General features: G+C 44.6%; 6 protein-coding genes across 9 annotated transcripts in view; 2 read left to right on the top strand and 4 right to left on the bottom strand.

The window, feature by feature from the left end:
• NSD1 (nuclear receptor binding SET domain protein 1) overlaps positions 1-7,937 on the top strand; it is a 162,724-nt gene extending 154,787 nt beyond the window's left edge. Inside the window, exons 20-24 of one of the 2 annotated variants that reach the window (XM_044664419.1) lie at positions 418-559; positions 2,387-2,493; positions 3,854-4,058; positions 5,972-7,488; positions 7,537-7,937. In XM_044664419.1, the coding sequence (XP_044520354.1) occupies positions 418-559; positions 2,387-2,493; positions 3,854-4,058; positions 5,972-7,488; positions 7,537-7,710 (2,145 nt within the window). In that variant the 3' untranslated portion in view covers positions 7,711-7,937. Of the gene's footprint in view, positions 1-417; positions 560-2,386; positions 2,494-3,853; positions 4,059-5,971 lie in introns of both variants that reach the window. The other variant, XM_044664418.1, reaches the window with a different exon arrangement.
• Positions 7,938-14,457: 6,520 nt separating this feature from the next.
• Positions 14,458-18,233, bottom strand: RAB24 (RAB24, member RAS oncogene family). 2 transcript variants are annotated; one of them, XM_044664423.1, is made up of 9 exons: positions 18,113-18,233; positions 17,627-17,805; positions 17,118-17,186; positions 16,627-16,705; positions 16,462-16,529; positions 15,892-15,991; positions 15,529-15,579; positions 15,160-15,222; positions 14,458-14,842 (listed from the first exon to the last, which is right to left on the bottom strand). In XM_044664423.1, exons 2-9 carry the CDS (start codon positions 17,741-17,743, stop codon positions 14,778-14,780), a joined length of 612 nt encoding a protein of 203 aa, XP_044520358.1. In that variant the 5' UTR covers positions 17,744-17,805; positions 18,113-18,233; the 3' UTR covers positions 14,458-14,777. The 2 variants fall into 2 exon arrangements, with proteins under 2 accessions (XP_044520358.1, XP_044520359.1); XM_044664424.1 differs by lacking the exon at positions 14,458-14,842 and having other exon boundaries at positions 15,175-15,222; positions 15,529-15,638.
• Positions 18,234-18,359: 126 nt separating this feature from the next.
• Positions 18,360-21,388, top strand: PRELID1 (PRELI domain containing 1). Of its 2 annotated transcripts, none has more exons than XM_044664421.1 (5): positions 18,360-18,594; positions 19,459-19,684; positions 20,174-20,287; positions 20,440-20,518; positions 21,041-21,388. In XM_044664421.1, the coding sequence occupies exons 1-5, from the start codon at positions 18,503-18,505 to the stop codon at positions 21,157-21,159; spliced, it is 630 nt and encodes a 209-aa protein (XP_044520356.1). In that variant the 5' UTR covers positions 18,360-18,502; the 3' UTR covers positions 21,160-21,388. The 2 variants fall into 2 exon arrangements, with proteins under 2 accessions (XP_044520356.1, XP_044520355.1); XM_044664420.1 differs by having other exon boundaries at positions 18,367-18,594; positions 21,008-21,388.
• A 159-nt stretch (positions 21,389-21,547) lies between these two features.
• MXD3 (MAX dimerization protein 3) lies at positions 21,548-37,558 on the bottom strand. Its single transcript, XM_044661628.1, has 6 exons — positions 37,486-37,558; positions 36,788-36,884; positions 36,374-36,403; positions 35,278-35,392; positions 22,461-22,638; positions 21,548-22,206 (listed from the first exon to the last, which is right to left on the bottom strand). The coding sequence occupies exons 1-6, from the start codon at positions 37,556-37,558 to the stop codon at positions 22,091-22,093; spliced, it is 609 nt and encodes a 202-aa protein (XP_044517563.1). The 3' UTR covers positions 21,548-22,090.
• Positions 37,559-42,557: 4,999 nt separating this feature from the next.
• LOC123233770 (lateral signaling target protein 2 homolog) lies at positions 42,558-44,560 on the bottom strand. Its single transcript, XM_044659822.1, has 5 exons — positions 44,530-44,560; positions 44,111-44,203; positions 43,231-43,311; positions 42,917-43,020; positions 42,558-42,674 (listed from the first exon to the last, which is right to left on the bottom strand). The coding sequence occupies exons 1-5, from the start codon at positions 44,558-44,560 to the stop codon at positions 42,558-42,560; spliced, it is 426 nt and encodes a 141-aa protein (XP_044515757.1).
• Positions 44,561-45,245: 685 nt separating this feature from the next.
• Positions 45,246-50,928, bottom strand: LOC123233769 (lateral signaling target protein 2 homolog). Its single transcript, XM_044659821.1, has 8 exons — positions 50,728-50,928; positions 48,504-48,641; positions 48,024-48,226; positions 47,694-47,783; positions 47,468-47,557; positions 45,701-45,799; positions 45,448-45,556; positions 45,246-45,344 (listed from the first exon to the last, which is right to left on the bottom strand). The coding sequence occupies exons 1-8, from the start codon at positions 50,926-50,928 to the stop codon at positions 45,246-45,248; spliced, it is 1,029 nt and encodes a 342-aa protein (XP_044515756.1).
• Between the last annotated feature and the right edge of the window lie 17,506 nt (positions 50,929-68,434).

Genomic DNA, 68,434 nt, shown 5'->3' with positions numbered 1-68,434 from the left:
GATCAAAAAGCTTCATCCTTCTGGGACAGACCATTCAGAAATAAGCTCCTGCACATATTTGTGTTATAGACACAAACATCATGTCTAGCACAAAAGAATATATGCAGAGAGTAATGGCAAATGAGGTTTATTTATATACAAATGGTGATAACATCATTATCTAGAAAGTATAGGTTCAAACCCCTAGCCTGACACTTTCTAGCTATGTGACCCTGGATCAGTCACTTCATTCCTTCATCCTGTGCGTGTCTGTGTCTGTGTTTGTCTCATGGTTAGAAAACTCAAGTGCAGTATAAACATGAGCTATTGTTACCATTATTTGCTTCAAATATAAGGAGGTAGTGCAATATTTCTCTTTAAAATAATTTTAAAAATTAAACTATGAATAAAATAGTTTTTGTTTTTAACTGATTGCAGGACCGGATTATTGATGCTGGCCCCAAAGGAAATTATGCTCGGTTTATGAATCACTGCTGCCAGCCCAACTGTGAAACTCAGAAGTGGTCTGTGAATGGAGATACCCGGGTTGGGCTTTTTGCCCTAAGTGACATCAAAGCAGGTAAGAAAATAGCCTTTAAGTGGTTTTTAATAAATACAAGAGTGTCCATCCTTGAGTAACTAATTTGAGCTTACTTAATTGTTGGAAATGAATACAATTCATATTGTATATAGTAGCAAGAATGACTTGAATTTCAGGTATACACGGCAAGTTACATTTTTCTAGTACAGTTATTTTATGGCTCATATTAATGCCAGGGGGGAAAAATGAATCTAAATTGTGGCCTACCCATATCTCTGTTCTTAATGGTCTCCTTAGAAAGAGTTCCTTCAACAAATGTGCTGTCATCAAGTTCATTCAACCTCGACTAGTTAGGAAATTTTGTGCAAGAATTCTGAGGAAAAAAGACTAGGTTTGCCCTTTGCTCAATCTTTATTGGCAATAAAAAGCAGTAGTCAGAATAAAAAACAAAGTCAGAAGGGCAAAGTTCATTTATTCAGTGTTAACCTATTGACATTTCATTAAGAACTTGATTTTTATTTTTCTCCACAAGATGGGATATTCATTTCCTCACAAATTCATAATACTTCCCAAATTTCTAGTTATGCTACCATGTCTTTTATCTTGGGTTGGCAGTACCTTCCCTAGAGAGAAATAGTTTGTCCAGTAAATGAGTCGTAAATTTTGTGCAGAGCATTCTAGAAGGCACATATGATTCTTCAAAGGAATGTTTCTTTATTACTCTGTGGTGAAGGAGGTAAAATAATTGTACTCATGGAAAACATTGAAATTAAAGCAAAAGATTATTTACAAGAATGCATTTATTGGTCCTTGAGTCATTCTGACCATTTTGTTCTTATAACTTCAAGCCTAATATCTTGAACTAAACCCTATCTCCTCACCTCTCCAAACTTTCCCACACCCCAAAACACCCTATCCATTTCTTTATTTCTTTATTTCTTTATTTCTTTCAAGGGCATTGCCCTCTTTTCAATCACCCAGATGTGAAACTTCCCACTGACATCCATTCAGTCTTACAAATTCAGTTCCCACAATTTATGCCCACTCACCTTTGTCACCACTTTAGTTCAGGTCCTCATTACTTCTCATATACACTATTATAGCAACTTTCAGACCTATTTCCTTGCCTCTGGTCTCTTCAGCCCATATTTTGCACAACTTTTTTTTTTTTTTTTTTACAAAAATTTACAAAAATAAATTTCTGAAGCAGAGGTATAATTGTCACATCCCTGCTCAAAAGCTTTCAGTGTTTGCCGCTTAGTCTAGCATTTAAGTTCTTCGATATAACTCTAGCCTTGCAGCTGATTTTTACATTATTCTTTTTCTCTATTACATACTTCATGGGATCATGGCTATGAAATGAGATCCCCTCCCTTTATTTCTTTATGTATTTCACATAGCTATTCAGTTGTCTGTTTGTTATTGTTGTTCAGGTACTTTACATTATAGGCAAACTAGACTACCATCTATTCCTAGAACTTGGACATGCCATCTCCTACCTCTCTGCATTTTTTTCAAGGATGTTTCATTTTTCCTTCTGCCATGAAGCACTCCTCCTTCCAACACCCCTGTTAGAGTTAAAAGTGTTCTCTTTCCTTGTTTTTTTTGGTTCTCTTGTCCCTATATCATGCTACTATCATATGTTGTTGAGATCAAAGGACTTTTGTTATTTGTATGTGCTTTCCCAAGCTGTAGATTCCCAAAGCTATCTGCCCTTAAAGTTATTTCTAAGTCTCATTTTTAGCCTATTCCCTTTGAAACCAATAACCCCTTTTTAATGAAAATGCTCTTTTCCGTTAGCAGGTATTCCTGACAGGTAACAAGGAGTAATACAATGTCATTTTATTCATATTTTTTCCTTTTCAGGCACTGAACTTACCTTCAACTACAATCTAGAGTGTCTAGGGAATGGAAAAACTGTTTGCAAATGTGGAGCACCAAACTGCAGTGGTTTCTTGGGTGTTCGGCCAAAGGTACTTCATCCTGGCACATTTTCAGTGTTGGTAATAGTGATTTTCTTGGAGAAAAGATATTTTTGCCTGGAGTTGTCAACCTTAGCTGTTCACTAAAGCATTCTGATGTTGATTGAATCACAATCTCTCTCGCTCTGTCTCTCTCTCCCTCTCCCTCTCCCTCTCTCTCCTCTCCTCTCTCCACTCCTTTTCTCCCTTACTTCCATTTTAGAATCAATACTGTGTATTGGTTCCAAGGCAGAAGAGTGGTAAGGGCCAGGCAATGGGGGTCAAGTGACTTGCCCAGGGTCACACAGCTGGGAAGTGTCTGAGATCAGATTTGAACCCAGGTCCTCCTATCTCTAGGCCTGGCTCTCCATCCACTTAGCCACCTAGCTACCCTCTGAACCTCTTCTCTTAATAACTGAAACATAGGCCATATAGGACCTAACAACATTTGAGTTGTTGGTTTTTTTTTCTGACTTCTAACATGGTTGGTAAAAAATATGATCACCTCCTTTGTTACTGCTTCCCAATTCCACATCATCATCTACTTTCTCTAAGCTCATTTGAATTCTCAGCATCTTGACACAAGAGAACAAATGCTAAGTTAGATAGATAATTCTTCCTGCTGAATTTTCCATTTTGTCTACAGCAAAAAAACACCTACTTGGATTTTTGCTGCCCAAGAGGTTAGTATTTAAAATGTAAGTGAGAAATTAACAGTGGCACTGGCAAGAAATAAAATGGATAAAATCAAAAGCTGTTTTAGATGCATGAGAGAGAAAATTTTAATGTTCAGCCCTTTTTTTATATATAAATATATGTTTTTCATATGTTTAAGAATTATCCTTGGACTACTTGTTTCATGGAAGGCTACTGTGAATGAGAATTCTTACTCTCATGATCATTCATTTATTTATTTATTTGTTTGTTTGTTTGTTTTGGCTCTCATGATTTTGGGGAGTGTTCTTTTAGGGCAGCTAGGTAGCCCAGTGGATAGAGTCACAGGCTTGGAGTTGGCAGGATCTAGGTTCAAATCTGGCCTCAGACTCTTCCTAGGTGTGTGACCATGGACAAGCTACTTAACCCCATTTGCTTAGCCCTTGCTATTCTGTCTTAGAGTTGTTACTAAGACAGAATGTAAAGAGGCTTTTTTGGGGGGGGGGGTTCTTTTGGTAATATACTGTTTCAGTTAATATAGATTTTTAAATTGGTCACTTGAAAATATTGGAATTGAGTGTCTTGTTCAGATTGCTCTGGCTTCAGACCTGTTTTAAACATCCTTTTTTCCTTTCCTTTTCATGTCAGTTGGAGAAGTTAAGAAATGTCAAGAATAAAACAAAATAGTTGTGTTGATTGACAAATCTCCTTCCCACAGAATCATCCTAATCCCACAGAAGAGAAATCCAAGAAACTAAAACGAAGACAACAGGTAAAGCGCCGATCCCAGGGTGAGATTACAAAGGAGCGAGAGGATGAATGTTTCAGCTGTGGGGATGCAGGGCAACTCGTATCCTGCAAGAAACCAGGTTGCCCCAAAGTCTATCATGCTGACTGCCTGAATTTGACAAAAAGACCTGCAGGTTAGTACCACCAATAACTTGTCTTCTTGACTACCTAGAACTGAATCCACCTCTAAGATCTCATATTTGCCACAGACTGAGAATATATGAAGGATTGCCTTCCCAAGTAAGACTTTCTAGAAGAGGAGAGAAGTGTGGCTTGGTTAGCTGAAATTTACATTATCACTTAACCCATGAAAATATCTCACCATATCTGAAATTCTTCTTTGTTAAGATAAAAGGAAGATGGGGTAGCTAGGTGGATATATCAATGGATAGAGAACTAGGCCTGGAGATTGGAGGTCCTGGGTTCAAGTTTGGATTCACCCATTTCTAGCTGTGTGCCCCTAGGCAAATCACTTAGCCTCCTTTGCCTACTCCTTAGGGATTATCTGCCTTGGAACTGATGCTTAGTATTGATTCTAAGAAAGGAGATAAGGAGGTGTTTAGGGGAGGGAGAGGGAGAGGACACCCAGAGGAAATAGTAGCATCTGCATCTATGAAAATACTACTACTTGGGGAGTAGAACTGCAGAAGAAAAACATGATCGATTATGTGGTTCGATGGGTATATGATGAGGGATTTTTACTTTAAATGGTCATTCTCAATTATACACGTAAAACCCAGTGGAATTTCTTATCAGCTCAGGGAAGGGAGAGGGGAGGTTAATCATTTAACCATGGGAAAATATTCTAAATTAATTAAAATTTAAAAAAAGAAGGGTAGGGGCAACTAGATGGCTCAATAGATAGAGAACCAGGCATGGAGACAGGATGTCTTGGATTCAAACCTGACTTCAGACACCTTTTAACTGTGTGACTGGGCAAATCACTTAACCCCCTTACCACTTTTCTGCCTTGGAACCAATACTAAGTATCAATTCTAAGACTACAGATAAGGGGTGTTTGTTTGTTTGTTTTGTTTGTTTTAAAGAAAGCTGTACAAAAGCATAATTTTGACTATTTTAAGGGAAGATATAATGATTGGTCTTCCTTAGAGGTCTTTGTGAGGTAGCTGAATGATTACTTTCCTGGAATATCATCTCTTTAGTCATCAGATTGTATCAGAAGAACTGGCATTCCCTTCTAGCCTTAAGATTTTGGAATAGTTGTTAGATGTTCTTAAGGAATGAGACCCCAATCACAGTCCTAGAGAATTTGATGCTCTTTGGAAGTGGTTCTTACTTAATGTACACTGTGGTGGAGAGGAACATGTATCTATTTTTCTGCCAGTCGTTTTTAAGGTGCTGACTTTGAAATCTTTGTAAATAGTTTTGGCATTGGTGAAATGAGCATGTACAGTGTGGATGTGAAGGCCTGGGGTATGCCATTTTAGTGGCGGAGGGAGAGCGTTTGTGGCACTCTGGGCAGAAAAGGCATGAGTAAGGGATTTTCTACCTTTTAGAGGGAGCACCTCTGAGCCATGAATGCAAGAAAGATTAGGATAAACAACTCAGCTCTTTTTTCAAGAACCTTAGATAAGGCTATTTAGCATGTGAACAAGAATGAGTCTTTCCTACCAAATATGTATTTAATTTTTCTGTTCCTATGGTAGCTAAACAAAGAGCCACAAGATGCATTGGTAATTTTTATTTCCTGCAGTTCTTCCAGAACAGATGTATTTCTCAATTACATCCATGTTTACTGGGATCAGTCCTCCCTTTTTTGTTAACTATTCCTTTCAACTCTGAGTGAAAATAGTTTTTCTTGTGTAAACAAGGAATCTGTGTCTCTGAAGGACAAAGTGATTTTTTTTTTAATGTGTGGGGCATGTTCGGGTGTCCCCCCATTTAATGTGTGTCTGTGTCCCCATTCCCTCCCCCACCCCCACTCCCCCATTGGTTAGGAAAGCTTCAGACTGGGGAGGTTACTGAGCCATCTTATATCTCCTCTATGCCTGTTGTAATGCTGCACAACTATTTTCTCCCTTTTCAGGGAAATGGGAGTGTCCATGGCACCAGTGTGACGTTTGTGGAAAAGAAGCTGCATCTTTTTGTGAGATGTGCCCTAGTTCCTTCTGCAAACAACACCGAGAGGGAATGCTGTTCATCTCTAAATTGGATGGTCGCCTGTCTTGCACAGAGCATGATCCATGTGGCCCCAACCCTCTGGAGCCTGGGGAGATCCGTGAGTACGTGCCTCCCCCTGTGCCGCTGACTCCAGGTGCAAACACTCACCTAGCAGAGCAGCCTTCTGAGATTCCTGCTCAAAGACCCCTGATGGTGGACAAAGCCCCTGGGGCAATGGGCCAAAGGCTCCAGCTATCAGAGAAAACATTAGTAGGAACATGTCAGAGGCCACAGTTGTCTGATAAACCACTTGTGATGCCTGACTCCACGCCCCAGTCACCAGATAAAAGCCCTGGAGTATCAGGTCCAAGACCTCAGCCCTTAGAAGTAGGCCAGAGGCCAGCAGATACATCTCTTGTAGCGACAAGCCCTAGACCTCAACTGTCTGACAACCCTTCTCAAGCACTGTCAGGCCCCAAATCCCCACCATCAGTCAGGTCCTCAGTAGCAGCTGGCCTCAGGTCCCAACTGTTGGACAGACCTGTAGCTTTAGCAGGCCCAAAGCCTCAATCTTTGGATAAGTCCTTGGGTACTATCAGCTCAAAGTCTCAGCAACCAGATAGGCCTGTAGTTACTACTGGACCGAGACTCCAGGCATCAGACAAGTCCCCAGTCACAAATGGCCCAAAGCCCCAGACCTCAGACAAGTCCCCAGTGACAACTGGACCCAAACCCCAGACCTCAGACAAGCCCCTTGTCCCTTTGGGCCAGAGACTCCCACCTTCTGAAAAAGTGCTGTCAGCTGTGGTCCAGAACCTTGTATCTAATGAAAAAGCACTAAGGCCCGTGGACCAAAATACTCGGCCAAAAGATCGAGCTACTATGGTTCTTGAACTGAGTCCTCGTCAAAAGGAACGAGCAGCTTCACCTCATGAAATTACACCCCAGCCCACTGAAAAATTACCAGTGCTGGAGCAGAGTCCCTGGCCTGTTAACAAAGCACTGGGACAAATGCCTCGGGCCACTGAGAAAGTTCACCCTTCCGAAGCAGTCCTCCAAGCATCTGGAAGAGCTTCAGCCCCTGTGGAGCACACCTGGCAGGCTGGCAAAACACTCATACAAGCCAGACTGATCCCGCGGCCCCCTGCCAAGGGTTACTTGTTTGAACAAGCTCCTCGGGCCGCAGGACGTGTACCTGTGTCAATGGAGCAGAGCTCTGGGTCATTCGGCAAAGCCCTAGCCTCAGGAGAACCCATGGCTGGATCCCCACAATCCCCAGGGCTTGCCACAAAAACAACACCACTTATGGTGCAGTCCCCTAGGCCCCCTGTCAAATCACCAGACCTTGTTCCCCCAGCAGAGAAACGGTCAGCAATGACAGAGCACCCCCCCTGGGCCCTGGGGAAGTCCCCAGCAGGGCCCACTCCCTGGCCTGCAGGCAAAGTGCTGACTGCAGCCAAGCTGAGTCCTGGTCCTACTGGGGCAGACCAGCCATTGGCACAGACTTGTCGGTCACCTGGGAGTCCACAGACATTGGCACAGACTTGTCGACCCCTTGGCAAAGGGCTAATCAAAGGGCCAGACCCTAAGCCTGAGCAAAGTGCAGTACCAGCTCTTAACCAGACCCCTTCCAACCATGAGCCTGCAGAGTCGAAACAGAAGTGATGATAGTAGTAAATGCCATGTGGCCAGACAAGGCTTGCCCGCTGGGGTACTGTTTGGGGAGGGAAGTCTTTTCTTTCTCTCTCTTTCTTTTAAAAAAAAAAAAAACAAACAAAACTAACAAAAAAAACCAAACCCTTTTCCATTGTCATCCTTCCTAATCCCCCAACTCTCAGAAACTCTTGTGACATTAGCCAGTGGGGGTGGCTTGAGTTATCCATGTACCAAAATCTAAAGGGGAGGGGGGGTGCACCCAAGAAGACTGTGGTCCATTTTCCTTCTTTTTACACATGGTAAACTTGAAATAAAAATTCCACTCTGGATTCAAGCATGGAATTCAGTTCCAGTGGTCAGGTTGGAAAGATAGTGGGACTTCCCCGGGCTTTTGAGGGGAGGGAACTTCTGTTTGTGGGGTCTGGGAACATCCCTTAAGAGAAAGTGATGGCCTTTCATTCAGCTCCTGCCCTTTCGAGAAACTTTGGCCAGGAGGGAAGAGGTGATGTCAAGACGGTGGACCCTCAGCTTCACTTGTCTCTTGCATTTTGATGCTCCTACCCCCAGAAGTGATTGTGTTGTCTGACTAACTCATGGTTGGTGGGTCCCAACAGACCTCGGGCCAGGTGTGCTTTTCACATAGACAGCTCACTCCAGGGTCCATTTTTGAGAGGGGTACAATGATAATGTTACAGTGGGTTGCCCATTGGGCAGCTGTTATTTCTAGCCAGGCTAGTCTGAGCCCTCAGTTTTTTCCTTATGCGAGCTTAGAACAGGTTGATGTGCCTCTGCATAAGGAGCTGGGCAGAGGAGCTGGGCTTAAGACTAAAAACAGTGTCTCTTATTAGAGCCCTGTCCCTGAAACAGGTTTCCCCCTCCGTGCTCACCTCCAGCAAACACTCAGGTGCTTTGGAACTAAATGTGTCTTGTGCTAAGTCTCAGTGGAAGGAAGTTTGCCAGGTTATCAGTGAGCTCTGCATCCCCACATCATTGCAGGAAAATAACCACTTCTGCATGTTCCCTCTGCGTGTTGAATAATAGAATATTACCTTACTCCAACCATGAGATAAGGAGCCTGCTCATCTGGGGGGGACACCATTTACTTCCTCCTTTCTACACTATGGGGTGGGCTCCATCTAACTCTCACCTGAGAATAATTTTGCTTTTTCTTGTGAGAGTTTGCTTTGCTGACTGAGGTCAGAACTGCATCTGGTCCCATGACTTAGGACTATCCAAGCCCCCAGAAGAACCAAGGCTGAGGAGACAAGGTGTAGAGCAATGTCCAGGATAGACAACTCTTTGAAACTGCTGATAATCTTACTGCTGCCCTGAACTGGGAACAGAGGGACTGGGAAAACTGTTGGTGCTACCCTTCCCCGTGGTTAGCCCAGTTCACTGACTGCCAGCAAGAAGTGCTGTTTGGCCAGTACTCTTCCCTTGCCCTCCCCAGCCCTCTCCTCTACCTGTAACAAACATTACCTCTGTGCTTTGCCAACTGGAGAAGCCTTTAGCCAATAGGCACTGTCTCGGCCATTCTGTCCTAGCAATGGCTTTTACGCCCCTATTAGGATTCTTTACTTTGTCCTAACTCCCTAACTATAACTTCTAAATATTTCCCTTTGGGAATTAGGAACCTCTTGGTAGGTGAGTTGACCTCCTTCATTCCAGGAAGGGAAAAGTGAGTGCACATTTACAAGTAGTTGCTCCCTGGAATAAGAATTTTCAAAATTGGTCTCCAAGGAGGTGACATGGTTGAACCTCATTTCTGAACCCCAGATAGAGTAAAGGGTTGAGGTTATTCTTGTATCTCCCTTTCCTTCTCAAAGCTGAATTGCCCTCCTTGTGGAATCCTATCTGACCAGGCCTCTCTGGCTCCACTGCACATCTCTTTGGAAGACCCACTGGGCTTTAATCCCTTGTTGGTTGGTCCTGTGAATGTGCTGCTAAGCTTCCTTCCAGCAGCAAGTGGGGAAAGAATGCTGTCTACCCACTCCCAAAGTCCTCATGAAAGAGGAGAAAAATGAAAGCCTTTTTATTTTCTTTTTAAAAATAATTTTAAACCATGAAAATATATTTAAAAAAAAAAGAATTCACCCAGAAACACTGAGGCTCAATATGTTAAGTATTTATCATGTGTGAGAAGAATAAATATATAACTTACATTTGTAGGGTCTTCTCTACTACCCTTGACCCCCAGAATTCTCCTAAACTGTAGTGTTGATTCTGTGCTCACCCCCATTCCCTTCCTCCTCTGTTCCCCTTGCACTTGTAGTTGTTTACCAGAAAGGAATCCATACTGCACTGTCAGAATCTATGTTTCACTTTGTTGTGTGTTTTAAAAAAGAAAAACTACCCTAGCTCTTTGTTTCATGAAATAAACTGTGAATATTTTTGGTGCAGGCTATTTAAACATTTTTTTAGTGGAGGAGTCTTAATTCTAAAGACGCTTGTCCTATAAGTAGCATTGCTCAGTAAGTCAGTCATGTGTCAGAAACTTTGTCTAGGCTCAGGGGAGCAGGAATGCAGACCTAAAAGTGTGGAGCCCCAGGTAGGCCCTTGAATGTTTTCCGTTTGATCAACCTCCTCCTTTTAGACAGGGTCTCACCATTTTTCCTCCCAAACAGCCAGGTGAGGGAAACATTCTTAGTTTAGACTTGTAAGACATCCTCTGTGGGCCATGCTTGGTGCCTGGGCAGTGCTTTCTTTGAATGGATAGTCCCTTATGGCCAGGAATCTTCTTGGGGAGCAAAGTATGGGTTGATGCATGTTGACATGCCCTTTATTGAGAAGGATCTAACATATGATCATTAACAGAAATCACCACTAGGAGGGTTGATAACTAGTAAGAAATGCCTATGAAATCAAAAGTAAGTTGAGAGTCCATTTTCAACTTGGCTAACCCTAATGGGTTCCTTCTGAAATGCCAACTACTCAGGAGGGACTAAGAACCTTAAGAGCCTTCATTGACAGAAAAATGGACTCTAAATGTAATAAAGATTGTAAGCCAGTTCAGGATTCAGGAGGTGGTTTTGATTCCTCAATCAAGTGCTTAAAAATCACCAGACCTATCAACTTCAGCTTTCCCTCCAACAGACAGTAATGATGACCAGACTTCTGGGAGAGGGCGGGAGGCCCTTGTAATTATAACAGCCTGTTTGTACTGGCCTTTAGAACCCCAGCTCCCTCTCCTGTCACTGAATCCAAAGTTCTTCCCATTGTGATCATCTCTCAATACTAATTATGGTCACTAAAGCACCCAAGGGTTTGTGATCCAAAAATTCCTTTAGATGTAAACTTAATTCATTGTTTGCTGCTTTACTGCTAAAAAGCTAGAGAATAAGGAAGTCCCTGGGGAGGAGGGGTGATGGTGATGATGAAGATAAATCTTTTGAATTTTCTAGCTAGAAATTAGTACATTGAAACATTATCAGGGATTCTTTACAAAGATAGCTGTAGGTAAACTTCCCAAGTGCTGTGACCTGGTAAGTAGCAGGATCATTTTGGAGGGCAGCTGGAGAGAGTCCCCTTCCATTTTGACACCCTTCATATTAGCATCACCTTTGGCAGAGATAAAGAGAGAGGACTTGGGTGAGTTAACTGTATGCTCTGATCTACTGCACTTTTTGTACAGGTTCCAATCCATGGCTTCCTTCTCAGAGGCTCTCGTTGGAACATTATGATCCTGACTCGAGACCCACCAGCCAAATGGCTGAAGTTGACTTTGTGATCTCTACATTTCTAATTCCTGCTGGCTTGGGTGCTCTCTAAAGTGACATTTGAGAAGCTAGTAATGGGAAAGGGCCTGCGGTTCCTGCATTCCTACTGAGGGGGTGGAGTGATGGGCTTGGAGGGGTTTGTCTTGCCATTTGTAAGACAGTCAGGCCCTGCCAGCTGTTCAGTGTTTTCTGACATTCCAGAGTTGTAGAACTAAGTGATGAATATATGTGGCTTTAATTGGATGTGCCTAATTATTCTTGACTAAGCTTCCTAGGGTCAACTAGTCCAGAGGTTGCATTAGTGTGATAAATCTGCATAAAAATAGTTAATAGTTAAATCGCATTGTACACAAAAATTCATCTATGGTGCTATTTTCCTCATACAAGCACTGCCAAGGGTTGAGCAAAAGATGGACAGGAGCTGGTGGTTAAAATAAAAAAAATCCCAGGGCTTCCTGTTAGGGGGCATGAAACTTCATTTAAAAAAAAAGAAGCATTTTCTTTAGTTTGAGTTCATGTGGGCCAGGTGGGAAGAAAAGCAAGACTTCCCCCAAAGATCTGCCTTCAGCACCGCTGGGCCTAGTACCAACTTTGCAAAGAATTTTAGAGAAACTTGGGACGGTTGCAAAGGGACTTCCCTTGTTCCAGCCAATGGGATTTCCAAGATGTAGGGTCACTGAGCCCACAAAAGGGAGACTAAATCTGTGCTCCTAGAGAACAGATGGGTGTGTAACCAGAAAATGCATCTGCCACCTTCCTTTGCCAGAAAATGAGGCCCTTCTTTCTCTCCCCACTCCAGATTGAGTAGCCCAAAGTCAGTATGTCTTTTATCTTCTAGACCAGATGTGACCCATCCAGTAGCAGAGAGGGATTGCTTGGTGAAGGGCAAGGATGGAAGAAAATAGACTGGTATTAAAGAATGAGCATAAGAAGCTACTTTGAAATAGCACTTGGAGGAGGAGGAATGTTTGCTACAAACAGAAGCAAGAAACACCATTTCCTGTTGTCATGTGGTACCTTCTCACAGTGCTTTCCTGTCTTGTATTCTGCTACTTAAGTAGGGGCTTTTAGAGACAGGCACTGATGCCTCTGGGCTTTGAGTCTATTAGGAGAGGACCCTGACCCCCCACTCCCCAAAGCCAAGTGAGATTTTGCAAACTTGCTAAAGGAAATGATGGGGTCAAAGGCCACTCACATGCAGATTTGGGATGGGAACAGGACTGGTCTGCACTTGGTGTTCTGGTGCTTACTGTGTGTATGTGTTGTGGGAGGGGTGTTTCAATGGGTGAAAAGACACACAGAAGTTTTGTCAAAGACCAGCTCACTCATCACAGCTCTCTAGTTCTCATCAAGGGTCTTGGCAAAGAACACATTAAAAAGAAGCTGACAATAGAGATCTATCTATATATATAAATATATTTTTAGGAGAGGGAGAAGGGGGGGGAGAAAGCCTTGGACCATTGCTTAGTTTCTTTTTGCTCCCCTTAGACTGTCGGCTGTCTGTAAGTGAAATGAAAAAAGGGGAGCCCTGCTCTAAGAGCCCCCATGATATGTACTGTAATTCTTTGTATATAGAAGAAAAAAATTACTGTAAAGTAAAGTTTAACTTTACTCTTACTGCCCTGGCCCTGTGTTTTGTCTTACTGCATATGGGGTGACATGTTAGCTCATGAGAAAAAAAAGGGACAGGAGTGCCCAGGGCTCCACAGACAAGTGCTGGCAGCACTGGCAGTCTGCCAGACCTTTACCAGTGGAAATCATCAGCTTTACCCAAGTATGTGCCTAGGCATCAGGTACTCATCCAGTAAGTGTTTATTAAGGCTTGTGTCCAGCACTGTGTGGTGATCGGGGACAAAGTTTGCATAATATGATTCCTGCCCTCTTGGGAGCATGCAGACGGGCAAATTCAAATGGGTGTCAGATTCCAGAACACATCAGTGGTGCATACGCCATAGTGTTTGATATTCGAGGAGGGAGAGAGCAAGCGGCAATCCCAGGAAGCTTCACTAAGATGACAGAATTGGACTTAGAAGATTTTAGAGGAAGTTAACTTTGAGGAATTGGTTTACAAAAAGGAAGCTATACCCATAGTACTTTCCAAGTAGTTACTTCATTTATGGACTTTACTTCCTGAAGGTCTGCAACCAAGGCTTGGACATAAATTGCATTACTAACACTAGTCAGATTTAGGGTCTGACTTGTGACCTTGATCATCATTGAAAGGACTTCAACCTTACTGGCCCCGTCCAGCTTTTATGTGATGTTTATGTGAGCTTTTCAAACATAAAAGGCTAAGCCTCACTTTGCATTCATCTGAACACCTCCCAACTGGAAGTTAGAGCTCTTCATGATCCACTATGACACGATGGTACTAATAAGACTAAGTCGTAACTCAACCAAGTCCCAAGATGACTTTATCCTGGTTTATGGACAGAGAGGGTGGGTTATGAAGCTGCCAGAAAGAACCATCCCCCGCTATCTAAGGGAGATGAGCCTTTGACAAACCTCCAAACGTTTCTGGGTCAATTTTCCTTTTAGACAAGCCTAGGCTATAGAACCTATCACCAAGCCTGTCCCTTAGAAAGAGGCTACACTTCTGGCAGATTCTGCAAACCTAGAATAATTCATAAGAGATATTGGAGTATGGGTCCCCTAAACATGCCTGGCCTCTAGACAGTAATTTTGTAGCATTGGGCCAAGACCTTCAGTGGTAGCTTTCCAGTGGCACCACTAGTCTGGCCAAACCTAGAGTACTGGCATCCCTTTAGGTCCCTGGGCACTTTGTAGCCCAGACTCCAGTCATATTCCTCAAAAAGCCCAGGCATCCTGACTCATAATTCCCTGCAATCAGCAGTTACCACACCATAGATGGGAACTCTATGAGAAATGACTGATGTTTCACCTAGGAGAAGACTAGAGAAAGGAACTTTCAGGGGCTGCCTCTACTACCAATTTATGCTCTTAAGGCCCTAAACTCGGGTAAGGTAAGCAATCTTGAGTAATCCTACAATCCCCAATACAGTCATTCTTCCCTCCCAAAGAAACAGCAAGGAAGTGGTCGGACTATTAATGAGGGGGGTGGGGGTGTGGGGAGGTTTTATTTACAAGGCAGAAGCCACTTAAATTATGTGCAGAGAGAGGTACAAGCACTGCCCAGGGAACAGCAGAGAGCCCAGGGTCAGAACAGGCCGCCTCTAGCCTTTCAGGGTGCTGCTGCTGCCCCTGATCCTGGGCGAGCACAGGCAGGAGGTGTGGCCATCCCTTTCTGCCTCTGAGATTGTGAGTGGCTCAGATAGCCTTTCAACCAACAGAGAGCAGACAAGGGTCCAGCAGAGCCCCTTCCAAGGGACAGGGTGGTTCTCAGTGATGACAGCAACTGTAGAAGTAGGTGTTGCCCTTCTGACCCAAGTCAACGCCTTTGTCCTCTGCAGAGAGAGGGAAGCCAATATTAATCACTCATTCAAGAGAGAATAAAGGATTCTAGGACCATGCTCCTAGAAAACTGGGGTCTTACCCTTTGGGGTGTTGGGTAGCCTTAATTCATCAAAGCGTATTCTAAAGGGTCTGAATCCTAGTTTGGTTCCTGCTTACCTACCTGGGAGGAGAGACTTCAGGTCCCTGTACCTCAGCTGCCTCCAAAAATGAGGGGACTGGAGCAGACTAAGGTCCTGTTCAGCAGCAAATCATTATAATCAAAGAACTAGGCAAAAAGGGAGTGCCAGAGTTTGGGAGGCACCCTTACCTGTCATCAATTGGAATGCAGCCACACTGACATAATCTTCTGCTACCTTCTGGAACAGCTCATCTAGGGTTAATGAAAGTGGGAGGGGGGGGGGAGGCAGGAAAATTAGCCTGGCTGGCTACTTCTGTTCTCACAAGCTAATCCCATCTCCTGAGGCTGGATTTTGCCCTCCCAATCTGATCCACAGTACAAAGACCCTAAATCCCAGGTAAGCAGGACAACCTTTGCATTCTCTACCATTATGTCAGTCTTCCAGGGGCCGGTTGGCTTTGTTTACTGCCCCTACCCCCAATTTTCCCCAAATTTGGCTTTCCCAGCCTAACTGAAACTTGGTCTACAAGATGACTTAGCCACCAAACTGTAACTTACCTACACTCTGGCCCGTCTTGCTAGATGTCTCAAAGAGTTGAGCTTTTATGTCTGTAAACACACACCTCGGAGTGAGCAAATAAGGCTGCTTTGCCTTTGTCCTGCCTTTCCTGGGATGAGCACCCAGAAGAAGGATAAAAGGAGGAGGGATTGCAGAAAAGCCAAGGAAACAGGAACTTCAAATGTTTCATCTTGCCCCACTCCCTTCTACCTAGAGCATGAATTTTGCTTCTGGCCCTTTCAACCTTGTTGGGATCTCCCCAGGAATATGAAACTATTGACAAGAACAAAGAACCTGCCCCTTTTCAGGCCCAGTCTTCTGTGGATCCTTTCCCTCCCAGCATGTAACAGAATAGTAGATACCATCCGCATAATCTTGAACATCATGGAAGTCAACCCGGCGCAGTCTTCGATCTTCCTCCAGAAGGTCACTCTTGGTGCCACACAAATAGATCTGACAGCCCTGCAGTGGACAAAAAAGTGAGGAGTAGATCTCTGTTAGGGTCCTTCCTTCACTCAGCACAGGAGAATGACAATGATCAATTTTCCAAGTTACTTCAGTGGTTTAAAGTTACAAAGTGCTTTCCTCACAAACACCTCTTTGGCAGGTATTACTACTCTGATCTTGTAGACAAAATGACCTAGTTATTAATTTGTGTGGATCTGGTTTTCTGAGTGCCTTTTTCAAGAGGTAGGATTATTAGGCAGGAGTGTTACAAAGACCTGCATTCAAATCCTGTCAGACACTTAGTAGTTGTATGATCACATGCAAATCAATATACCTGTGCTGCAGTTAATTTCCTCACGTAAAATGGAATAATACCATTCCCTTACAGGTCTGTTATGAGGCTCAAATGGCCCTGGCCTCTCCCAATTAGTGGCTTCAGAGTCCTCAGGGACCACAGGTACCACTTGCCTCCCAGGCACACTCACCTCCTCTAAACTCTGAAGCTCCTTCACCCAGAATTTGGCTCGTTCAAAACTGCTGCTGTCAGTAAGATCTGGGAATAAAGATGTGCAGAAGGGATAAGAAAAGGCTGTTGTCCACCTACATCAAAGCTCTTGGGCCCAGGCTGGGGAAGAGGGGGGGTACCTTACCATAACAGACAATGGCTGCCTTGGCACCACGATAGTAGATTCGACTCATGGCCTCATAACGCTCAGAGCCAGCTGTGTCCTACGGAGAACCAGGTCAAAACTCAACCTTGGCCCCTGGCTTGGAAATAACCTGGTCAACAACCCTCTAAACCACAATTCCCAGAGATGAGAGGGCTCACTCAATCATAGGGCCTTACATTACAGTCTCCAGTCCTGATGTTTTTCACATGGAGAAACAAAAACTAGGAGGTGATTTGCCATGGTTTACACAGCTTATTAGGGGCAAAACAGAGGTTCCTAATCTCTAGTACAGCATTAAGGGATGGGTAAGGAGAAGCTGCCTGCTCTGAAGGACCACCCAAATGGTCCTTAACAGTTCAGAACTTTTGAGGTGAGGTGGCCGCCTCAGGGAGGTATCAGGAAATAAATATTGCCTGAAGAGCCCTTCACCCAATGGGGCAAGTAATCCGAGGTGTGTCTCTTTCACTCACCCAAATGCCTAGTGTCACCGTTCTGTCTCCCACAGACATCACCTTGGCCACAAATGCTGCCCCAATGGTCTGTATGTGGGGGGGAAGGAAATAGTCATCCCTCATTTCTCAACTGCTCCCTTCCACAACAACCACCACTGGTACCTATACCACCCACAGCAGTCTACACGAGCCTTTTTCACTTCCCTTTTGTTCAACCTCCAACAACCCTAGGGGAGATACCAGGCAAAGGTCACTCTTACTTATTTTACAAGAAAAGAACCTGAGGCCCAGAGAGAGGAAGCGAATAACAAATGCCTACGGGGATCAGGAGCAAAGCCGGGCCTCAAAAATCAGGTTAACTGGCTGGCTGACCAGGGTGTTCCCCGTCAGTTTCACATACCTACTCAAACCCTTACCCTTATGGACTGGAGCCTTCAGTATTGCATCCTCCGTTTCCCACCTGCACACCCTGTCCCGGCTATCCAGTCGGAGTTCCCTCCCCTCCCTTGAGGCACACCTCCACTCACATTCTGATACGGTCCCACCAAAAAGCGATCGTGCACGTATCTTTCCACGAGACTGGTCTTGCCCACATACTCCTTGCCCAGCATCACGACCTTCAGGTCCACGCGCTGCCCGCTCATGCTCCCGGGGCCCAGACCGGGCAGCTCCGAGGCGGGCGGGGCCGGGGGACCAGACGCTTCACCTGCGCCGAGACACGGGCCTGCCTGAGCGCGTCGGCCCCGGCCCCTCTGCTCCCGCAGCCAGCCCCGTCAGGTCGCGTCCTCGCTTAAGGAAACACTGGAGGGTGGGGCAGCTCTCTGCGCTTAGAGATCCCGGGCCCGGAGAATCCAGGACAAGAACCCTCGAGCCGCCTCCCTGTCCCGCCCCCCAATCCCCCAATGCTTGGAGATCCCAGGCCGGAATGCTGCAATGCCGGTCGAGGGTGCTCCGCCTTCCGCTCCCCTGGGAACCCGGGAGAGCTGGGGAGAGGGTCGTCTGCGCTCTCTTACCGGGGCCACATGCTCCCGCTCCTGCTGCAGCGTCCGCGGCCACCCACGGGTCCGACCGGTCCCGGTGCCCGGATGCCCAAGCGCAAGAGGAGTCAGTTGTTCGGGGAAGAGAGACAGCGACAAGCCACACGAGCCACGTGACAGGGACACCGGAAGCTGGCTCGGCGGAAGGGGCGGGATCTGGGAGGGTCGGGCTGTGGCCGGAAGTGCCGAGCGGCTGGACACCCCCTCATGGAGGCGGCTGCGGTGGCGGCGGTGGCGGCTGCGGTGACGGCGGCTTTGGGACGGTGACGGAGAGCGCGAGCCCGGCGATCCTTCCCTCCCTACCCCCAGATGCTGTGCGCCCTCTGACCCTGCTCAGACCCCGACCCCCCCCCCCACGCCGGGACGATGGTGAAGTATTTCCTGGGGCAGAGCGTGCTCCGGAGCTCCTGGGACCAAGTGTTCACTGCCTTCTGGCAGCGCTACCCCAACCCCTACAGGTGAGGCCCGGAGACCCGAGTGTCGCTCGACCCCTTGCAGGCGAGGTCAGGAGACCCCACGCCTCCAGTAGAGAGCTCAGGAGACCGCCGGCCTCTCCTCTCGCTTTTCTCTTTTAGAAGCGGGCAGGAAACCCTGAAGCCCCCCAACCCCACTCCGGAGCGGGTGGGAGACCGTGGGCGCCACCCCCCAGCCCCTTCAAAGGGCAGGATCCCTTAGTGCTTGAGATTCTGTAAGCAGAGGCCGGAGACCTTTCCCCTCCACCCCCCCACCCCCATTTCCCCGGCTCGTTGGAATCAGGTCCCAGGAGCCAGAGCGGTGGGGGAGGGGCAGCTCACCTCTCGGGTAAAGGGGCTCCGGCCCCGCGGGGCACCGCCTCCCAAAGGGCCCTTGAGAGAGTCACTCTCTGCAGCCTCCCTCGGCTTGGAATTTGCCCTGAGCCTGGGCTCCACCCTGGCCCACCCCGGGATTGGAAGTGATGGGGCTGGGCTGCTGTCTGGGAACACCTTGGGTGTGAAGTCAGGCCTAAGGGTCCTCTTTTTCTTCCAACACTCTGAGAAACATAGAGCCAACTTCCTTTTTTTAAAATTCTGAATTCAATAAATATCAAATAAGATAGTTATTTTTAGCCATGTCACAGATACAGGGATGGACTGGATGCTGAAATAAGATTTGAGGAACATTGAACTGCCTTCCTTTTTTTTTTTTTTTTTTTTTTTTTTTTTTTTTTTTTTAAATTTGAACTTAAGTGAAAATGTAGTAGAAACAGGAGGGAATAGGACATGAAATGGCAGTGCTTTAGGTACCTAATACATTCATCGGGTCACTTTCCCTAGCCGACCTCCTGGGTTGTGTTTCCCATACAGCAAACATGTGCTGACCGAGGATATTGTGCACCGGGAGGTCACTCCTGACCAGAAGCTGCTATCCAGGCGGCTTCTGACAAAGACCAACAGGATGCCCCGCTGGGCGGAGCGCTTCTTCCCTGCTAACGTAGCCCACTCGGTATATATCCTAGAAGACTCTATCGTGGACCCACAAAACCAGACCATGACCACTTTCACCTGGAACATTAACCATGCTCGGCTGATGGTAGGTGCCTCTTTAGCATTCACTCATTCAGAGGAGGGGTTCACTGAAGAGGGAAGGCAGCATGGTTCACAAAGAAGAGTGGTTGCAAAGTTGTTTGTAATTCTTGATCTGCCAGTACTTTGCTGTGTGCTATTTGACAGTCACTTCTCTCTAGGGCTTAGTTTTCTCATATGTAAAATGAAATGGTTAAATTTGATGCCTCCAATAGATTGTTATAGGCAAGTCACTTAACCCTCTACCTCAGGTTCTTCATCTGTAAAATGGGGGGTAGTACTACCTCTTGTATTGTTGTAAAGATAAAAGGAGATAATTATAAAGGATTTAGCAGAGTATCTGGCACATAGTAAGAACTATATAAATAATAGCTGTGATAAGGTAACGATAACAGCTTGTTTTTCATGGTATCTGACCCTAGGCCCTTTGGAATCTTGCTTTTTTTTTCCCCTTGGGGGTCTAGATTACTGAAGGCTTGTGATTATTTCACTCCAGGTGGTGGAGGAAAGATGTGTTTACTGTGTGAACCCTGAAAACAGTGGTTGGACTGAAATCCGTCGGGAGGCCTGGGTCTCCTCCAGTTTGTTTGGGGTGTCCAGAGCTGTACAGGTAACATGGCAATTTGGTGAGGTGCTGAAGGGGGCGGTAGAGATAGAATCTTTGATTCTCCACTGCTCTGAGGAACCTAGATTAGCCATGGGCATGGGCAGCATCTAGAAAGGCTAAAAACCAACTCTTCATGTCCCATCTTGTCCTTTCAGGAATTTGGCCTGGCTAGATTCAAAAGTAATGTGACCAAGACCATCAAAGGCTTTGAGTACATCTTGGCCAAATTGCAAGGTAAGAATTAAGGGTTTTGAGTATGGGGAGGGTTAGAAACTGACATTATGAGGACTCAAGAAAAAAAATACCCCTCTTGTCCCCTTCCCACCAAGAATGATGAATTTGGAATTATATGGTTTAGAATCTTGGTTCTACCATCTAATACCTGTATGACCTTGGTTAGGTGATGTCATCTCACTTAGAAAAACATCTCTTGAGATTCCTTCTAGCTTGGGACTGAGGCTGCTACTTAAGCCCTGATCCTCAGACTAGAAAATGGAATCAGATGAAAGACCTAAATAGTTTAGTGTGTGATGGAAGAAGCACTGGTCTTGGAGTCAGAAGTCTTGGGTCCAAAATCTTGATCTTATCCTTACTGAGCTCTGTGACCTTGAACAAGGCCCTTATTCTGTCTGAACCTCTTATTTCCTTATACGTCATATGAGTTGGCTGGATTAGATCTTCAAGGTACCCTGTAACTGATGGTCCAAGATTCTCTTTTTGCAGGTGAAGCTCCTTCTAAGACACTTGTTGAAACAGCTAAGGAAGCAACTGAGAAGGCAAAAGAAACTGCTCTGGCGGCTACTGAGAAGGCCAAGGACCTGGCCAGCAAGGCAGCCACGAAGAAACAGCAGCAGCAACAGCAACACTATGTTTAAAGGAGCCATCCTGCTGCCTCCCCTGCACCAAAAGGGCCCTGCTGCCCTCCTAGATTGCCAGTCCCCAAGACTGAGAGCCTCCTGGCAAGACCTGAGCTTGGAGTCCAGAGCCCCAGCCCCCAAGCAGACCATCAGCACGATGCAAGCCCACAGACAATCCAGCTCTTGTCCCATTACCCGCCCTGTGTCCGAGTTGTAATTTATCATTAAAAATCAATTTTCAACCCTGTCCTTGGCTTATTGAGGTTTCTGAACCTTGGAGGTATTGAGTAATCCTGCCAGGTTTAGAATGACACTTCAGCCATCAGCTTGAACCCTGCATAGGACTTGAGGTATACACTTCCTTCCCAATCATGAAAAAATAAGATAGCTTACTGGCAGACTTTAGAAAATTTTTTTTTACTGAAAATACTGTATGGTGTCTGTGGAGCTAGAGCCAGAGTCTTGAGTTTAGCCCCATCCCACTTTAATGCTACTAGTCCCTTGGGTGCTGGACACCAAATCAGCTTAGCACAAGATTTGCATCCCAATACTGAAAGGAACAAAAATCAATGCTGTAAAAAATGTATAAAAACACAGGCAGCAATGGGCCAGCTCCACATCAGCCCCTTGTTAGGGGCCTCTGGTTGCCTCCTGTAACCTCTTAACAGAGAATAGATCTTTGCATTGTTTGGTTCCATGTTAAGGGCTTGGCTTACTCCTGTTTTCCCCCCACAACATGAGTAAGCTTCAGTCCGTGCCCACATAAGAGAGGAAGGATGCAACTGAGGCTGGTTAAAATGGCTCCAAGAGCCAGCAGCAGCCTCTGCAGTCCCATAGTTTTCTGCTTTGCAGGAATGCCCAACTTCACCAGTCCTGTGGCAGCTTCTCTGGCAAGCTGGGCAGCTTGGTGCAGCCAGGAGAGTGGGAGATCTGCTTACTGTGGGGCCAGTCATAGCCAAGCACTACCACTGTGAGAGTAGCTGTGCTCTTGGCCTGTGCTGAAGCCTCGAAGTAACTCGGCATCACCCCCAAACACCAGGCTTTCCACATCCACTTCCAGCTCCTCTGTGGAGAGACCAGAGAAAAGTCAGGTCCAAAGTCACTGAGAAAGGAAGAAGTCTTGCCTCTCTTAAGGGGCTAAAGGGTAGGCCTCACTGTTTTAGCTGTGGGATGAGATGGATGAGCTTGCTTGTCCCCAGGGATTCTACAGCAGTGGTCCAGGTCTTCTGGGGTCCATTGCTTTCCACTCAGAAAGCAAGGAGGTGGCAGGGTCAGGACTGACACTAATTCCAAACAGGATAATCAGGGACGTCACTCACCTTGGTCAGTATCGGAGCGCTCTGAAGACAGGCCAGAGGAGTCCAGGCTATCTACCCGAAGACGCTCCCACTCCCCACCTGCTCCCCGGAGCTGTTCCAGCCGCTGGCGCAGGTTCCGCTGTTCACTTCGGAGCCTATCCTTGAGTCTTCGTGCCCGCTGCTCCTGTTCTTCTAGCTTCTATGGTCACAAGAAGCAAGGAGTCAGCCCTCAGTGCTAGCTAGTGTGTGAATATCTCTTCCATCTCTAATCCCTACAAGAACTTGGTTTAACCAAGTCATAGCCCAGACTGTGTCAAAGTCCCATCCTCTGGGATCCTGAGACCTTCATGAAGCTGATAGGGAAGACGAGTTGAAAGCTGCCCTTGGGTGGCGCCTTGAGTCATCCTGCTGGAGCTGATTGAGCTTAACCTTTTAGGCCAACAGAGGTGACAAGGCTTCTCCTCCACCTACTCAGGATCTGTACTACTCTTTGAAGTCAAGTTAGGGTGGAACTAGACAGAGCCAGGCATTCAGGAAGCCCCACTCTTGCCCCCTCCCCAAGACAAACATCCTTGGTAAGTCTTGGTGATCTGAGGGAGGAGAGAAGAGGAAGCATCTGTCCATGCTCATCACCCCAGGGACAGCCAAGAAGGCCTGTTGCCTCGTAATTCAGAAAGACAGCAAATGTTTAAATCTTTTCTCTAGCTTGTCATCCCTGAGGCCTTCCTGTACCTGATTTCTCCCATGTAGTGGAGGGGATTTAATTCTGGCAGGGAGGAAGGATAGGGCATATTATATATTATATATTATATATTATATATTATATATTATATAGGCTCAGATTACAGGAAAACAGTGGTAGCAGGTAAAGTATAAGAGGGCAATGTAGAGGAAAGGTGGGAGTATCTGGTAGGGGATCCTGTCTGATATGTGAAAAGTATGTCCATTACATTTTTGGACCTCAGTTTCCCCAGCTGTAAAATAAGAATGTTGGATGGATTCTTTGACCAGTTCTGACAACCAATGAATCTGAGCCAACTTTATTCACATCAGATCAATTTTCTGAGTGACTGCAATGGGTTCAGGGAACTCAGGCCAACTCACATTAACCAAAGGAGCTGCAGTATCTTTTGGATACTGCCATTGCAGGAAAAAATGTTAACCTGAGCTGGTAGCCTTCTCCTAGCACTTGGGCCATTTTCAGTACTTAGATTGGTTTCCTAGTGTTTTCTGGGGCTAAAGCTTTCTCCAGAAAGGTCTAGACTAGATTGTCTCTCCAGATGCCAATAGCCCATCAGGGCCCAATTCCTCCATGAAACTCCTTCACCAGAACAACCTGCACTGATCCCCTCTCTCCTTGGAGGTCCTATAACATTTATTTCATCAATTCGTATTGGTCTTATTGCACTGCTACCACCAAAAGGTTTGAAAACTCCTTGAAGGTAGGGATATGGTCTTCCTGTGTTGTATTCCTCACAGGGCTGAGCATATAGACAGACCCCAATGAAGACAGATGATTTAAGAACTTGAGCTGTCTTGTAACCAGATAAAAGGAGCCCCAAGGCATCTTATGTGTATCACGGCCAAGAAGAGTGGAATGAACATCCAGAGTGCAGCTGGGTTCTTCTCTACTCCCTTCAGATCAACATTTCATCCATATTACAGTAGATGCGTAATCAATATCTATTTGTCAAACAATAATTTGTATATTTGGAGCTTTAATATGGACTGATGATACTTGGGTAATGTGGAAGAGACGGCAGGATATCAGCAAACAGTCCTGACTTCAAGCCACCATCAGTATAACTGAGAAAAAATAGTATATGAGAGTGTTTATGAGGGGAAAAAAGGAACAAGGAATATTTATTTCATAGAAAATAGTATCCTGCTGTATGCTTCAAGCTAATATGAGCATTCAGAAGAGGAAGAAGAACAGACTAGGCTGGAATGCATGGAAAAATTTTCCTAGAAGGAGCAGAACTTAAGAAGAATCTATTGAAGATGAGTAGGATGGAGCTAGACAAAGAAAGAATTCCAGACGAAGGAATGATAACGTGGCAGGAATCAGCACAGTGTGTTCTTAGTGTGTTGTAGAGTTCTGCCCAGCTAAAGGGGTATAAAGGAGGAGGAGAGGGTGATGTTAAGGAAGTGGTTTGAAGCCAGATTGGGGGGGGGGGGAAATCTTATAAATACAGGTTGAGAGATTTGCACTTGATGCAAATAGGAAATCAGGCTGGCTCAAGGTTTCTGAGCACTGATAATGAGGCTCATTATCATTATGAGGTTTATTCTGTCAAAATTGTCATCCCACAGCTCTGAGCTGTCTCTGGGCAGGCGAGCAGACAGGCGTCCCCACACACAGGCATCCCTCCTAAAGTGGTAACTGATAACTAACAAATGAGCTAATTAGATAGGACTTGGGTTTCTCTTGTGGAATCTTAGAACATTCGAGTTGGAAAAGGGCCTTAGAGATCATCTAGTTCAAACCACTGAGGTGCCGAAAAAGGAAATTACTCACTTGAGATCACACCGAGAAAACACCAGGTCCCCTGGCTCTCCCATCACTATCAAATGTACAGTCAGAAACTGCTGGCTTTGTAAATGGAACCCTGCTTTGGTGCTTATGTATTTTTAAAAAGTTATTGTAAGAAAGTATGGGGTACTGGAAAGAACTTAGACTGAGGTGGAGCAGATGTTTAAAAAGTGATTGTGGTAGATCTGGGTGGAACCAAGGCCAAGTCCCAGCTGAATTCTCCCAACAATCCCCTCCAAACAACTTTAAAATAATGCCTTGAATCAAGTTTTGGAGAGGCAGAGTCAACAAAAGAGCAGGAGACATTTATCCAGCTCAAGACAACACGAGAGTCCTCAGAAGAGGACTGTAACACCAGGGTAAACTAGTGGTAAGCCTGGGAAGCAGCCATAACAGCAGCAGCTTTGGGAGCTCTCAAGCCCAGAGATACTTAAGGGGGTCAGAAAACTAGTCAGAGATTACAGAGGACCCTTTGCTGGTACTGAGTGAAGCTGGTGCTGACTGGCAATTCTATTACTCATAAGCAGTTCTGAGAGGCAGTTCCAGGGTGGAGAGGAGCACTAGGAAGCAGACACAAGGAAGCAGAGGACCTGGTCACATTTCCCAGGTCAAAAAGAACACTGAAACTTGTAGCTCCAATAGAGCAGAGGCCCTTCCTGAGTAAAGGCCAGAAAGGAGACCAGGAAAGTAGGGACCATACCTCTCACAAGATAATGCCACCCTAGGGAGCAACTGGGTAGCTCAGTGGATTGAGAGCCAGGCCTAGAGACGGGAGGTCCTGGGTTCAAATCTGGCCTCAGACACTTCCCAGCTGTGTGACCCTGGGGCAAGTCACTTGACCCCCATTGCCTAGTCCTTACCACTCTTCTGACTTGGAGCCAATACACAGTACTGACTCCAAGATGGAAGGTAAGGGTTTAAAAAAAAAATAATGCCACCCTGGAAGCACAAAAAACTTGCACATCCTCAGAACTAGCCCTGAAAACAGTAGCATAAAAAAGCCTGAAGCTTAGCATAGTACCTTTCCACCCAGAGGTAGGCAAAACCCAACTTTAAAATAAAGTTTAAAGTCATGAATAGGCTAGAAAAATGAACAAACAACCTCCCAAAAAGAATTTGGCCACAAAAAGCTACTATAGTGGCAAAGAAGATCAAGACATAAGCTCAGAAGATGACAACAATGGGAATAACAAATACAAGCAAAGACTCAAAGGAAAATGCTGATTGGCCCCAAGATCAGCAAAAATTCCTGGAAGAGTAAAAGAAACAGGTAAGAGTGACAGAGGAAAAACTGGGAAAGGAAATGAAAGTGATGCAAGAAAATTATGAAAAGAGAACTAATAGCTTACTAATGAAGGTGCAAAAAATACTGAAGAAAACAAAGCCTTAAAAAAAAGGGCCTAATGGTAAAAATGGTACACATATTCACTGAAGAAAAGAACTCCTTTAAAAGCAGAATTGGCCATATGGAAAAGGAGGTGCAAAAGCCCACAGAAGAAAATAATTCCTTACAAATTAGAATTGCACATCCAGAGAAAGAACTGTGTAAGTAGAAACCCAAAAGAAAAACAACTGCTTGATCACATGGGTTGATGGGGATATGATTGGGGATGTAGACTCTAAGTGATTACTCTAATGCAAATAGTAATAACGTGGAAATAGGTCTTGATAAAAGACACATATAAAACCAGTGGAATTGCTTGTTGGTTCTGGGAGGGGGTTGGGAGGAGAGGAGGGAAAGAACATGAATCATTAAAAAATTAGAATTGGGCAAGTGGAAGCTAATTGTTCCATGAGACTTCAAGTAAAAGTAAAACAAAGCAAAAGGTGAAAATAGAAGAAAAATGTGAACTACCTCATTGCAAAAACAACTGACCTGGAAATATAGATCAAGGAGAGATAATTAAAGAATTAGACCTGTAAATAATGATTAAAAAATCCTAGATATCATATTTCAAGAAATTATAAAGGAAAACTGCCCCAATATCTTAGATCCAGAGGATAAAATAGAGATGGAAAGAATCCACCAATCACCTCCTGAAAAAGATCCCCAAATTAAAACTCCCAGGAACATTTTAGCTAAATTCCAGAACTCCTAGGAGATATATACTTTAAAGGAAAAAGTATTCAAAGTAACCAAAGGAAACAATTCAAATATCATAGAGTCACATTAGGATCATACAAGATTTAGCAGTTTCCACATTAAAGGACCAGAAGGCTTAGAATATGATATTCTGGAAAGCAAAGAGGTTAAGAATACAAATAAAAATAACCTACCCAGCAAAATTGACTACAATACTTCAGAAAAATGGATATTTAATGAAAAAGAGGACTTCCAAACATTCTTTTTTTTTCCAAAGTATTGTAGTCTAATTCTAAGACAAAAGAGTGACAAGGACTAGGCAATTGGGGTTAAGTGATTTATCTAGAGCCACATAAGAAGTGTCTGAAGTCACATCTGAACTCAGTCCTCCTGACTCCAGACTTGCCTCTCTATCCACTGTTCTGCCTAGTTGCCCCTCCAAACATTCTTAATAAAAATAGAAAGAAATAGAAAATTTGACATTCAAACAGAAGACTCAAGAGAATGATAACATAATCATAAGTGACTCAATAAAGTTAAACTAATTACATTCCTTGATGGGGAGATAATATGGATAACTCCTAAGTACTTTCTCATTATTAGAGCAGTTAGAAGTTTACATAGAAAAAGGACCCAGGTGTGAGTCAATGTTGGGATGATTTTCAAAAAATAAATGTAGCAGTGAGAAAGGAATATACTGGGAGAAGGGGGAAGGGCAAGGCAAGAAAGGAAGAATTTTTAAAGTGTGTGGGGGGGGGGGGGGGCAGCTGGGTGACTCAGTTGATAGAGAGCCAGACCTAGAGACGGGATTCAAATCTAGCCTCAGATACATCCTAGTTGTGTGACCCTGGGGAAGTCACTTAACCCCCTTTGCCTAGCCCTTACTGTTCTTCTGCCTTGGAACCAATACATAGTATTGATTTTTTGATTTGAGGAGAGACAGGATTAAAAAGAGAGAAAGCAGGAAAAACAGAAGAAAGTAGGATGGAGGGATATACACAGTAATCATTAATTTGTATGTGAGTGGGATGAGTTTAACCCTTAAAATGGAAGCAGATAGCAGAATATATCAGGATCCAACAATATGTTGTATACACAAGACATAATTGAAACAGAAAGAGACACAGAGAGTTAAAATAAAGGGCAAGACTATAATCTATGAAGCTTCAGTGGAAGTAAAAAATGGTAGGTAGAGCAATCATGATCTCAGACAAAGCAAAAGTAAAAAGAGGCCCAGTTAAAAGAGATAATCAGGGAAACTATATTTGGCTAAAAGGTACCATACACAATAAAGTAACATCAACATTTTTTATAGCAAGTTTCTCTGATAAAGGCTTCATATCTCAAATATTTAAGGGAACTGAGTCAAATTTATGAAAATAAGACCTATTCCCCACTTGATAAAATGGTCAAAAGATATGAACGGGCAGTTTTCTGAAGGAAAAAAAAAATCAAAGCTATCTATTGGCATATAAAAAAAGCTCTAAATCACTATTGACCAGGCAGTGATGGGCAAACTTTTTAAAGAGGGGGCCAAAGAAAAGGAAATGCTCATCTGTAAGTCTGTTTCTAAGGCAACTCTTTCAGTTTCATTGTATTGCATCCTACTCATTGTATTCTTCAGATTAGGAATAATGTCCAGCAGCCAGACAGAACATTTCAGGGGGCCACATCTGGCCCACAGGCTGTAGTTTGCCCATCACTGGACTAGAGAAATGCAAATTAAAACAACTCTGAGGTACCACCTCATACATATTAGAAATAACAAATACTGGAGGAGATGAGAGAAAATAGGTCCTTTAATGAACTTTTGGTAGAGTAGCAAACCAATCCACCTGTTCTGGAGAACAATCTGGAACTATGCCCAAAGGCTCTAAAACCATGCATACCTTTGTGTTAGTGGAATTTGGGGTTCTTGGGGGTTCATTGAGCTTTAATATTTAGATATGATATAAACTTCCTGTAGACGTTTAGGGGACTTGGAAACTACATTTACCATGATTCCTCTTGTAATAAAGGTAGGCAGGAAGTGTGATTACATAGACAAAGGTATAAAGTCTCAGAACTTGACTGAGACGATCTCTTTCATAGGAAGCAGCCAGGTGGGCAGAATGATCACTGCAGAGTAACAATGGCGGGCAATTTGAATTAGATCTTAGCAGGTGCATGGCCTTCTTAATTACCAATATGCCTTTAAATAAACTATGAATACGTTTAAATGTATCCTTCTTTATCAATATTATTCATAACACCTTCTGATTAGGTCTCTACTCCAAAGAGATCAAAGAAAAAGGAAAATGACCTATAAGTTCAAAAATATTTATAGGAACTCTTTTTTGTGGTGGTGGCAAAGAATTAGAAATTGAGGGGAGGCTACTCAAATGGGGAATAGTTGAATAAATTGTGGTATATAATTGTGATGGAATACTAATGTGACATAAGAAATAATGAGGGGAGTGGTTTCAGAAAACCATGGGAAGACCTATGTGAACGGATGAAAAGTGAAGTGAGAAGAAGCAGGAGATCACTGCAGAGTAACAACAATGTTGTAATGAAGATTGATTGTGCAAGCTTTGGCTCCTCTGATCAATCTAATGATACAAGACAATACCAAAGGACTCATGATGAAAAAATGCTATCCATCTCCAGAGAAAGAACTGATGAACTCTGAGTTCAAATTGAAGTATAATTTTCTCACTTTATTTTTCAACATGACTAATATGAAAATATGTTTTGCATGATGTCACATTATAATTAATATCATATTGTTTGCCTTCTCAGTGGGTGGGAGAAGCTTGGGAAGGTAAGGAGAGAATTGCAAACTCAAAATTTAAAGCGAAAACAATGTTAAATTGTTAAATAAATAATAAATTGGGGAAAAGGTACACTATTGTAAGAAAGTGTGAGATATTCGAAAGAAAATGGGACTGAAGTAAGGCAGATGTCAAAATGGAATGGTTTCTATGTAAGACTGAGGAATATTCAGGAGGAATGGATCTGAGAGGAAGGAGAGATCTAAAAAAAAAAAAGAATAGTAATTCTTCATCTGGTACTCAGTCTTCCTCAATGCTATCCCATCCACCCAATTCTTCCTCATTGGTCAAGGTACTAGCCCTTCCAGACAAGCCAATCTAGTATTCTGGCCCAATGAGATTATAAAATCATTGATTTAGAGGCAGAAAGGAGCTTAGAGGTCATCTAGTCCAAACCCCTCATTTTTCAGAAAAATGAACTGAGGCCAAGAGAAATTAAAGGACTTGCTCAAAACCACAGAGGTAAGAAGGGACAAAATCAGAATTCAAATTCAGTTCCTCTGACCCAAAATACTGATCTCTTTCCCCTACTACCATCTACCTTCCTGAACATTGTGGCACTTTGGTTAGACTTTAAATTCAACAGACAGTATAGGCTAAGAGAATTTACTTTCCTAGGCATTTGGAGTAACATAAGTAAAGGTATGGAGGCCTATAAGTATAGGTTGTGTGTGTGGAATTTCAAGTCGCCCAATTTGGCTAAAGCACAGGGACTATGAAAGTGATATGGAGCTGAATGACAAGTTCCTTAAACTCCAGGCAAAAGAATCCAAAGTTCCTGTTGCAGGTTTGGTAGATTCAGTGGCAATGTGAGAGATGACTCAGGAGAGGGAGAGAGTAGAAACAAAAAGCTCTAAACAGATCTAGGAGGCCTTTGCAGTACTATAAGCATGGGGTAAGGAAAACCTACCAGTGGTGGTGAACCTTTTAGAGATGGAGTACCCAAACTGCAGCCCTCACACCACATGTGAGCCACCCCCTTACCCGCTCTCATTGGGCTGCTGGGCAGAGGGGTGGGTCATGAGAGAATTTTCCTCATGCATGCTTGGAGAAGGGGAAGGGAGCAGCTCCCTCTGGCACACTCCGACACGTTCTGGCATGTGTGCCATAGGTTTGTCAACACAGACGTAGACTAAGGTGGTAGTAGTGAATCACCACCATATTACTCCTAGGTCTGTACCCCCAGGAGATTAAAAAAAAAAAAAAGAAAAGGACCTATATGTACAAAAATATTCCTAGGAGTTCTTTTTCGTGGTGGTGGCAAAAAATCAGAGCTTGAAGGGAGGCGCATCAGTTAGGGAATGGCTGAATGAATTGTGGTAATATGATTGCCATGGAAGAGTATTGAGATATAAAAAATAAGGAAGAAGTGGGAGGCCATTTCAGACATAGACTCTTTAGCCTTTGGAAACTAATTAGACATACAAGGAAAGAAAGAAGGAAAAGTCAAGGATGACACCAGGCTGTCCAAAATGGGACCCACAGTAAATATTGCATCGACAGAAACAATGAAATCAGGAGGAGAAACAGGTTTTGTTTGTTTGTTTGTTTGTTTGTTTGTTTTGGTTTGGTTTTGAGTTTGTTTTTAGGAAAAGTCAGCAATTCAGTTTTGGAGATATTGTGTTTGAGACACACATGGAACAGCCAGGGTCTAGGGAGCTGAAAAGAGATCAGGGCTAGAGACAGAGAGCTTTGGGGACCATCAGCTGAGAGATAACGAGATTTCCAAGAGAGAACAGAAGGCCAAGACTAGATCCCACCCTAAAAGGACAGGAAGAGGGTCATAAGATTTTGAATGCTATGGGACTTTTGAAATCATCTACCCTTTCTCGTTACAAATGAGGAAACTGGTCCAGAGAAGTTGATTAAGTAATCTCTTAAGTAACTAAGGTCACACAGGTAAGAAGGAACAGCTTGCACCATGGAAGTTGGAGTTAAGAAGACATGAGGGTTTGAATCCCAACTCTGATGCTTAAAAGGTGTGTGGTCATAGTGGTCTATTCACCTTTATGAGCCTGTTTCCTTACTTGTAAAACTGAGATAACAATGCCTTATAATATAGTCTTCAGGGCAACAGCTGGGTGGCTCAGTAGATTGAGAGCCAGGCCTAGAAATGGGAAGTCTTGGGTTCAAACATGGCCTCACACACTTCCTAGCTGTGTGGCCCTGGGCAAGTCACTTAACCCCTATTGCCTACCTTTACCACTCTTCTGCCTTGGAGCCAATACACAGTATTGACTCCAAGATGGAAGGTAAGGGTTTAAAAAAAAAAAACAGTCTTCAGAATGTATATAAGGCCCCATTAAGTGATATGCATAAAAAAATGCTTCACAGACAAAGAGCCATTAGCCATCATTATTAGACATGGCAAGGTTGGGATTTGAAAGCAGTTGTTCTTACTCTAGATTCAATTTCTTTCAGGGTGAGGAACAAGAACAGGTAGGGAACCAGTAGTCAGGGAGAACAAGGAGAATGTTCAGACTCTAAAACCAAGGTAGGGAAAAGTAGCCAGAAAGGGTTGGGGCAGCCACATGGCTCATTCAAGAGTGCCAAGTCTGGAGTCTGGAGGTTCTGGATTCAAATCTGACCTCAGACATTTCCTAGCTGTGTGATCCACATTAAGTCACTTAACCCCAATTGCCCAGCCCTTACTGCTCTTCTGCCTTGGAACCAAAATTTAGTGTCAATTCTAAGACATTAGGTAAGAGTTTTTTTAAAAAAAAGGAAAAGTAAAGGAAAACAGGATTGTCTATCATGTCAAATGCTGTAGAAGGCACCAAATGGACAAGGACTGATAAAACGGCGCTGGATGAATTGATTAGGAGAACGTTGGTGACTTTTAAGAGTGGATCCATGGGGACTGGCAAGGATGAAAGACACATAGGAACAGGTTGAAAAGTGAATGAACGAGAGATAAAGAATTGACAACATTGGGTACAGATGACATTTCTCAGAGGTTTGACAGTGAAGGGGTTGGGTTGGGGATATGGATGATGGTTCGAGGAGAGAGAAGGGGTGAGGAGTGACAGTTTTAGGACTGGGAAGACCCGAGTATGTTTTAGGCAGATTAGGAAGGAACCAGGGGAGAAGGGATAGTCATCTCCTGTCTGAAAAATCTACTAGAACAAGACAAGGAGAAGGCAAAAAGACCATAGGAACAATGGGGAATTAATAGAGCTCCTATGGAATTCATTCAGTGAGCATTCATTGAGCACTTGCTTCATGAGGGCTCCTAGTATATGAGGCATGGCAGGGATAGGCATTGGAGTCGGGAAGACCCGTATTCAAATCCTGCTTGGGATACTTATTCATTTTGTCACCATGGTCAAGTCAGTTTCCTCTGAAGAGCTTAGACAAGATGGAGTATGTGGTCCCCTTCTGGCCCTAGATCTCTGATCCTTTGTGCCAGGCACCATACTAAGCACTAGCAGATGGTTTTAATCTCCTCCTTGCTATTCTCTAGATTTCCACCTTGGGGCCCACGAACAGATTGTTCCCCCTCCTTCCCTCCCTCCCTCCCTTGCCCCATGCCTTGGTACACATTCTCTTTTAGCTTTTTTTTTTTTTTTACAGAATCCCTAGCTATTGCTTTGGACCAAACTAGAAAGCTCTCCCTCCTCTATACCAATCTGAGTTCTTTCTATCCTAGAAGCTGTGAGTTCACTTATTACGTCCCCTAAATGTACTATTAGGCATATAGTACATTTAGGGGATGTAAAATATATATATATATATATATATATATATATATATAAACTCTTAGCTTCTGTTTTTAGTACCAATTCTAGACAGAAGAGCAGTAAGGGCTAGGTTATTGGGGTTGAGTGACTTGCCCAGGGTCACACAGCTAGGAAGTGTCTGAGGCCATGTTTGAACCCAGGACCTCTAGATTCCATGCTGGTGCTCTATCCATGGTGCTACCGAGCTGCCCCTAATTGTACAATTTAAATAAGGACTCCCTTCTACACCTTCCCAGCAAGTACTCATCCACGCTTCCCTTGAAGACCCCCAGTGACAAAGACCCCTGTAAGCTCCCAGAGCAGCAGACTGTTCCCATTGTTGGCCAGCTCTCATTGTTAGCATGTTTCTCCCTAACAAACCGTGCTTCTTGACAACTTGGTCCTCTGGGGCTGGTGATGAGGAGCTAACCAGCACAGTCTAGTCACTTCCCCCCATGCCATCTCTTTGGACATGTAAAGAGAGCAAGTGCATCACCATCATCCTCTTAAGTCTTCTTCAGTCTAAACATTCCCAATCCCTTCCATTGATTCAAGTCCTACGGCAGGATTTTAAACATCCTGGTCTATGGTCCTCTAAAGAATTCTTTTTTAAAACTTTTTAATCCTTACCTTCTTAGAATTGATACTAAGAATCCATTCTAAGGCAGAAGAGGGGTAAGGGATAGGCAACTGGGATTAAGTGACTTGCCCAGGACCACACAGCTAGGAAGTGTCTGAGGCCAAATTTGAATCCAGATCCTCCAACTCCAGCCCTGGTGCTCTATTCCCTACGACACCTAGCTGCCTCCTCTAAATGAATTTTTGCTCATGAGTATTCCTTCTAAAATGCGGAGCCCCAAACTGGAAATGATACGTCAAGTGTAGCCTGTTTTAATGAATGAACAGAGAGACCATTGCCCCCTCTCTAAAGGGAATGTTGCATGTCTAAGCAGCCCTGAGACTATTTTTTGGCCTTCCCAGGACATTGCTAATTCATATTAAGTGGAGTCTGCTAACACCTCATGTCTGTTTTTTCCCACACATTAATTCTTGTTTAGATAAATCTTATGTAGCTCATATTTGTTCAGGATACTTTGGGGGCCTGGTTGAAGGACTTAACATTTATCCCTACTAAATTAATAGAGATGAAACATCCTGCTCACCTCTCTCTGGAGATGTCACAGCACTAATGGCCTCCATTTGTCCCAATTTCACTGACACCATGGAGACGTTGGCCCCGTGTATAAGAAGTCCCTCCAGGGCACAATCCCTCATCCTGTCTAGATAGCAAGGGGCTGGCCCCATGAGCCTTCACCTTCAATGTATGCTTCTAACACCAAGAAGGAGGAATATGATAAGAAGAAAGAGGTTCTGAAGCCAGAAGAGGGGCAACAGTGATTGACTCCAGCAATGACATTACCTTGGTCAAGGTAATCCTGTCTCTGGCCCTCCGTTTTCTCCTCCACATCAGGAAAAGGCTAGACTACACAGTCATTTAGTCTCTTCCAGATCTAGCATTCTATTGCACTATGATGGCAAATGGAACACTGGGAGAATTCCAACTCTCTAATAGTTGGAGCCCTCTCCCTCTGCAACACGCGAGATAGCACTGTGCTTCCCCTCGTCCCTGATCCTCCTCCCATGGGGAACAGGACAGAGTCCAGTCAGGCCCTGTGCCTTCCCACCTCACCTGGATATGTAGACGAGCCCGGCGCAGCAGGCTCAGGGTGGTGTATCGGGCACAATCTGTGCTCAGGGGCATCTGTTGTTTCAACTGCTCCAAGCAGTGTCTCAGCTGGGCCCTCCTGTGGGAGGGAAGAGAGTGAGCAGGCCTTCTGGGAAGGGATCCATGGGTTTGGGGGCTTCCCCTAAGATGGGGGGAGGTTTGGGGAACAGCAGCAAATTGCCAGGCTCCAGTTGGGTCCAGCAGGAAACCCAGGACCACTTCCTATCCAGCAGCCTTTCCACCTGAGGACTGCTTCCTTTGGTTCAAGGTCCCCCTGTCCTCCAGGATGGTGACAATAATGCTAATAAGGCAAGGGTCCTCACCTAACTCCCTAGTGCTATAATCCTAACCAGAAAGGAATCCTAGAGATTAGGTAAGCCTAACTCCATCATTTTTTTTTTTAAATTACAACCCTTACCTTCTGCCTTAGACTCAAGACTGTGTATTGATTCCAAGGCAGAAGAGAGGAAAGGGCTTAGCAATGGGGGCTAAGTGACTTGCCCAGGGTCACACAGCTAGGAAGGGTATGAATCCAGATTTGAACCCAGGACCTCTCATCTCTGGGCCTGGCTAATCTGGCTGCCCCCTAACCCTCTCATTTTTTCAGAGAATAATATCACTTTTGGATAGCCTTTTCCAATCATTTTCTTTACAACTCTGTACATTAGGCAATTCAAGTAAATAGTTGTCTCCAGTAACAGCTAAAGAAACTGCCATTCAGAGACACTCATGTAAGTGGAAGATGCCAGAGCCTCAATTCAAATAAGCTCAAGGCTCACTAAAATAAACCTCTTTGCTTCTTAATCATGGGAAGGGGAGTTCCAGTTTTCATCTAGAAAAGGAAAGGGTTGGACTAAACACCATTTCGGGTTCCTTCTGGCTCTACCTCTATGATTCTAAGATGTTGTCCTGGTACCCCAGGCAGTTTCCCCCTTCTCCCCTGCTACCATGGGAACCCAAACCCCCTGGCCTCCAAGCCCCTGGAGAAATTTTGAAAAAAGGGGAAAACACTTTTTGGAGCAAATGAGGCCAAACAGCAAGCCACCCCCTCCGGAATCACCTGTGCTTCTCCAGTTCGCTGTGCATGGATCTGAAAGGCAAGTGAGGGGGTGAAGGTGAAGCAATCCAGCAGCTACTCAGCTGAGACCTAGGCTACCCTGTTTCCTCTCCCATTGAAAAGGGCCTTATAGAGTATCCAAATCCTCATTTTACAAATGAGGAAACTGAGGCCCGAGGAGGTTAATGGCTTGCCTTCAGTTATACACAATTTTCTTTCTGACCAGCCTGAAAAAGACCCATTACTCCAACCACTACCCACCCCCTATCGGGCACCAAGTCTGAAACTAAGTCACCTGTAGACTCCCCCTAGAGTCAGAACGGGGACACCCACTTCACAGTTGAGTAGACTGAGGCTGGGATGAGCCAGCTCCACCTCATGCTGCACCCCCCCCCCCCTCCAAAATCCAACTTTCACCTTAAACTGTCCCTAGGAGCCTTGGGTCTCCTCCTTCCGCGGTTGACTGGACCCAGGCTGTGAGTAGGACACAAGGAAGCATAGCCGTGCTCTGCCTCTGAGGGAGAGATTGTATTCAGAGACGATTAGAGCTACAAGACACCTCAACATCAGGTTATTTTACAAATGGAGAAACTGGGCCCAAAAGAGTTTAAATGGCTTGCCCCAAATCACGAGCCAGATTATTGGACAATCTTTAGATTGTTCATGAGCTGCGGCCCCCTGAGTGGGGGGCGCGCTGCGGACCATGGGGAAAAGGGGAGAAGGTTTTTGGCGCCAGGTCCTCTTTCCCTCCTTCTTCCCAAGCTGAGCGGGGGTTCAAGCTACGACAGCGAGGGAAACGAAGCCCTGGCGGGGAGTCGGGGGAGAAGCTAGCGGAGCAGCCTGGGATGGATTGAAAGGGGGGAGAGGGGGAGGACAGCGGACAGCAAGATGCTGCCCCCACCCCAGTTCTGCTGACCCCGCTGGATCCAGGCGGGGTAGTCACTTGATGAAGTTAAAAGGTGAAAGCAAAATAAGTTTAGCTTGCAAAAAAAGCCTTTCTACCGGGGAGCTGCCTCCCACCCTTGGGCTCTCTCGGCTGCAGGCGCCCGGGTCTGACTCGAGGGGAACAAGACATACAGGGAGGCCCAAAGGGGGGGGGGGACCAAGTTTCTTACCTCGCTCCCTCCGATCCAGGTACTCAGCTGCTTGCAGTAAAACCTGGATACTACTGCTGGCACCCTGCTCCATCGCGACCACAGCTGCCTGCGAACGGGTGGGGTGCCGAACTAGGGCCCTGCGGTACTGATCTGAGGCTCCGGTGGCGGCAGCACTTTTGTTACAATGTAACTGACACGGCGCAACAAACACAGACAGTCGGACTCCGCCCCCTTCGAACGTCCAGCGCTCCTCGCCCCGCCCCCTTAGAACTCGCCCGGGAGCTGGGGCTGGGGTTGGCCCTTGGGTCTCTTTCTCCTCCCCCAGCCCTTGGGATATCCCCACGCAGAGTCCAGGCCGACAGAGAGGCGAGCCCTGGATTCAGGTCCCGCGTTCCCTCCAGGTGAAGCGTCTGTTCGCCTTGGGTGTAGGTTCCTAGCTCATGACTGCTTCCAAAACTCCTAAGATCAGAACTGAAAGGGGATCGCAGAGACAAACCATCTATCTACACGCATTTTACAGTTAGAAAGTCTGAAGTTTGGGACAGGGAGTGGAGAGGTGAGGGAGAAAGGAAGGGAAGTGACTAGTCCAAAGTCCCACAGGGAAAAGGAAGAAAGCTGCTGGTGGCCACATCAGAAGTAGGTATTGAGTTTGAGGCTAGGCTAAATTACCCAGTGAGGCTCTCGAACCAGGCTTGGACAGAGCCCCTCTGAAAGTGACCCTGGGCCCCCACTCCCTTTATCACCTCCACCGATCCCAGGGGCTCCTGGGTGGGAGATGCAGACCACACAAAGAAGACGGCAGAGTCAAAGTGAGGGGTTGTGGCGAGAGCTCTGAATGGAGGAGTGGGGAGCCCTGGATTCGAGGGACAGCCCCGACATTGATGGGCTCTGCCACTCTGGGCAAGTCCCACCTTCTCTGGACCTTAGTTTTCTCAGTTTCTCCGGTCCCTTCCAGTTCTGATCTTCTGACTCCTGGGAAGGGGCGCACAATGTTTTCTTCTCTCTGCCGCCTCTTTCATTGACCCCAGACTCATAAGCCAATGGAGACAGGCCAGAAGTCATCTAGTCCGCCATTCTCCTCATCTTACAGAGAAGAAAATAGGCACGCTCAAAACCACACTCACAATTAGAGGCCATTCCTTGCCTAAGGTTGGACCGGTCCTGTGGCACAGCTCCAAGGCCCACAGTTTCTCCTCCTACTAAGAGCTCCCTGCAGAGGACGTCCGCGTCCCAGGAAGCTGGAGCGGCGGCGGTGGGAAGCTCTCAGAGGCCATAGATGAAGTCTGTGAACCCTAGCTGGACTCTGGCCCCGGAGTCCCGGCCGCTGACAGCCTCCTCCTCCAGCTGTCTGGACCAGACAAGCCAAACTCTACACGTGGGCACAGCCAGGGCTGGGCCGGCACTTTCTGGCCCTCTCATTGGCACGGCGGGGCTGGCGTCACCGTCTGGGCGGGGCTCTCAGGCCGCTCTGCTCCCATTAGCTGACTCGGAGTCTCTGCGTCACTCCTCCCGAGCAAACAAATTCAGGCGGGAAAGCGCAGGTTTCAAATTTGAAAAGGGGGCGGAGCCATCAGCCTAGACTCCCCGCCCTGAGACCGCACTGCGCAGGTGCCGAGTGCTGCCTCCACACCCGCCCCGCTTCCAGCTTGCGCGGACAGAACCGCAAACGGTATTCCAGCCTTACCCTGGCGATGCCCAAAAGAATGCACTTCCCAACCCATCCACCCGCCAGGAAAGCCCCTGGCTAATGACTGTAGGGAGTACCAGACTCAAAACTATGCGGGGTACTGCCACTGTCTGTAGTGGTGAAGTTTGCTCACTCCGAAAAAGCTCCAGCCGAAGTTGGGGGACGGAGGGGAGGGTTAGTACAGGATGGGTGAGGATTTCAGCTTAACTAGCAACACGCAGTTATTAAGCACCTGCTGTATGCTGGGCGCCCGGGAAACAAAGACAAACATGAAACAGTCCCTGCACTTGAGAGGTTTACATGGTACTGGGGAAAGGCGATATTAAAAAAAATAACAAGATAATTTGGTGCAGCTAAGTTGCACGGTGGATAGAGATCCAGGGCTGGAGGTAAAAGACCTGGATTCAAATTTGACTTCAGACGCTTTCCAGTTGTGTGACCCTGGGCAAGACACTTAACCCCAATTGCCTAGCCCTTTTGGCCATTAGAATTGTTACTGAGACAGAAGGGGTAATAGGGAGAGAGTGAGAGAGAGAAGAAAAAAGATAATTGGAGGAAAAGGTTCTAGAATATGGGGGTTGGAAGTGGGTAGAGAACAGGAAAGGCAAGAACGGAAGGGAGGTGGTGTTTAAGCTTTAAAAGAGACAAAGAATTCCCAGAAGTAGAAAAATGGAAGATGGAATACTGTGTATAAGGAACAGCCAGAGAGTCTATTTGTCTCCTTCACAGAGCTAGTGAAGGCCCAGAAAGGCCTATCTGTGAGGGGCTTTTAAAGTTCTAAACAGAGGAACTTCTAAACTTGATCAGGGAGGTAAAAGGGAGCCAGTGGAATGACTTGCACAGGGGAGTAACATGCTCAGATCTATGCTTCAGGGAATTCACAATTCAGAGAATGGAACTGGATTGAAGAAAGGCCTGAGACAAGGAAACCAATCAGGATTCTAGGATAATAACTCAGAAAAGAGATCTTGAGGGCCTGAACTAGAGTGGAGCTATGTGAGTGGAGAAAAAAAAGAACTCAAGAATGCTGTAAAGGTAAAAAATAAGATTTGGAAGCTAACGGATTAGTTGTGGGTGAGAGGGAGGAGTCAAGGTGACACTGAAATTATGGGCCAGGATGACAGCAAGGAGGAAGTTACTATTACTACTTCCTAGATGGTCACTGTGTTATTGCTTAACTTTTTCTTTGTCATAAAGGAAGGCTGTAAAGGTGGAAGAATGATATACCTGGAAATGACTAATGCAAACAATAAAAGGCACAACTAAAACATTTTTAAAAATTTTAACATTTTATTTATGTACCTGAAAACCCTTACCTTCTTCTGACTTAGAATCCATACAAAGTATTGTTTCAGGCAAAAAGATCCATAAAAGCCAGGCAATTGGAGTTAAGGGTCACACAGCCAGAGATCAGATTTTGAACCCAGGACCTCTCATCAATAGAAAGGCCTGCCTTTCTATTCACTGAGCCAACTACCCCCAACCTTTTTTTTTTTAAATCAAGGGTCAGAAAATAGGTGTCCACCAATCAGGGGAATATGTAAACAAATTGTGGCATATGAATGTAATAGAATATTATTGCATCATAACAAATGACAAAAGTGAGGAATCCAGAAAAACATGTAGAAAATTTGTGAACAGAGGCAGAGAGAAGCATGCGAAACCAGAAAAACAATAGACACCGAGACTAGAATAAGGGGAACAAAAAGAATCAGGCAGAGCCCAACATTGTGTAATTATCATGACTCATTTTGCCCTTGGAGAGATGGGGAAATGTTCCTCCTTCCTTTTGGTGGAAAGGTGAGGAAGTTGGGGGTGTGGAATATTGCATGTGATGTAAGGTTGGATGTCTGAGTCTGTTGGTTTCAAGTGTTTTTTTTTGTTTTGTTTTGTTTTTTTGTTACAAGGAAAGGATCTCATTGCGGGAGGGGGCAAGGAACAGTATATTTGGAAATAAATTTGCTGTAAGAACATAAGGCATCATGTTGTTGTTTTTTTTAAGTTCATGCTAGACCTTAAAAAGAATCAAGGATCAAAGATTTGGAGCTAGGTGACTTTCAAGGCTATCAGATCCAAATCTCATTTTACAGATAAAGAAACTGAGTCCTAGAGCAGACTTGACCAGGTTCACAGTTAGTAAGGGTCTGGGGCAGGATTTGAACTCAGATCTTCCATGATTCCACTAAACCACCTACCTGCCCTCTACTCCAAAATGAAGCATCAATGAAGGACATAACATGGAAATCTCTCCTCTACTGTCATCATCACCAAGTGGTATTCAATTATTTTCAGTTGTCTGACTTTTCATGACCCCATCTGGCATTTTCTTGCCAAAGATACTAGAGTGGTTGGTCATTTCCTTCTCCACCTTATTTTACACATGAGCAAACTGAGGCAAATAGGGCTAAGTGACTTGCCCTGGGTCACACGGCTAGGAAGTATCTGAGGTTAGATTTGAACCCAAGTCTTCCTGACTCCAGATCCAGCTATCCTTATTATCAGGCACAGGACAAAAATCAGGGATTATTGGCCCCTTGGTTTTATCCTCAACTACCTTCCCCCCACCCCCAGTATTCTACAGATCCCCACTTGGCTGCTTTCAGTCTTCCATGCACTCCAAGGAACCGGTTGGCAACTATGAGTAAAAGCCCTTGAACAAACCCCATTTTCCTTCCCTTTTATCTCATCTGTCTCCCATTGCCAGCTGGGCCACAGGAGAGCTAAAGACCATTTAGAAGAATCTGTCTTTAATTAAACAGAAATATACTTGTGAACAATAGGAACCATAACTCCGGTGCTCACCCCTTACCCCACCGGACAGGCAGGAACAGATGGGTTAGATCAGCTATTCACAAGCCCAGACTGGCCTCAATAAGAGTGCTCTTGGGCTCTCCACCCCACCACTGACACCTTATATATACATATACAAACACCTGGCCGTACTCCCCAGGGTCCCCCTTCAGGCCAGACCCAGACTACAGGCCTGGAAAGGCAGTGAAAGAGAGGAGAGGGCTGAAAAGTAGGGCCAGTCTATTCTAAGAGGTCCCAGGAGGAAGGAAGGAAAGGAGACAGGATGGGCACACCCTAACCTCTGCCCTTTCTCGGTCACTTACACGCAGCTTGTGTGAGAGCAGCACCCCTGAGAATTTTCAAGATTGGGAGGAGGAGTACCCCAGATCCACAGTCCAAGGGCCCAAGAGTCACCCCTCACCTGGGAGGGGACAGCAGGGAAGTTCTCCCCTGCAGACTCGAGTTCAATCTCTCCACCCTGAGTTCGATTCAGCACCCCGGATGACTGTCCCAAGGGCAGCCAGGCCCCCCTAATCCCCAGCACAGAGCCTGGACACAGGCGGAAGCAGTTCCAACAGCTGGCCAAGACTCATGCATGCCTGGGGCAGAGATGTCAGGAGCAGCCTGGAATGACATGGGCAGCATAGCAGTGGGCACACACCCGCACAGGCTTCATGTAGCCAAACCAAGGCAGAGGCACTGATCTGGATGAGCATCGTGAACAGAAGATCTAGAGGACAAAGGAGGAAGAGCTCACCATCTCCTCCACTCTTACCCCAGAGAGGTGAGCTTCAGCAGCCGCAGAAGGGCCTAACCTCACTGCTGCTGCCCCCATTCCCCAGCACTAGAAAGGACCACCCTAGAAACACAGCAGTCATCTGTCTCTCCACCTCCCCAGCAGGTTCCCTTCTGTGTTCTTTCTCCTCTACTTGTCCTGACCCTCCACCATCCAAGCCAAGGGCAGTCCTCTACCTTCCCACAGCTCCGGCAGTGATGCCTTCGGCGAGTGAAGCTGAAGGGAGTCTGACAGGCAGTGCAGTGGAGACAGGCCTGATCTGGGACCCAGGCAGGAGGTTCTGTGAGGCAATCAAAGGTATGCATTTGGCGGGGAGCCTTTTGCTATGGACACCATAGGCTGGGGGGTGGGCATGGGGACAGCAATGGGTAGGTATAACGCCTTTGACAACTGCATCTCTAATATAAGAGCAGTTAAAGCTAAATGTATGTGTCATTACCCAAGAGGAGCCCACTAAAATTCCCCAAGGTTCTACTTGGACCCAACTCACCTTCTCGGCCATATTCAACACACAGGGTGCAATCTGCCAGAGGAGCAGCCAGTCTACAGCCTCCTTCCTCTGCTTCTTCCTCTTTGTTGGGGTCGCAGGGAATGAGAGGATATAGAGATAAGTACAATGCTAGGATGATGGAGTCCAGATACAGTTCTCCCCATTCCCCCCACCCCAAAACCCTTACTTTCCATCTTAGAATCAATACTAATGAACCGCCTAGGGTTACCCTGCCAGGAAGTGTCTGAGGCCAGATTTGAACACAGGACTTCCAAAGTCTCTAGGCCTGGCTATCTCTCCACGGAGCTACCTAGCTGCCCTAAAGAATAAATTTCTTTTCTTTTTTGCTTGTTCCACTAGTATTTAAACCCCGGATCCTGACTGCAGATAAGCTCCCTAGTGTAGCCATAGCTCTTGTAGGGAACCTCCTCTCAGCTGGCCCAGGAAATCCTGCTATGTGGGGCGTGGACAACAGCAACAGGACAGGGTCATTGACTTAAAGGACAAAAAGCACCCTAGAGTTCATCTTCGGTGGTTGGTGACAGCGTGGACTTTGTATTGGATAAAACATTGGATTTGGAATCAGGAAGACCCAAATTCAAATCCAGTTGTTACTTATAAGCTATGGGAATCTTGGCAAGTTATTTAAGGCTGTAAAGTCTTCCTCTGTAAGAGGGGCTTCAAAGGTCCCTTCCTCCTTTAAACTATGATCCTAAGAGCCCTTATTTAGCAGATGAAAGAACTGAAACCCGGAAAAGTTGTGACTTGTCTAAAGTAACATAGACGATTAAGTGACAAAATCAGGATTTAAATCTAGATCTTCTGGTTCCAAGCCCAGCAATTTTTCCATGCCTCTTGGTAGCCATCGAGAGACTCTCACCTGTCCCGGACTTGGATACCACCACCAGGAACACCATGTGCAGGATAGCCCGAAGTTCACTAGCAAAGTTGGTCTGCAACTGGTCGGCTACGCCTGATGGACAAAAGGTATAGCAAGTGGCTTCTCCCCAGCCAGTGCCCCATCCCAGGCAGTGTTCTTTCCTTATTCTGCCAGGCTCTGGGAAGACTGGTAGAGATCCATTCAGCCTTCCTCCAAGAAGTAGCCCTTTCCCTCCTAGTCTTAGCCTGTTTTCCCATCAGCTGTGCTGATCCAGAGCAGTTTTCCTTCAACCTAGCCCGCAGAACAGGTGGACCCAGACAGACTAGCCCCCAACCATGTCCATGTTAAAGACCCCAGGCTTAAGCTTATCCTTACTCTTTCCCCTGCCCCACACAGCAGAGACACCAACATGCCCTTACCTGAGATGCAGACAAAGAGGGAGTGGAGCATGTTTTGAGGACTGGGGTAGCTGGCCCGAAGCGCCCTGCCCATCTCTGCCTGCAGGGACCTGTCCCAGGAAGAGACAGAAGCTCAGGCAGGCCACCTGTCCCAAAGACAGCAGGGGGGCTGCTGGGAGAAGAAAGTTCCCACAAGCCCGTGCCCCACTTCTCGGACAAAATGAGACCTTCTTGGGTTGAGATAACAAGGGATTGAGTAAGAAAGGAAAGGATCATCACACTTAGCAGAGGGTCTCAAAAAATTCTGAGATTTCAGAACTAAAAAGGACCCCCCAAATCCTCCTTCACTATTCAGAGGAATAAACAAGCCTAGACAGGGGAAAGGTCAGAACCCAGGTCTTCTAACTTCTGACCCAATAAGATTCCTAAGAAGACTGAAATAAGAATTCTGTTAAGTCATACATCAAGGCTGAGCAGCAGAGACCTGCTTGAGTGGGACTGGCCTTGCTGGGCTCTGGAGAATCAAGATCCTGAGTAATGGGGCAGGGATGGACAAGGGCTCCTGTTCTCCCATTAGAATCACAGCTCCTGGCTGAAAGCTTACCTGGCAGCCACTGGCTGGTGTTGTCCAATATGGTGGTGGGCACCATGTCTTCTGGATTCTTGTTTCCTTGAATGCTGGACTCCTAAGTCCTGGACAATGCCAGGGAACCCAGCTTCAGAGGGCACCGGACCCTCTAATGGCAGCGGGCAGGGTGCATGTCCAGAGTCAGTCCACAGAAAGGAGGTAGCTGGCTCATGATGCTGTTTGGTCCCCACCCTTTCCACTGATGCTCCTATGCCCTGACCTGGACAGCCAGGAGTTGGGTCCTGCTTGAAGGGCATATGTGGGGCATGTTGTGGGGCCCTGACCCTAGTCTGACAAGAAGTGCTAGGTACTAAGCTCTCTTGTCTGGGATCATCCATGGGCTCCCAGGGGGCATCTGCCATACACAGGCTCCGTTCAAGTATGAAGAGTTCATCAGCTGATAAAACAACCAATAGGGCTCTGTAGAAGGAGAGGGGCCAAAATTTGTCCTAGAATCCATGCCTGTCCCCCCCAGACCCCACACCATCCATCATAGTAACTGGTGGCCTTCCCAAACCAGACCAATGGGAACTATCTATCTATCTCCCTTCCCGCAAAGCTTACTGGATTTTCTGTAGGAGGCTTCGGAAGGGACTGAAGACATAGGCTGTAGCACCAGGTGGGCTCAGGCTCAGGGGACCCTCAGGGTGGATGAGAAGACCACTGTGGAGTACAGGACATGGATTAAGGCCTTTCCCAGTCTCTAACCCCAATATTCATCTCAAATCCAGGCCCTGAAGTCCTCAACTTAGGTTAAAAAATCTTTATTGTGCAAAGATGGGGAGGTGGGAATGGGGACAGGGGAAGAAGACTATGATGACTAGAAAGCAGTTTATTTTTTAAAGAGCTTGACATAATGTTTTACATGATTGTACATGTAAAATCTATAATATATTGCTTACCATCTTATTGAGGTGGTAGGGGAAGAATTGGAGACTTAAAATTCTTTTTAAAATGTAGGAAATGGTTTTTACATATAAATTGGGGGAAATTAAGTTCAATTAAATAAAAAAACAAAACAGCAAAAGCCTGAGGTCTTAGTGGACCAAGCTCAATGAGTCCCCAAAGTAAAGTTCAATCTTGGGCTCAACTGATGATAAAATTATAGACTACTGGTGCTGGAAGAGACCTTAGAGATCACCTAGTCCACCCCTTTCCTTTTGTGGTAGAGAAAAATGAGATCCCTGGAGGATAAGTAAAACAATAAGTGGTAAAGTCAAGACTTGACTCCAGGTCTGATCCTTTGTCCAATGCCCAATGCTGCCTACTCTAATGTCCAGAACCAGGGAGGAAGAGGACATTTATGTTATGAGCACATTTGAAATACTATGACCAGTTCTAATGGGCACATTTCAGGAAAGACGTCATCAAGTAGTATCTAGCTTTACTGAACCCTGAAAAGAGCTCCCAAAATAAGAAGAAAATTGGAACCATGTCATCTTATTTCATAGATTAGAACCGAAAGAGAACTTGGAAATCATCTAGACCTTTTATATGAGAGACACTTGAAGAAAATCGGGATGGAAGCAGCTAGGTAGTCCAATGGATTAAGAGACAGACCTAGACATGGAAGGTCCTGGGTTCAAATCTGGCCTCATATACTTCCTAGATGTGTGACCCTGGACAAATCACCTGACCCCCAATGCCTAGCCCTTACTGCTCTTCTGCCTTGGAACCAATACATGGTATTAATCCTAAAACAGAAAGTAAGAGTTTTAAAGAAAGAAAGAAAATGGGGATGTATAGCCTGAAGATGAGAAGAGCTGGGGGTCTAGGTGGGATGAATGTGCTGGAAGATTATTACACAGAAGAGAAATCTTGTTCTTGTGGGTCCCACTGATTCTGATGGGGTATCTTGTTCTGGCTGGCAGAACTAGAAACTTGGGACACACGTGACAGAGTGGCAGATCTCAGCCCAATTAAAGGAAGAACCTTCTAAGAATTACTGCTTTTCAAAGGTAGGAAGGGTTGCCTCAGGAAGTGATGATTTCAGGGTTCTTCAATAATGGAGACCTCCCTGAGGCTTCAGGGATAAATGGCCACTCCTCAGGGAGGGATCTTTAGCCCAAACCTCTCATTTTACAGATGAAGAAACTGAGGACTAGAGGCAGAAAATGACTTGTCCAGGATCGATGACAGGATTCTTGCTTGCAGAAGGGATAGAACTGGTTATCTTCTGAGGTACCTTCCAGCTCAAGATTCTACGAACATGTAACTCCCCCTTCTATTTCCTCTCCTTAATCTCCCAGAAATTAGCTGAGGCCTCGACCTAGACTAGAGCCTACCCTTACAACGAGGCCCTGAAAATCTCTGAGGCTGGATTTCCCTCACCTGATGATCGCCAGTCGAGGTATAGTCAACATGAGGGTAGGCTCATAGCTGTCAATCATCTCCTGGGTGAGATAGCCAAGTTTCAGGGCCCTGATTGAGAAATAGGTAGCAGATGAGTCCTAGGCATGGTCTGACCTGACCACCCCCTGCCCTGTAGGGATCCAGCCCCAGGGGATTCCTCCTCAGCCATCCCCAACCATCTCCTGGCTCCCACAAGGACACTTACCTGGCTACCGTCTCACAGAAAAGTACAGCCACATCCTGCTGCTGCTGGAGCTCCTCTGGGGACTTCACAGGGGCAACCATTGCCACGTAGCTGGGAGGGAAGAAGCTGTGATGGTCACAGACATTCTCCTCTAGCTTTCCTGAGTTGAGAAGAGTGGCAGAAGCCTACTCTGCCGCTGACCCCATCTTCCCTCACCCTCATGTCCCACAGGCTCTCTCAGATCAAGGCAGAAGGTAGAATCTCAGAAGCTGAGAGTACAGAATACCCAGAGGTATTTGCTTTCCATCCACATCTCCCTGCCCCAGGTCTGTTCCATATCCTTAGCCTTACTTGAACTCAAAGTCAGCAAAGAGGTGGTCAAAACGAAGCAGGGCAGAACGTAGAGCCTGGGAGCAGGGCCCAGGGCGGCCCAGACTCTGCTCTCGGAGGAGAGCCCTAGCCTGCTCCAGGCTCAGCAACAGGTCCCGGGCTAGAGGCTGGAGAAGCTGCTGGGCAGTCTCATCCACGTCCACAAAGGAGCCAGCCACCAAGCACTGAAGGAACATAGGGTGCTAGGCAGGGTTGGGATGGCTCAGAGATCCCTGGGGTGGGGCTGGGGCCATATCAAAGAACAATGAGCTGGGGAGGGAGGAAGAATATCCAAGCCCTGAAGCTCTCCTCTTAGCCACTGAGAGTAACTGTACCAGGACCAACTCCTCTGCTGGGCTTGAGAGAGAAGGAGCTGAAGGGCAGTTCCTCTACCTCCTCCCAACTCTAAGGGGAGCAGAGACCTCAGCCCTATTCCTGGGGTGACCAGAAGCTGACACTAACCTCAGCAGCGAAGAGTACATGGGCCCTCAGGCTTGCTCCCAACAGCTCCTCTGGGAACTTGGCCACATAGTCCCGAGGCCTTCGATCACCAGACAGGTTCTCCTCCATTATCTGCTCCATCACTTCCAGTAGCCGCTCCTGGGGCACGGGGCAAAGGGTCCAATCATAGCTTCCTCCCCTAACCCAGCCTTTCCTCTTGAGACCTCAGGCCTTAGGATCCCAAACCCAAAGTCACAGCTCCCTCCCTTCTTCCACTGTGCTCCTGATCCCTCTGTTTAGTCCCTCTACTTCCCTCCAGTGTTAGAAAAGGAAACTTGAATGACTATCACCAGAGTCAAATGGATGCTTCACCTACATCTAAATCTCTGGGTCTGAGGCTGACAGGTAGAGAAGACAGATTCCTAGACTGGGAGCCAGAAGACCTGGTCTCAACCTTGGGCTACTTACTACTTATTCATTTATTTGTTTGTTTCATTCACCCATTCGCTTATTTATTTATTTGTTTGTTTGTTTGTTTATTTTTTAGCTCTTACCATCCATCTTAGAGTCAATACTGTGGAGGGCAGCTAGGTGGCTCAGTGGATAGAGAACCAAGCCCAGAAATGGAGGTCCTGGGTTTAAATCTGGCCTCAGACACTTCCTAGCTGTGTAAGTCTGGGCAAGTCATTTAACTTGGTTTACCTAATCCTCACCACTCTTCTGCCTTGGCACCAACTCACAATATTGATTCTTTTTTTTTTTTTTTTTTTAACATTTACCATCAGTCTTAGAGTTAATACTGTATATTGGTTTGAAGGCAGTGGAGTGGTAAGGATTGGGCAACTGGGGTTAAGTGACTTGCCCAGGGTCACACAGCTAGGAATTGTCTGAAGCCCCATTTGGACCCAGGATACCCATCTCTGGGTCTGGCTTTCAATCCCCTGAACCACCTAACTGCCCCCTGCTTACTATTTATATGACCATGGCTAGTCACTTCCACTTCTTAGGCCTCAGTTTCCTCACTTATAAAATAGACTAAATGACCTTTAAGTTCCCTTCTAGCTCTAACATTCCTTGAATTGCTATCCACCCATCCCAACCCTCCCATCAAGCTCCCTGTTCCTGTCCATGGTGCTACCCTCTGCCCTGTTATCCAGTCATCTTTTGACACTTTCTTTTTCTGCTTCAACTCCTATATCCAACTACCAAAATTTGACATCTTCTGTTTTTATATCATCTTCATTTCCAAATATATTCCTTCTTCTCTTCCCCTACTCAAGAAGACATCCCTTGGAACAAAGACTAAAAAGTTGCCAGTAGCAATTCCATATATCAGCTCAGCCTGAATGGTATATGCAATATTCTGAACCAAGAAGTACATCTCCTCCCTTATCTCTTCTCCTGGGCTAAGCTGGTTATTATAATTAGACCTCATTCAGTTTCTTATTGGTCCTTCTAATTCACATGGGCATACTCATCGTTTTTCTTGGTTCTGCTTTGTTTCTTCTCTGTCCCTTCATATAAGTCTTCTCATGCTTCTCTGAATTCTTCAAATTCATCATTTCTTGTGACTTATTATTATTCCATTACATTTATGTATCAATCTGTTTGAGCAGTCCCTAATCAGTGGGTACCTACTTTATTATCCATTCTTTGCTGCCACAAAAAAGTACCACTGTGAATACTTTGGTATAATTTTAAAGCATAATTTTAAAAAATCCTTACCTTTGATCAGAAGAGTGGTAAGGGCTAGGCAAGGAGAGTGTGTGTGTGTCAAGTGACTTGCCCAAAGTCATAGAGATAGGAGGTGTCTGAGGCCAAATTTGGACCCAGATCCTCCCAACTCCAGGCCTGGCACTCTATTGGCTATGCTACCCAGCTGCCCCTAAAGTGTAATTTCCATATTGGTCATTGTTGTAAGAGCACACTCATATAAAACCAAAACACCAAACTAAAACCGTAAATACATAAAGAATAATTTCTAATTGCTTTCTAGATTGGTTGGACCAATTAGGAATTCTGCTTTTAAAAAAGTGACTAAACTATCCATACTCTTTGACCTCATCATCTCTTTCCTAGACTTTTGACATGGTCTCCTGGCTGGTTTCTCTTCCTTTAGTCTCTCCTCTCTCCAAGCCATTTGGCACAGGCCACTAGGGGAAAAGGTTTGCCTGACTGGGGTTGGAATAGAGGAGAAGGAAGCACAGATGGCACAGTGGGCCCTGGCTGACATTGGGAAACATACCTGGCTGGCATGCAACTGACTCAGCAGAACCAGGTAGTGCTGAGGGTCCTCCCGGGCATCCAGGCAGATGATTTCGGTTACCACTTGTGTCACACGTTCATCAGCGAAGAAAAACTGAGCCAGCAGCCCAGGATCTGACCTCTGGATAAGGGAGGGGGTTAGGTCTGAGTGAGTGTCCCTCAGGGAATCCCACACTCCCATGTTCCTGGGGATTGGACTTGGAGTCAGAAGACATGGGTCCAAAATCCGTGTTGCCACTTTGGGCAAATCACTTCATGTCTATGCGCCTCTGTTTTCTCACCTGTAGAATGAGGTCACTGGACTAGGTGATCACTAAGGGCCAGTAAGGACTAGGCAACTGGGGTTAAGTGATTTGCCCAGGGCTACCCAGCTAGGAAGTTTTTGAGGCCACATTTGAACCCAGGATCTCTGGCTTCCAGACCTGGCTCTCTAGCTACTGAGTCACTTAGCTGCCCCTACTTAGTATCAATTCTGTGACAGAATTTTTTTTTAGGTGTCAATTTAAATATGGAAATAGGTATTGCATGACAGCACAGGTATAACCTATATCAGATTACTTGCCATCTCAGGGAGGGGAAAGGTGAAGGAAGGAGAGAGTTTGGATTGCAAAATGTCAGAAAACAAATGTCAAAAACTGTTTCTACATGTAATTAGAGGAAAAAATACAATAAAATATTACTAGGGGAAAAAAGAGTCAATTTATCAAAGCAGGAAAATGGATAAAGTCAAGCAATCTGGACAGTTTAAACACAATTCTAGTCTCAAAAAGCACCCAGGGCCCCAGCCTGAAGAGAGACCACTAACTTAACTCAGTGTCTACAACTCTACTGAGCCCCTTGAATGAATACTACTTCTTTCGGTTTCTCAGCATGAGGGGTAGGGAAGCAAGTAGGTTAGAGAAGGAATAGGCATTTATATAGTGCTAAGAACTTAATAAATATTACCTCTTTTGATTCTATTATTTCTATTTTGCAGTGGAGGAACTGAGACAAACAGGTTAAGTGACTTGCCCAGGGTCACACAGCTCGCAGAAAAGTAGTCTGGCACTGGGCTTGAACTTGAGTTTTCTTGACTACGGGCTCAGGGTTCTGTCTACTGTGCCACCTAGATGCCTCTCGTTGGGTTAGGACATAAACAGGACTGAGAGGTGAGCTGTACACCATCTATTCGAGGCAGCTTGGTGGCCAGGCCAGTGCTCTGAACTTGGAGTCAGCAGAGACCTGGGCTGGAGTCCTGCCCTTGTCACTTTCCTTGTTGGATGACCACAGGCAAGTCTTTCAGTCCCTAAGAGGCTCAATTATGTGCAAAATGGAGATAACAGCCTGTGGTAGCTGCCTCATAGGGTCATTGTGAGGATAGAATGTGCTTATATGTGTAAAGTGCTTTTCAAACCCCAAAGGCCCATCTAAGTGTTAGTTATTATTAGGCCCACCCTGCCTGGAGACATCTCCATCTTGAACTGAAATTAAACATGCTCCAGACCCAATTTATTACCTTTCCCCAAATTTCTCCCTTTTAGTCTTGGGGGATGAGAGTGGGAAATGGAGTCAGGGTTGGATGTTCTGGGTTTTCATGTGATTAAGTTGCTGATTATTTTGCTAACACTGAACCATCCTTGATCACAATGAATGATTTCTTGGATAAATCACCATAGTCTGATAGGAGTTTGTATAAAATTTTTAAGTCAATATTCATTAATGATATTAATCCATAGTTTTCTTTTTAGGTGTTATCTTCCCCTGATTTCAATTTTTGGACTACATTTATTTATTAACAAGATTATCATAAAGTGCTTTATTTATCAATTTTGGGGAATAACTTGTAAAGTATGAGTATTAACTGTTCTTTAAAAGTTTGATAGAATTCTCCTGTAGATCTACTAAAACTTGGAGTTTTTAACTTGGTTTTTAACTTGGTTTTAAAAGTTTTTAACTTTTTTTAAACCCTTACTTTCTGCCTTAGTATCAATTCTAAGACAGAAGAGTGGCAAGAGCTAGACAAATGGGGTTAAAGTGACTTCCCCAGGGTCATACAGCTAGGATGTGTCTAAGGTCGTATTTGAATCCAGGTCTTCCAGACTCTAAGCCTGGTGCTCTATCTGCTGTGCTACCTAGCTGCCTCAGTATCTCTTTTCCAGTTAGATCCATTTCCTTTTCTGAATTACTTAAAATCTCTTGCTTCTCTTCTGATAGTCTGAATATTTTATATTTTGAAGGTATTCCTCCATTTCTTTTGTGTTCTCAATTTTATTAGCCTCTAACTGAGCATTATATGTCCTGATTATTGTTTGTTTCTTCTGATCCTGCTATGACTTTGATCATTTGATATTTTATTGATCTGTTTTTAAAAATTAGATTAACTAAAAGTTTACCAAATTTTTCAAAGTCAGCTTTTAATTTTATCATTTCTATTGGTTTTTGTTTCTAATTTATCTATTTCTCCTCTAATTTTTAATATCTTCTCTTTTGTATGATTTTAAGTTTACTTGTTGGCCTTTTAAAATGCATATTCAGTTCACTACTTCACTCCTTTTTATTTTGTTAATGTTTTTTATTTGTTAATACTTTTTTTTTTACTTTATGAGGGTCTGATATTTCCCCTGAGGACTGTTTTTTTAGTTGCTTCCTAGAAATTTTGGTATGTTGTTTCATTGTTATAATTTTCTTTTATATAGTTATTGTTTTTATTGATTATTCTCTGACCCACTCGTTAATAAGAATTTCATTGCTAAATTTTTAGTAAAAAATTACTATTTTTATTGTATTATGATCTGTAAAGGATAAAGTAACTATTTCTGCCTTTTTACATTTATTTGCAATATCTTTATGTTTCAGAGCATGGTCAATTTTTGCAAAAATTCTGTGATACTAAGAAATGTTTGTTTTTTGCTGTCCCACTTAGAAGATGCCATAAGTAGTTCTTAACAAACTTTTACCTTTTGTCTTAAAATCAGTACCAAGTATTTGTTCCAAGGCAGAAGAGCAGTGAGAGCTAGGCAGTGGGGGTTGTCACACAATTAGAAAGTGTCTAAGGGACATGATTGGGGGTGTGGACTCGAAACTATCACACCAATGCAACTACCAACAATTTGGAAATTGGTCTTGATCAAGGACACATGACAAAACTAGTGGAAATGCGCATCGGCCATGGGTAGGGGGGGGGCGCGGGGGGGGGGTTGAAGGGGAAAGGAGGAGCATGAATCATGTAACCATGTTAAAAATGAATATTAATAAATGTTAAAAAAAAAAAAAGGTAAAAAAAAAAAGAAAGTGTCTAAGGCCAGATTTAAACATGGAACCTCTTATCTCCAGACCTGGCTTTCATTCCACTGAGCCACCTACTTGCCCACATAATTCTTTTAATTCTCATTTCTCTAGCAATTTGTTCAGTTCCATAATTTCCTTTTTCTTATCTTTTTGTTAAGACTTATCCAAAACTGATAGAGGAATATTGAAATCTCCTGTCCATATGTACCTGTGTTATTGTCTATGTCTTATAACTCAAATAATATTTCCTTTATGAATTTGGATGCTAAGACATTTGGAGTATAAGTATAACTTACTTATACTTATATAGAGTATAAGAAATTAATTTGTTGTCTAAGTCCTTTTAAGCATAATATAATTTCCTTGTTTATCCCTTTTTACTTTTTTTTGAATGGTTCTTTTTGTTTTGTCAGATAGCATGATTTCAAGTCCTGCTTTTTGGGTTTCACTTGTAACATAATGTGTTTTTCCCCATCTCCTAAATTTTATTTTGTGTATTTTTTAATGCATTTTTTCTAAGAGAATTTTTTATTTTATTTTCTTAGCTAATCTACCCCTTCTTTTTTTTTTAACCCTTAACTTCTGTGTATTGGCTCCTAGGTGGAAGAGTGGTAAGGGTGGACAATGGGGGTCAAGTACCAGTACCCCTTCTTTTTTAAAATTTCATTTGATTGTTTGATCTATTCACATTTGTTAGGTTTATATTTTACTCCATCTGTCTCTAATTCTGGGTTTTTCCACAAGATATATTTTTTTCTCCCTCTTCTGCTATAAACACAGAATCATTTTCCTTCAGTTACTTTACTGTAACTTTTTCTTTTTCAAGGTGGTCTTATTCCCACTGGCTCTCTTCTCCTCACTCCTGATTGTCCTTCCCTTCTCTCATTTATTACTCCTTCCCCTTTTGTCTCAAAATATCCTCCCTGTGTCCATGCTCTTAGTTGTCCCAGAACATCAACTCCCCTATCCTGAGGTAAGATAAGTAGACTTTTGAAGCACCAAATCCGCCATGCCACAGCCAGGGCAAGGGCCTTATCTCCCTTCACAGCCCATTTCTCTTCATCTATAAGAGTGAAGTTCTATCATTGAAAACCCCATGTTCCACAGGGTCCTGTTTTTCCTCACGTGTGGCTTCAATTTCATTTGTTCTGCAATATGTATTCATAGATGCCAGGATTAATTTACTAACTCTGGAGGCCATATTTCCTTCCCTTGTCAGCGTTTTCCTTGTTGATTTATTTGCTTATGTTAAAGGCATTTGAGATTCCTTCTTCCTGATATCTTTGGTAATTTCAGTATCCCCCCACCCTCTTCCTCCCTTCCCCAAATTTCCACAATTCACTTTCTGATTCTGTCCCTTATGATGGCAGTTTCCTTGAGGGATGGATCTCAAAGCAGCTCAACTTCCTCCCACACTGGGCAACTCACAGTTCCATAATCTAGGTCTCTGTCCCAGGTGACTTGGGAGATCAGAACTGCCCCAACTGAATGCTGTATGCTCTTTCCCTCTTTCCCTCAGGCTTAATGGAGCGCAGCATGGTCCCACACATAGTATCCTGTCCTGGTGTCCTCCCTCTCTTCTTTGGTTCTTTGGCCAGGTACCAGTGGAACTATTATACTGGTGCTGTAAGATTGTCTCTGCCAGCACCAGCAATTCAGAAAGTCAGCACACTGGTGTCATAAGAACAGAGCTTTGCAACATTAGCACTGTGGGGTTGTGACCTCTTGGCAGGCTTTTGATCCTGAAGGGCCTTGGCTGTCTATTGAAGCCTGGGCAGATTTCCACAGCCTAGAGCATTTCCATGGCACTGGAAAGAGGAAGAGTGGACCAAGGTAGGGGGTTGGGTTTTGTTCTAAGCCTGGATCCAGTCTCTGGGTCTGCCAGTGCAGTCTCAATGTCAGTAAGTGGCATGGGAGACAAAGGAGGGGTACTGAGTAAGCTCAGGGCCTGTGAGTATCAGTTAATGTGCTTGGAGTTTTTTTCTTTTGGATTCTGGGTATCCTAAACCATGAAGACAGCTAAAGTTGGTCCTAATTTCTATTCTGGAGAGAGGTTTGATCAGAGAAAATGTCTAGTCCTCCATCTTATTACTCATTGAAAGACCATGAACTCATCAGCTAGCATTCATCTAACTCCAATTACATAGCCCAGGCATTGGGTTAAAATCTGGAGGTTCAAAGAGAAGTAAAAAAAAGAAAGGAAAGAAAAAAACCATTCCCTGCTCTCATGGAGCTCAGTCTATCTGGTGAGACAACATACAAAAATAAAAAATAAAAAATATGTACAAATAAGATACAGACATGATAAACTGTAGATTTTTTCAGGAAGAAGTCACTAAGATTAAGGACAATTGGGTCAGCCTTCTTCTAAAAGTGGGGTGGTGGAGGATAGAAAGAACAAGGAGGACTTTAAATGATATTTGAAGGAAACCAGGGAAGGTAGGAGATAGAGTGAGGAGAGGGGGAGAAAGGAGGAAATAGACAGACAGACAGACAGACAGACAGACTAGGAAAGAGAGTCTGGGAGAGAGAGAAACAGAGAGAGACAGAGACAGAGAGAGAATACCAGAATACCAGGCATGAAGAAATGGTCAATAAAAATGCTTAGAATTGGAAAAGGAGCATCATGTCAAAGGAACTGCAAGGAAATCAGTATTACTGGATTACAGAGTATTTTGAAGTATTTTGCATCCATTAAAGTGGATGAAAACTGGAAAGAGTTAGGGGCCAAATTAGGAAGAGCATTGAAAGCAAACAGGGATTTTACATTTTATCCTAGAGGTAATGGGGAGCTATGGGAAGCAATCAGTAGTCAGGGAGAGATTGAAGATAAATGAGAGTATGCATTACCTATGCATCATAAACTCTAAAATTCTTTCATCTGATCAAAATATGTCATCATTCCACCTTTCTTTTTACCTTGCAATCCTAAAACCTGTTCTTGGCCCTCACTACTACTTCTAATCCATCCACTCCTCAGTTTCTTCCTGGACTCTGGCTACACTCTCCTCCCTTCCCCATACTGACCCCTTGGGGAACCAGTTTAATTCTACAGAGTCTTCTCAGGAGTCCTTTGCTCCTTTGTCCTATTGAAGATCTTGCCATTTGCCACACCTCAGTCTTGGATTACTCCCACCACCTGTTGTCATTGCTCCTTACTTACAGGCTGTGCATAGGTTTGCCTTGGCAAGAAGAGTTACTTCTTCTTTTGAGACATGAATGGAAGAGGGAAAAATGAAGATATTTGGAAAAGCCACTATGGTAAGTGGGATTATGAGTCAATCAGAAAGATGTAAAATGATTGCCTTGCCAAAGTGAGAGCCCAGTTGATATTATTTAACCAATTTATAGTGAATCTGGTCAGCACAATTTTGGGATTTTCTCTATCTTCCTTTAGCAGCCTGTGAGTAGGTGCAAAGGCAGCAGATGGTAGGAGTAATCCAAGACTGAGGCTTGGCCCAGGGCAAGATCTTCAACAGGGCAAAGGTCTCCAGAGAAGACAGTGTGGAATTAAACTGGTTCCCCAAGTGTAGTCTCTAAATGATCACTCTATTGCAAGTATTAATAATATGGAAATAGGTCTTGATCAATGATACATGTAAAACCCAGTGGAATTGCTTGTTGGCTACAGGAGTGGAGGGAAAGAACATGAATCATGTAACCATGGAAAAATAGTCTAAACTAATTAAATAAATAAATACATAAAAAAAAAAAACCTGGTTCCTGAGGGGGTCAGGAAGGGGAAGAGAGGAGAGTATAGCCAGAGTTTAGTAAGAAACTGAGGGGTAGATGGATTCGAAGTAGTAGTGAGGGCCAAGAACAGGTTTTAGGATTGCAAGGAAAAAAAGAAAGGTGGAATGGTAACAGATTTTGATCAGAAAAAAGAATCTTAGAGTTTAAGAACACAGAAATGGTGTACTTGTGAGTAATGGCAATATGATAGGTATGACCATCTCAATAGATTACTATGGTGGGATAGAGAAATAGGTTATAGGAAAATAAGTAAGTTGAGGAAATAGGAAAAATAACATGTTCAAAGGATTCTCTCTCCCTCCTCTCTCTCTCTCTCTCTCTCTCTCTCTCTCTCTCTCTCTCTCTCTCTCTCTCTCTCTCCTCTAATATGAGGGCAGGAGTTTGAGAAAAGAGAAAGACTGTGAACCAGGCCCTGAATTCATTGAGGAAGGAAGGAAATTGTCTTAGAGGGTGCTAGAAAATTGCCACTGAAATTTGGTTGGGTAATAAATATGAATTTACTGAACCCCAAAGGAAAAGAGATATACTGAGTAAGGGTGGTAGAGGGAAGAGCCTGGAAATGGCAATGGGAAGCAAGTATTTCAACTCCTTCATCCCAACCAGTGAGTCAAGACTGGGATAGAATACAAGTGAAAATGTAGCCAGTGCTGGAAAGGTTAGATAAAGGAGTTGTCATCAGAAGGGTGCCAGGTTTCACTGAGCAAGAAGATGGAGAGATCAAGGAAGGCAAAGGTTTAAGAGGAAAACTAGTTTTGTCACCAATGGGGCAGGCATTCAACAGAGCAAAGTGGAAGGGAATGGCAGCTTAACAATAGAACATGGATGGCACCGAGTTAAGGAGCCTTGGGAGACTGAGAAGAGGTCTGAATAATGGAAATCAGGGGTTTAGAATGACTAGTATGGCAAGGGAACAAAGAAGTGGTAGTATGTTAATGAGTGTAGGCTATTATTGTTCATATGGGCAGCTAGGTCGTCCAGTAGATAAAGCACCAGGCCTAGAGTTAGGAAGACTCTTCTTTCTGAGTTCAAATCTGGCCTCAGACACTTACTAGCTGTGTGACCCTGGGCAAGTCACTTAATCCTGTTGGTCTCAGTTTCCTCATCTGTAAAATGAGCTGAGAAAGAAATAGCAAACCACTCCAGTATCTTTGCCAAGAAAATTGCAAATGGGGTCATGAAGAGTTAGGCATGACTGAAATGACTAAATGACTTGTTTTAAATCCAATCTCTCCTGACTCAGTCCAGGGTTCTTTCCACTAAAACATGTTGCCTCTCCTGTAATACTGTATATTACAGTTTGTGTTGGTGTCTCATCACTGTGTTGGCAAATCTATGACACGAGTGCCAGAGGGGACTGCTCCCCTCTGCCTCTCCACCTGCCTGAGGACATTTCTCATATGACCCACCCCTCTGCCCAGCAGTCCAATGGGAGCACTTCTTCCCTCCCTGTTACGGTAAGATGGGAGGATCACATGTGGTGTAAGGGTTGCAGGTTGGGTACTCATTCTCTAAAAGGTTCACCATCACTGTCTTATCCCCTGCTAAACTGAAAACCTCAACAGGCTGAGACCTGATCTTATCTCCCCCCACCCATAAGCAAGAGAAGTGCTCTGCACACATAGCTAATCAATGCTGAAAATGAATACTTGTGTTAACATTTATAAAGTACTTTTCTCCCTAAGGCTAGTGTTGTGACTCCCACTTTGCAGATGAGGAAATCAGATCTATAAGCATTTAAATCTCTACAAGAGACTGGTTGCTAAGTGGCCAAGTAAGTACTGGGCTTAGAGTTAGAAAGACCTAAATTCAAGTCCAGCCTCAGATACTTACTAGCAGGGTAACCCTGAGCAAGTCATTTGATCTCTTTTTCCCATCTGTAAAACGGGGACAATAATATCATCCACCTTCTAAAGTTATTGTGAGAAGGGTCAAATGAGATAACAATTGTTAAGTACCTGGCCCAGAGCAAATGATATATAGATGCTAGCTATTATTATTACCCTTCACAATCTGTCCCCATCCTGCTTTTCCAGTTTTATTACACCTTAACTTATGTCTAGTCAAATAAACCTCCATGTTGTTCTTCAAACTGAAATTCTGTCTCTGTTCTCCATGCCTTTGCAATGTCAGGAATGCTTTCCCTCAATCACCTCTTCTAGGAATCTTTGTTTTCCTTCATCACTCACCTGAACTGCCATCATCTCTATAAGGCCTTTGCTGGTCCCCTGAGCTATTAGCGTCCCCCTCCCTAAAGACTTTGTATTTATTTTGTATCTATCTCCATAGATGCCCTGCGTTTTGTCTCCCCAACTAGAACGTAGGTCTCTTAGTACAATGACTGGTTTACTTTTGCCTTGGTCTATATATATAACAGGCCCTAAATAAATGAGGGTTCATTGATTGAGACTATGTGTATAACTTGTAAGGCCTGGGTTTCTTATATGCGGAAATATCACAAAATAACACAAAGCACTGGGGGAAGAATATCTGTCTAACTGAAGGGAACAGAGGGTACAATGAGATACAAAGGGGAAAAAGAAAACCAAACTTTTAAGGAGCTTACTAGGAGAAACAACTGAGTATAGAGAGAAGTAAATACAAAGTAACTTGGGAAATTGTTCGGTTGTTTTTCAGTTGTGTCTGACTCTTGGTGACCTCATTTGTTTTTTTCTTTTATCCTTATCTTCTATCTTAGAATAAATACTAAGTGTTGGTTCCAAAGCAGAAGAGCAGTAAGGGCCAGGCAATTGGGGATAAGTGACTCACTCAGAGTTCCACAGCTAGGAAGTGTCAGAGATCAAATCTGAGGCCAAGTCTTCCCAACTCCAGGCCTGGCACTGTGTGCATCGTACTATCTACCTGCCCCTCTTTTGGGGTTTTCTTGGCAAATATATTAGAGTAGTTTGTCATGTCCTTTTCCAGCTCATTTTACACACCAGGAAACTGAAGCAATGGGGTTAAGTGACTTGCCCAGGGTCATACAGCTAGTAAGTGTCTGAAGCCAGATCAGCACTCAGACCTTCCTGATTCCAGGTCCAGTGTTCCACAGTGCTACCTGGATGCCCAATATTTTGTTCTATTGTAAATAAATAAATGAATGACTGAAAATAGGGAAAGGCTAATTTTCTGTATTGGCTGGTTACCCAGCAAGTCTCTAAAGTCCTGGGGGGGGGGGTTCTATAAGCCCTGGGGGGCACAAGCTCTGACTCACCTCTCAAATACCCATCCCCTCCACCTCTTCCATCTCCTCATACCCTTTGGGAAAATTGCTTTCAGAAGAAACAGGATTTACTGGAAGAGGCCTAACTTGGGAAAGAAGGGCTTTAAAGCAGGGCAAAGGGCTAGCCCCAGAATCCTGGCTTCCGGGCAGGGTGAATCACCCAAGTCTCCTCCAACCACCTTCCAGCTTTTTAAAGGGCTGCTGCCCCCTCCGAGGAAAGACCATTCCCACTCCGGCCCTTCCAGTCCTCCCTTCACCTTAATTCCCTACCACGTTTCCTTACCAGGGATCCCTTCTGGGCTGGAGGCATGAGCCCAGAGAGACCTCGGGAGCTCCTTGGGGGAGACCCCAGGCGCACCACTTCTTTCCTAGAATGAGGTACCGACACCCCAGAACTACACAGATTGACCTGGCAAGGCCCACTCTGTCTACCCCCTCTTCACGCCCACCAAGAGCTCCAAAGCGGAGGGTGCGGGAGGACACCCTCCTCCAAAGGCGCCAGTTGGGAGGGACGTGGGTAGGGGTGGGGGTGGGGGCAGCAGTGGAAGTTTCTTCCCTTTTTAGAAGGTATAAAGTCAGGGTAGGGGAGAAGGTCTGGGAGGGAATGACAAGGAGGGACCTATTTGTTGGCGGGCGGTGATCCGATAGTCTCCCGAAGGGAAGAGCGGCAGCTGGGGGCTGCGGGCACCTAGGGCGCCTGGCTCGGGGAAGAAGAGAAGGACGGGGGGCACTTACTTTGGGCCGATTGAGCCACTTCCTCACGGCGGCCGGCAGCATGACAGGACCCGGGAAAGGGGCAGCTCCCCAACCTCACCTAGGCCGCCTCACCTAGGGAGAGCCGAACCCGAGCTTGCCCCACCCCCGACGCGCTGCGCACCCGGCCCGCCTGGCCCGCGGTAGGCTGGTCTTGGGAGAGTAGGAGGAGTAGGAGGAGGAGACGACCCTAGTCGGGACCTGAGATAGCCCTTCTCGTTCCAGTTCTTAACCCCAGCCGCAGTCAGCTGGGGTTTACAGAGTTTGGTTCCATAATCCTAGAAATTTAATCCTAGAAAGTTAAGGTCGGTTTGGATTTAGAGATCACCTGGTCTGCCCATCTCTTTTTACCTAGGGGCAAATCTATAGGAGGAAAGCCTTGCCCAATAAGCGGCAGACTCAAAGCTTGGATCCAATGTCACCTCCCAACTCCCCTTGGGGCTTGGTGACCTCATCTGTGAAACGGGTATAATAACGCTGGGACGGTCCAACTTTACAGCTGAAGTAAGGAAAACACTATAAAATTCCCGAGTATTAGAAAGGGCAGTTGTTGTTACCGTCGCTAGGTGGCACAGTGGAGAGAGTGCTAGGCCTGAAGGAAGGTACCTTCTTAAATTCAAATATGGCCTCAGACTAGCTGGGTGACCCCGGGTAACTCACTTAACCCTATTTGCCTCAGTTTCCTCATCTGTAAAATGAGCTGGAGAAGGAAATGGCAAACCACTCTAGTATCTTTTGCTAAGAAAATCCCAAGAAGAGGTTCTGAAGAGCTGTATCTTACTCAACAAGAAGTCATTATTCTCCAGATTATTCCCAATTAACCAGCTAGCTTTTTTAAGGGCCTACTACTATATGTCAGTCGCTGTGTTAAGCTTCAGGAGTGTAAATAGAGGCAAAAAGTAGCCTAGGGGGCAGCTGGGTAGCTCAGTGGATTGAGAGCCAGGCTTAGAGTGGGGAAGTTGTAGGTTTAAATCTGGCCTCAGACACTTTCCAGCTGTGTGACCCTGGGCAAGTCACTTGACCCCCATTGCCTACCCTTACCACTCTTCTGCCTTGGAGCCAATACACAGTATTGACTCCAAGACAGAAGGTAAGGGTTTAAAAAAAAAAAAAGTAGCCCTGCCTTCAAGGAGCTCGCAGTCTAATGGGGGGAAGAGGGTGTGACAGCATACAGACAATTTTGTACAAACAAGATTTTAGACAGAATAAAGGGAAGGTAGCTAGGTGGTGCAGTGGATAGAGTCCAGGACTTAAAATCAAGAAGGCTTACTTAAATTCAAATTCAACCTTGGACACGGGGATGTGATCCTACCTATGTGATCCTGGGCAAATCACTTCACCTCTCAATGCCTGAGTTTTTTCTACTGTAAAATGAGGATAATAATAGTCTTCACTTCTTAGGGTTGTCTTAGGTTGACTCACTTATGAGTGCTGCAAACCTTAAAGTGCTATATAAATACTATCTATTATTAAATTGAAGGTAGTCTTGGAAGGCACTATAAGATTAAGGAGGATGGGGAAAGATGGTTTTGGAGTTTTTGGAGGGGAGGGGTTGGAAACTTTTTTTGCTTTTAACCTACTTTCTGTCTTATGACGTGCTCCAGGTCACACAGCTAGAAAATGCCAAGAGGCCATATTTGATCCCAAGACCTTTCAACTCCAGGCCTGGCACTTGTCACTGTGCTACCTACCTGCCCAGAAAGGTGGCAGAGTGGATAGAGCACCAGACCTAGGTTCAAATCTGGTCTCAGGCACTTAATCACATTTGCCTCACCCTTGCCCTTTTGTCTTAGATTGTTACTAAGAAAGAGAGTTAGGGTTTAAAAAAAGAATAAATAAAAGCAGGCCTTGGGGAATGGCTAAACACATTATTAATGGAAAATTGCTGTGCTCTTAGAAATGATATGTGTGGTAAATACGGAGAAGCATGGAAAGATCTACATGAACCAATGCAGATCCAGGAAAACAATACACAGTAACCACAACAACTACAATCTCCAAGGAACTGAAGTTAAAGATCACCCAAAAGGCAACTGAGAGGTCCAGGTTAGGTGTGAGCCAGCAGCAACACATTAGAAACAAGGAATTATGAAGAAGAAGCAGGGAAAGACTGGAGGAAGTTCAGAAAAGGGGAACTAGAATGGTGGAGGACCTCATTTCCATCTCACATGAGGACATGTTGAAAGAACCAGGAAAACTGAACCTAGAGAAGAGAAGTCTTAAGGATACTTGATCTCAGTCTTCTAAGTATTTGATGGAATGTCATGTGGAGAAGGGATTAGATTTATTCTGTTTGACCTCAGAGGGCAAAGCCTGGAGCAATGGCTAGAAGTTGAAAAGAGGTAAATTGAGGCTTGATAGAGAATATTCCAGATATTAGGGGATATTGGGATTGACTTGCTAATAATTAGAGTTTATGTATGTGGAATGGGTTGACTTGGGAGGTGGGAGGTTCTATCTCTTTGGAGATCTTCAAGTAGTTAGTCAGTCAGTCAGTAAGCATTTATTAAGCACCTACTTTTTGCCCTCAAGGAGTTCATAACCTAATAGGAGAGACAAGAAGTGTTCAAGAGTGTGTGTGTGTGTGTGTGTGTGTGTGTGTGTGTGTGTGTGTGTGTATGCAAGGGAAGCTAGGAGGCTAATATACAGAAAGAGAATATCCCAAATATTAGGGGATTGTGTTTTCCTTATGAAAATTTCCAGAGTCTGGACATGTTTGAGGAAAAGCAAGGATGTCAACGTCACTGGATCATAGAATGCATGGTCAGGAAAAGGAATGTAAGGTATAAGATGTCTAGAATGGTAGGGAAGGCCTGGTTATGAAGGGCTTTGATCCTGGGGTAATAGTTTCTTAAGTTATTGATGGATATGGGTTTGACTAGAAGGTTACTGAAGTTCCTTCCTGTGTTCAGATTCTGTGTAAAAGATGGCATTAAAGAAATCTATGTTTGAAAGAGAAGATGTGCCTATCTGTTCTGTGGTGGGAATTGGAGTCAGCTCCTATAGATTTTCGAGATCCTACTGTAAGGCCAGCTAGGTCATACAGTAGATAGAGTGCCAGACCCAGAGTTGAGAGGACCCGGATTCAAATCTGACCACACAAATTCTAGCTGTGTGACCCTGGACAAGTCATTTAACCCCCATTGTTGCGCTTCTGTCTTAGAATTGCTGTCTATCTGCTGAGCCACCTAGCTGTCTCACTTAGAGTATTTTCAAATTTTATAGTGATTCTTGACACAGTAGCTCATATTTGTCAGCTTGTTCTACTCTAATTTTTGTCTTATCCCCAGAAAGTTTTCCAGAGTTTCTATTTTCAGTCTGAACTTCTATTTCCCTTTCCAAATGTGGGCTTCTTTGGCATCTTGACTTTTCAGTGACATGTGTCATGGAGAAATGTAGCAGCTCCTCTGAGACTATTCCTCCTCCTCCAACTAGTGCTTGCAGGTTGGATTTCCAAAGAAACGACTATGTTGTGTCCAAGGTTGTCTTCCTTCTCTTGGTGTCATCATGCTTCTCCCCCTGGGAGTTCAGAACCTTTACAGGACAGATTGCTCATCTGGGCTCCCTGGGCCTGTTCCTCTCCTCAGTTCAATTCTTGATGTACAGGGATAAATCCTTTTTGACTTGTAGAAATTGCACTCCTCAAAGCTCTCTCCTGTCTCAAGGTGTTCCCTGATGACCACTGAGTCTTCTACTGAGCAAGGAACTCTGCTACAAGGTACTTTAAGATGTCATTGCCAAGGGGGCAGATAGATGACTCAGTGAATTGAGAGCCAGGTACAGAGATGGGAGAACCTGGGTTCAAAGCTGGCCTCAGACAGTACCTAGCTGTGTGATCCTGGGCAAGTCATTTAACCCCCATTGCCTAGCCCTTAAAGTTCTTTGACCTTAGAACTAATACACAATTTTGATTCCAAGACAGAAGATGAGGGTAAAAGGAAAAAAAAAAAAGATGCCATTGCTGAGAGAACATAAGGCAGTCTCCCACTGCTTTACAGTTAAGAACCATTCCCTTTCAAGGGCTGAGTTCTTCTTCCATAGTTGTCTCCGTTTTCTGCTATCAGGGTTTATACCCTTCAGGGTTTTCTCCTGTCTTAACTACATGCTTAGAGGATGTGTTTCAAAGGCTCATCAGGCATATTGGTGATTTGGGGCCGGTTCATGGGTAACTGCCCTCTCATTCTACCAATTTTGATCTGAGAACTTCACACGTCAGAAAGGCTACTGTAATACTGCTATTTCCTCTCTGACATGCTCTTGGTTTGTGATTTCATCAGCTAGACTGGGTGGGGGTGGGGTGGGGGGAGGGGAGCAGGGAATCAATTGATGAGGGGCATCCTGACTACCTCCTACCCATCTACCCCATTCCACTGTAAATGTCTTTGGATAGGCAAGGTTTTTCTAGTATTTGTCCAAAGTTGTCTGGGATCTGAATCTTTCCTTTCTTCAAATGATTTCATTTAGCCTTGAAAATGATTAAGTGAAATTTAGCAAGGACCATTTCATATTATTGATGTAAAGGTTCACATTCCCATCAATATTTGACTCAAATTTAACTAGTAGATAGAAATTGGATTTTAGTTTCATAAGTACAGTATCCACACGTATCCCATCTCACATTCACACTGCTGACTTAGGTCTCCAGAACACAGTTGCTACATCTTTCCCAAAGCTCTAGAAGTACCTCCAAAAGGCTGGACTCATCTTCTGGTACTCTTGCCTTGAACATCCTCCTCCTCAAGATTATCACTTTACTCAGCCAGCCTTTAAGTATCTTTTAGTATCATTTAGCTAGGCAGCCTTAGTATTTACTAAGATGGGACAGTAAGAACAGATGGTATAAAATATTCCCTCAAAAGTTTGTGACATGCTCTCTCATCAGCATATAACTGAGTCTAGGAGACTTGGAAAGAACATGTGACAAAGGAACAATGAAACAACAATAAGCATTTATTCTGCTGGGCAGGTGATTTTATTACTATTAGGGCAATGAATAGGAGCATAGACAGAAAGAGAGCAGAGAATAAGTTGAATATGTTGGGATGACATTGTGAGATTTTATTTTTCATATATTGTATTAATTCCAACATATTAGAGAGAATTACTATATATCCCTGTGTTGAGGATCTGGGTCAGAGATATCACCCAGCCTGCTGCTTTTTGTATTTACTTTGTCCTTGGGAGTCCCAAGGAATCTCTTTCTTTTTAGCAGAATGTGGTTAATAATTGAATGGGAAAAGGGTTCTTTTCTTGTGTTTCCCACGATGTGCGTATGGGAAGAGGTCGGTAGAATGATGGGCCACCTCTTAATTAGCTATAACAAATTAAAGAAGTCTTTGGGATATTCAAGGGAACAACTGAATAATAAGCTCCTAAACATCTATTTATTAATCTGCCTGATCCAGCCTGGGTAATCTTTGATCACAAAAGAAACATGGAGACATATCTTTTATGATGATGGCTTAACCCAATAAAACTGATATCATCAATAAACTTATATTCTTACCTAAAAATTAGTCTCTTGAGATCATTTTAATTATAATAATGTCCCACCACCATCCCCGAAAAGAATTAAGGAATACAAAAGAGAAATGCACTGGGAAAAGAGAAAAGGAGAGAAAGTTGGAGGCAAATTATCCCATATTAGGAGACATGTAAGAATCAGTATAGTGAAAGGGGAGATGTGGGGGATGGGGTGGATGATGTTTGAACCTTACTCTCATAAGAATTGGCACAAAGTGGGAATAACATTCATACTCAAGGGTATAGAAATCTATCTTGCCCAACTGGGAAATGAGAAAGGAAGAGGGAACAAAAAAAAGGAGAGGGAACTCAAGAAGGCATGTAAACAGAAGCAAAAACATTTTTGAACAGGAAAAGGCTGAAAGGAGAGAAAGAGAAGGATAAATAGGGGGGAAATAAAATTGAGGGAAACATATAGTAATCATAAGTATTGTTAAAATCATTATCTGGGATAAGATGGATGCCACCTTGACTGACAGGAATGGCAGTTGAAAGATTTGGAATGTTCCCAGGTGTCGTGAGCCAGGGGCAAAAGTCAGTTGGCCCCACCCTATAAATACCCCCTAAGAACTACAGTTAGGGGTCTCAGAACTCAGAGCTGAGACTTGAGCAAACTTCTCGTAGAGTAAGAACTGGGACAGGGGTTGGTGAATGGTGAAGAGTGGTAGAAGAAAAAGAGGGTAGGCTTGAACCTGAACCTGTAACCTGTGCTTGACTGAGAGAAAGCTAGTGATCCATCAATATTATTATTAGTAGAGCTGAGAGAATATACAGATCATCAATCGACATCTACTTAAATAGCCTTCTCTATTCTCTGACTTGGCTGTGGTCAGGTCAGAGTTAGTGAGAGGGTGAAGACCTCAAGCCTCTACCAGCCTAGCAATCTCCAGTCCTGATCAACAATTAGCTTAGTAGCCAAACAATAGCAATAGGGTTTCCAATTCCCAAACCTATTACCTTGTTATCCTTTCTCCATTAATAGTTAATACAGTGATTTAATAACAATACCTTCCTGAGTGGTTATTCTATCACAGCCCTTAGGAAGGAAGAATTAATACCCAGTCAGATACCAACGTTTCCAAAGCCAATCAATAGCCTATTGACAATTAATCCAACCCCAGGTTGGGCCCAGTGAGGTTAACCATCTACCTAACCTCTCAAGGGGTCCCAA

This window comes from Gracilinanus agilis, chromosome 2 (genome assembly GCF_016433145.1).
Source record: "Gracilinanus agilis isolate LMUSP501 chromosome 2, AgileGrace, whole genome shotgun sequence".
Classification (NCBI taxonomy): domain Eukaryota; kingdom Metazoa; phylum Chordata; class Mammalia; order Didelphimorphia; family Didelphidae; genus Gracilinanus; species Gracilinanus agilis.
Note: the sequence above shows the minus strand (reverse complement) of the source record. Positions and strands in the feature narration are given on the sequence as shown.

What these genes read in the sequence shown, in the direction of transcription:
- LOC123233769 (XM_044659821.1), bottom strand. Translation starts at nt 50,928, where the DNA reads ATGGGAGTGTGGGATTCCCTGAGGGACACTCACTCAGACCTAACCCCC. An exon ending in GTCAGTTGCATGCCAGCCAG is followed by an intron (nt 48,642 to 50,727) that starts GTATGTTTCCCA and finishes CCCGTGCCCCAG; the next exon opens with GAGCGGCTACTGGAAGTGAT. An exon ending in ATGTACTCTTCGCTGCTGAG is followed by an intron (nt 48,227 to 48,503) that starts GTTAGTGTCAGC and finishes ATGTTCCTTCAG; the next exon opens with TGCTTGGTGGCTGGCTCCTT.
- RAB24 (XM_044664423.1), bottom strand. Translation starts at nt 17,743, where the DNA reads ATGAGCGGGCAGCGCGTGGACCTGAAGGTCGTGATGCTGGGCAAGGAG. An exon ending in CGGTGACACTAGGCATTTGG is followed by an intron (nt 16,706 to 17,117) that starts GTGAGTGAAAGA and finishes GGTTCTCCGTAG; the next exon opens with GACACAGCTGGCTCTGAGCG. An exon ending in TGCATTCCAATTGATGACAG is followed by an intron (nt 14,843 to 15,159) that starts GTAAGGGTGCCT and finishes CTCTCTCTGCAG; the next exon opens with AGGACAAAGGCGTTGACTTG.
- MXD3 (XM_044661628.1), bottom strand. Translation starts at nt 37,558, where the DNA reads ATGGAGCAGGGTGCCAGCAGTAGTATCCAGGTTTTACTGCAAGCAGCT. An exon ending in GCTCCTAGGGACAGTTTAAG is followed by an intron (nt 36,404 to 36,787) that starts GTGAAAGTTGGA and finishes CTTGCCTTTCAG; the next exon opens with ATCCATGCACAGCGAACTGG. An exon ending in GGGCTCGTCTACATATCCAG is followed by an intron (nt 22,639 to 35,277) that starts GTGAGGTGGGAA and finishes TTGTGACCATAG; the next exon opens with AAGCTAGAAGAACAGGAGCA.
- PRELID1 (XM_044664420.1), top strand. Translation starts at nt 18,503, where the DNA reads ATGGTGAAGTATTTCCTGGGGCAGAGCGTGCTCCGGAGCTCCTGGGAC. An exon ending in CGCTACCCCAACCCCTACAG is followed by an intron (nt 18,595 to 19,458) that starts GTGAGGCCCGGA and finishes TTTCCCATACAG; the next exon opens with CAAACATGTGCTGACCGAGG. An exon ending in GGGTGTCCAGAGCTGTACAG is followed by an intron (nt 20,288 to 20,439) that starts GTAACATGGCAA and finishes TTGTCCTTTCAG; the next exon opens with GAATTTGGCCTGGCTAGATT.
- LOC123233770 (XM_044659822.1), bottom strand. Translation starts at nt 44,560, where the DNA reads ATGCTCCACTCCCTCTTTGTCTGCATCTCAG. An exon ending in GGTATCCAAGTCCGGGACAG is followed by an intron (nt 43,312 to 44,110) that starts GTGAGAGTCTCT and finishes ACCCCAACAAAG; the next exon opens with AGGAAGAAGCAGAGGAAGGA. An exon ending in ACTGCCGGAGCTGTGGGAAG is followed by an intron (nt 42,675 to 42,916) that starts GTAGAGGACTGC and finishes TTTGTCCTCTAG; the next exon opens with ATCTTCTGTTCACGATGCTC.